Genomic DNA, 70,782 nt, shown 5'->3' with positions numbered 1-70,782 from the left:
CTGGCAGCGCTAATTAACGATAACGTCCTCGACTACCTCTTTATCGTCGAGACCTAGTTCGTCGAGTATAAGAAGCGCTAAGCGGATTACCGCGTAATTGTAACTACGGTAAAGCCCGATACGGTACCGAGAAAGGGTCGCTTAGGCTATAAGATTCTAGTAATAGGGACAGTACGCGCGCGAAGTTAGCTTACTAGCGAGGCGTAGATTATCGGGACGGACGCTATAACCCTACTAACGGACCGGGGAACAATTAGTAGAGTCTACTTTCCCCCTAAGTAGAAGCCGGATAAGGTCCGGTCTACGCTCGAAGCGGTTGCTAGCTTAGATGTCGTTCTCGGAGATATTAATGTCCGCTTTAGTAAGATGTCTTTCTAGAGTAGGAAGGCGTTACTGCTTCTAAGACGGAAGGTCGTCTTACAATAGATCGAGGACTCCGCGATAACCTATCTAATGCCGATCTAGGAGCCGATTACAATTGCGGACGCTATATGTAAGAAACAACTAACGACTGACTACTACTTTGTCCGCCGGACGCTGCCGCATACGACGCTAGCTCTACCGCGACTAACAGAGAAGATAAATACCGACTATGTCTACTAGCTCTACCTCTAGCTAGACCCGACTATAGGTACTCCGGGTAGATTAGCCGTACCGTATTAACTTCGACGCTATACAATAAGCCGGCTGAACAACGACGATATAGCGTAGGCGCTCTACTATAGCTAGGAGAGAAGGGCGCGGCATCGACGGCATCTGTACTATATAAGCGCCGATGTAGACAAGCAGAATGTAGAAATTGTATCGCTCTACTAGTAGGTAAGCAAAGCCGTGCTAGGACTCGCCTCTACGCGTCGTCGAAATCGTCCTCTAGGTAGACGAAAGGCGGAGGATATAAGTAACGGAGGCGGAGAGAAGAAGAATAGAGACGGAGAGAAGAAGGATCGAGACGGAGAGAAGAAGAATAGAGACGGAGAGAAGAAGGATAGAGGCGGAGAGAAGAAGGATCGAGAGGGAGAGAAGAAGAATAGAGGTAGAGAGAAGAACGATAGGCCTCGAAAGGTAATAATAGACCCGAAGCGAAAGCGAGCTAAGGATAATAACGACGCTACTCGTAAGCTAAAGTAGCTACGCCGCTGTAGTAAGAAGAAGAAGGACTGGCGTCTTAAGGCAATAGCGAAGCCGAATCCGGACGCCGATAGCGGGACGCTCGAGATAGTCCGTCTCTATAAGAGAGCGTAGCGCCGCGCGAACAAGAATATACCGCTAGTGCTAACCCCGGCGGGGAAGGCGAGAGGGATAACGGCAATCGACGAGGTAATAGAGGGATTTACTAGTCGATTCGTCTTAACAGCGACCCTCCTAGTATAGGAGATGTTTCCTATCGACGATCGATCCGCCTTACTCTCCTTCTTAATCGACGAGATAATATAGGAGCTTACCTACTAGGATGCTACGAAGGCCTGCGGAAACGATAGGGTACACATCCGTCTAATAAAAACCCTCGCGACGACGAGCTTCCTCCGGATCTTGGCTGCCTTCTACAATTCCTGTCTCCGGAATAGTAAGACGCTATAGAGCTAGAACGAAACTGTCGTCTGTCTGGTTGTTAAGGACAAGACCCGATAGGAGGATAGTACGATGCCGGCGAAGGACGCTAACAACGTTCGTCCGATCTCGCTAGTAACGATGTTTCGAAAGGTCTTCGAGCGCCTACTCCTCTAGCGCTTTAATAGTAGGACATAGGTAAGGATGCATCCTAACTAGGCGGGATTTCGAAGTTACTACTCTACTATAACGAACGCTGTAGTCGTCTACACCCTCCTCGAATCGAGCCGGATTATATACGCTATGTTCCTCGATTTTTAAGCCGCCTTTAACGTTGTAGATTATGTACTGCTCGTAGACGTTCTACGCCGGCGGAGATGTCCGGAGAATATATTAGCTCTAATTGCGAGCCTCTGCTTTTTCGACGTCTAGTCCTTTGTCGTTTCGGATTATACGGCTTCTTGGTAGTTTCCGCGGATAAGGGGAGTTCTACAGGGCTTACCCCTCTCGCCCTATCTATTTAATATCTTTATCGATAGCTTGCTCGAGGACTTAAATCGACCTAGGACACTCGCCCTAGCCGGCTCTTCCGACGTAATGCCCGCAGCGCTACTAATTCCTCGCGCGCTGTTCTTCGCCGATAATAGTGTTCTCCTCGCTAGCGACTTAGACGAGGTGCGTGTACTAATCCAGATCCTCGAGCGCTAGTCCTCCGCTAACCGCATCGCCCTAAATATTAAAAAATGCGCCTATCTAGCTCCGGCGTCTTCGTAGGAGGCGATCTACCTCTTTAGTACGGAGGTACTAAGGAGAGAGGTATATACCTACCTCGGATTTCCCGTAACGGCGCGAGGGATTGACTTAAGGAGGTACCTTAAGAGCTAGCTCGAATAGGCCGGGAAACGAAGCGACTTCCTAACCCTCGACGCGGACGGTTAGGGCTTCGCGCATCGCCTACGAGTCTATTAGTAGTATCTCGCACTAATGTTCGAGTATAGTACGCCTCTCCTCGCGGCGTTTGCTAAGGACTCTCCTAAGTTCTAGGACGAGACGACTAAGGACGTTGCGAAGCTGACGAAGTAGATCTCGGGTTATGCTTCTAACCCTTACTTTACTCGTAATCTCCTAGGAATCTCCGCCCTACCCTCGCGATTTAAGGTACTAAAAACTAGCTTTTAGGTCGTAAAGAAGTACGCTCCGGAAGAAAGTCCGCTACGGAAGTTAGGATTACTAATCTAGAAACCTAAAGCGTTCTTCCGGCGCTTAACGGAGGATAAGCTCTACGAGAAGTACTATAAGACACCCGAGTCCTAGCCTCGCGACCGAAGCCTTAGCGAAGACCGCTGTTCTGTCTAGCGGTTCCTACGCTAGGAGAGAGAGGAAGATATAGCCGAAGAGGCTAAGAAGTAGAGCCTAACCTAGATTATACTGGGAGAAAGCCGCCTAAAGCGGGACTTACGAGGAGCCGATCACTTTTTAAAGGCGCCGCGGTCCTTCTAGAAGCGCTTCCTCTAGTATCGGCGTAGAACCTTCTATACCTATAGTTATTGCGTCTGTACGAGTAAATTTATCTAAGGATACGAGACTTACTACTAGGAAAATAGGACGAGCTAGCTCTCGAGGAAGGAACGACGGGCGAAGCAGAAGATGCATAAGAAAATGGGCACTACGAACACGAAGTTTACCGAGGTAGACTTCCTTCTAAATACAGGATGCTAGAAGCGAGCTAACGAGATCCTCGAGCGAATCTCGACGAAGATTACGAAGGAGGAAGCTACAAAGGAGGAAGCGGAGGAAGCGGCGGCACAGACCTAGTGCACACTGTCCTAAGTAGGACGTTAAAAGGCTCCGTCCGATGGGTAGGACGTAAAGTAGCTCCGTCCGATAGGTAGGACGTAAAGTAGCTCAGTCCGATAAGTAGGATGTAAAAAGGCTCCATCCGATAGGTAGGACATAAAGTAGCTCCGTCGACCTAGGACGTAAAAGCGGAGATCATCCCTCGAGGATAAATTAGGCGTTTACCCTATCGAAAAGGAGTCTCTTCCCTCGAGATAAAAGTAGGCGTCCGATTGGTAGGACGTTAAAAGGCTGCGCTGCGACGTAGGAGACGTAGGCGACTAGCGAGGCCCGGACTGGCTCCGCACCGGACGATTAACTCTATCCGGAAGGCCTAGCGGTAGATATAAGGCGTATACCCTAGATCTACAGCTGCTTCCTCTTAAAGCCGGGGAGCGGGAGGAAGAAAACTAGTACCTCTACAGAGTAGTAGGAGGCTTAGAGGAATGCGAAGGCGACGGCGTAGTAGGGGAGAGGAGTAGACGACGACGATCGCTAGAGGAGGAATTCTAGCCGAAGGGAAGACGGCACTCCCTAAACCGTTTAGGAAGCACTTATAGACTAGTATATAAGCAGCTTAATTAGAATCGAATGTCTCCGATAGTGGATATGCCAGACGGAGGGAGGACAGAGCTCTACCGGACGGTCTTAAAGTAGGATGTTCCCCCTTAACGAGACGGGGTTATAGTTTCGGGCGGATAAGGAGACGCACACCTCGTCCGTCACCTAGGAGGTTTGGAAACCTAAGGTACGATAGACGGTAAGCGATTGCCGGAGCGATATTTTGCGTTAGGATGCGGATTAGCCTATTAGTAGTCTCTCTTTTTAGCGGTTTGGTCAACTCGGGAGATAGTAAAAAGGACACTATAAAACGTGGTTAGGCTAGGAGTAGCTATAGTGCCGTGCATCGCGAGGCGCTTTACGTAGGAGCGTAGGTCTGTTTCCTCCCCTCTAAAGACGGCCAAAAGAGCCGGTAGTAAGGGCTTGGATAGGGCTTCAGTTCAGATCAGGTGCAAAGGTAGACTAGCCTATATAAACAAGTACAATGAACCCCTAACCCTAACCCTAAACTACCCTAATTCTAGCCGAAGGGAAGACGGCTCTCCCTAAACCGTTCGGGAAGTACTTATAGACTAGTATATAAGCGGCTCGATCGGAATCGAATATCTCTAATAGTAGATACGCCGGACGGAGGGAGGATAGAGCTCTACCGGACGGTTTTAAAGCGGGATGTTCCTCCTTAACGAGACGGGGTTATAGTTTCGGGCGGATAAGGAGACGTATACCTCGTCCGTTACCTAGGAGGTTTAGAAACCTAAGGTACGATAGATAGTAAGCAATTACTAGAGCGATATTTTACGTTAGGATACGGATTAGCCTATCGGTAGTCTCTCTTTTTAGCGGTTTAGTTAACTCGGGAGATAGTTAAAAGGATACCGTAAAACGTAGTTAGGCTAGGAGTAGCTACGGTACTATATATCGCGAGGCGCTTTACGTAGGAGCGTAGGTCTATTTCCTCCCCTCTAAAGACGGCTAAAAGAGCCGGTAGTAAGGGCTTAGATAGGGCTTTAGTTTAGATTAGGTATAAAGGTAGACTAGCCTATATAAATAAGTATAATAAACCCCTAACCCTAACCCTTTCGTTAAAGCTAAGGAAGACTATAAGGAAACGAGGAAAACGGAGGAGGCGTTTAAGAAGGGGATAGAGGGGTTTAAGAAAGAGGAGGAGGGGTATAAGAAGAAGCCGAAGAGGAAGACGTAGGAGATAAAGAAGGCGATAGATAAGGGTACTACGTAGTCTAATCGTAAGATAGAGAAGTTATTTTAGATAGCGAGTAGGTAGTAGGGTTAAAAGGGAATAAGATATATATAAGAGAAAAAGAGCGCGACTTCGTACGTATCCGCTAGATAATAATAGCCTAAGGTTTAGCTAGCTTTTATAAATATTACCGGAGGCGGTTTAAGTATACGAATGCCCTATAGCTCTTTACTAGAAGGCTATAAAGGACTAATAGTATAGGGACGAGTTTACCGTCGCGAGTAAGAACTCGATACTCTATTATTAACTCCGCCGGTACTATAAGTTACTACGTTACTAAGATCTACCGCGACCGTTAACTAGAGGCTACTATAATAGTAACGTTAACCGAACTTCTCTATTACGGTCTTATCGTAGTCTTAACGCTAGCGAGACGGCTAAAACGGAGCGTCGCTAAGTAGTACGGCGATAAAAAGCGGGATATAGTAAATATTAGCGATAAGATCGAATAATAGTAATACGTTAAGGACGGGATATTCTAGCTACGCTTCTTTAGGAGTCCGTTTATAGAAAGAGGCTAACTACCGAAGGAGCTACGTAGAGGTACGAGTCGATTAGTCGGTCGTACTAGTAGAGCGATAACGCGCGTATAGTCGTCTTAGGCGACATCGAGTAAGTAACGTTAGTAGGGCTAATCCGGATAGGCCGCCGAGTATGATTCGAGAATGTCGAAGGAGGCGTCTATAAGCGAGAAAGGATTAGCGATTCGTTAGGGTCTTAGAGCTAGTAGGGATCGTAGCTACGATAGTTAGTAGGTAAGAATTCGAGAGAAAGTATAAGGTCGCTATACCTAGTATTACGTAATCGAGCGAGTCGTCTATTATGTTCCCGGCGGCATAGGTATCGCTTAGCTAGCTATATGTAAGGCGGATAGTCTTATAGGGCTACTAGCTCGGCGACGAGCTTACGTGTAGCCTTTACTCCGTCCTCGTAGTTCGCATCCATGTCCTGTTCTAGTCGAAATCTCTATGTTAATAACACTGTCGTAGAAGAATTAATTGCGTGCCCTTGTTGAGGTGTCTGCCGAGTTAGAACATCGTCGTACAGAACGCGGATAGGTATCTATGCCATCTAGGAGTCGTTAGAGCACGACCTCCGCGGAGTGAGTGTAGGGCCGAATGCAAACGGTGTGGCGAAACCGAATATATAAAACTTTGCTCCCGCGTTGAATTATCTGACATTGATCTGGTCGCAGTGGTCGGTCGGCATCGTAGACGAGAGACCAGTGGATGGGTGTTTGGGGTGCCGTAGTATAGTCTTCGCCGTCCAAAGTCCGTTCGCTATTGATGCTTACGTTGACACAGCGGGCCTTGGTCTTGTCGATCGAACCAATCCAATGGCGACGAATGTGTCTCATTCGTCTTGCTTACTTTGAAGAATTCGAGCGACGCCGAAGACGCTGTGCTTCTGGCCACTTGTCCTCCTTCGCCGGTATAGCTTCTAGTTACATTTCGCGAGCTCGCTCTCCTCGGTCTTAGAGGACTTGCACAGCACTCACTCCCCTTCATCCGCTAGGTCGTCCTCCTTAGGCATGAAAGGCCGCGCCGGCGACGCGCTTCGAACTCGCTAGCTCATCATTGGCACGGAGTTACCCGTGAAACAGCTATGAGTCTGGCTTGCTTGCTCTCAAGTGCAGCTCTGTCTCTTTCTTAAGTCCTGCTCCCATCGATGTGACGTCCGGGATGGTGTGTTCGGTGCAGGACGAATGTCGTGGTCGGATATATGCGCAGAGTCCACGGAGAGTGTTAAACGTTTGTCCAGTGTCCCAATAATGTCTCCCGCCGTTTGGCTCGGCGTCGAGGGCAAGCACTCGGTCCTGGCCTAGCTCGTACACGCCGTAGAAGTTCTGACGGTAGGAATGCTAGACTCCGTGGCATCGTGCGGCGAGATCATCACTCGCATGCGCAGACGACCCTGTATGCGAGGATCTTCTGGATCTATAAGTTTGCAAACCACATGTTTCTTATCTTTCTTAACAGGCGATCCTCGAGCATATCCGGACACCGCAGCCGCGCCGTCACTCCCTTGACAACATCAGATGTTTTCAAGCGCTCAACCCGTGTACACATTGACATAGACAGAGGCGACGTCGAGTGATGACTTGTTGTGATTGACCATGGTCTGTTCGTAGTGCCTCTTGTAATATATTTTCCTGCTGAGGCCCTCCCATTTTGCCAGCTGCCAGTGGCCCTTGCTCTTTTCTCCACGACTCGCCGCTCTCTCCGATGAACAGCCAGTTGCCCTCGTATAGATCGCTGCGATGTCTCGGTCCGCTCGGTCTGGGTTCGTGCAGTCTAGGTTGATTAAACGGAGGAGTGCGCGGGTACATTGGCTCGATGCCGTAGCGGTGGACTTTCTTGCAAGTGCTGATGGAACGGCATGGTGGATGTTGTTGGGCTCGCTCGAGAAAGGCTGCGCGGGTTCCTTCTCATGCCACCTTCTCATGCCATCTTCTCATGCCATCTTCTCATGCCATCAAGTCGCGACTTTCTCCAGCTGTCACGTGAAAGAAAGGCGGGGTAGTGACGTAGAGCTACCCCGCAAAACGCGTGCAGGCGCGTCTCCCCACTCAAACGACTTTCAACTTTCAATCCTTTATTCAGTCCTTCAATCCTTCAAACAAGCAACCAAAACCTCCCGCTGACCGACCCAACATGCAGCGATCCAACATGCAGCGATCCAACGAACACCAGCTACAAGACCGCGTGGAAGCACTGGAGGCAGAAGTCAAGGACCTCCGCACGATGATCACACACGTGCGTCCAATCGACGCGGCAAGCGATCCGTGGGACCTTACTGATCCAATCCGGCAGATGCTTTAAGTTGTTCCCGAGGCCATCTCACCCACCTCTACCCTACGTGCCGGCGCCATCTCACCCACATCCACGATCAAGCAAGAACCGGCCGTCGAGACTCCGCGCATCGCTACTGCATTTGCACATGCATAGAGCAGCGGCACGATCCTTGCCGACGGGTTGAGTAGCAGTCCTTCTCGACACTAAAAAGAGATGGCTCATAGGATGACAAGAGTGGGTGGACTCGGAGGAAGGAAGATGTACAGCATTGTTTTGATGCAGGTCGGTGACAACTGGAGGTTGCCTGTGGTATGAACACGGTGGAGCGACGCAGATCATATGGTCTTCGACGACGGTTTCGAAGCCTTTATTCGTTATCTATCTGAATGCCCATCAAGTGCTGTTCAGGTCGAAAGTCGTACTAAGTGCCGCATGCCGCCGTACCGCAAACTGTACCGTCGTGAAATACCTTTTGCTTTGAACGTTGTGCAGATCGCCTACATACTCCTACCGCTAACAACCGAATGCCATGTGCCGCAGAGTCTCGGGGATGTGTCAAGGCCTTATTGCTGCCGCGCCGTTTTGATCGACTGCCAAGGCAAGCAGCTCGTCGCCTCTATACCTTGCATTGCGTGGACGTCCAGCTTCCCGCTCCTAGGTATAGCTCACACGCATCGGCCGAAACTGACCAGGATCGTAGCAGACCACACGGCCCAAGATGTGTGCACCACGCCACTATGTTCTGGTCATTCCACGGTTTTTGGAAGTCCGGAGTAATCCACACCAACGAAGACCTAGAGCCGTTTCACTTATGCCAACGCATCGAGCAGTATCGGACATGAAAGGAATGGTCCAGATCCCCTCGCCGAATGTTCCTCGCACAGCCGCCTATTGCAAACATCAAACTTCATCTCCGGTGCTTTGGCGGTGGCGCCGACATCCCGCGGGCACTGGTCCAGGCGGCGTCAATATCAAAAATCTGGTTGCAGGCGCAAAGATGTCACTCGCTGAAGCGGCCTGGTATCGCGACGGAAATCCGGCCTTCACTTCCTGTTAAGGGATGGGCATAAGCTCATCGAGAACAGGGGAACAATGTGTGAACCGTCCGGAATTGAGCTTGCCGCACATGTCTCAAAAGGAGGAGAGTAAGACGCTGTTCCGCGCCGACGCAACATGATTTCAGCTCAATATTGAAAATTCGACCGCCGAGAGATGCGAGACGAGGTCACAAACGGGGCATGGGACTTGAATGAAGTGGTAACGTTGGAAAGGGAAACGCAGGATGGACGCTGACTGTCTTCCAGATTTCGGCCAAGTCTTGCGGGAGGTACGGTCGATGTCAGGGCGTATCGGTTCTCGCTAGCTAGCTGTCCTCGTCGAACACTGGCTCAGGAAAATTGACACCGAACAATCGTGCCGATGAAGCGTGGGCTCTACGATGGATTGTCAGCTCTGTACATTCACCGACTTGGCTTTCCCGCGGAGTAGAACCACAGTAGGACTATCTCCCGATCCCGAGGGCTGCCTCACTTCCAGCGTCACGACACAGCACCCTTTGACCTTTCCGTCATCACTACCGCCGCCGGCATCGAATCTGCTGTAACGGGCTGCGGTCTCCCCGACTGCACTTAACCTGCTCGATCGCCTTCTGCTCGCCACTACACCTTTTCGTCCTTTTCGAGACGTGCCACACAAGCGGTTTCCTTTAGCTTTCGTTCCGAGCAATCACCCGCGTGGAGCGAGGCTAGACACCCACTGTACGTACGCTCAAACACCTGATCATCTAACCCCTGGACAGATCCGCCCACCGACGAAGCTTTCCTCTCGCGCAACGTACCGCCGACCACGACGAGCCGACCAAAGTGAAGCCCTCTCTTGCAACAAGACCAGCACCTCGCATTCTATGCCAGCAGCAAACTTGCGAGTTTCGATCCCGATGCTGCGCAAGACGCCCACTCCTCTGGTCAACTGCCGTCTTCGCATCACCAAGCAATAGACACCACGATCGTTCGAATTGCAAATCTCCAATCACAGTGTACGGAAAGCCTGGAGATTTTGACGACACCATGGGAACGAAACCGACCAGCCGATCGGCGAGAGTGGATTGGACAATCATTTAAAATGATTTAAAAGGGCTGAACAGGGAACTCGAACATATCTCCAGGAGGAGATGACCAGTGATGAACATCGAAAGCTATTGATCAAGCAGCCAGCGGCTTGTTAGGACACAACAATGTATCATCAAAATGATGATTCTACCAGATCGGAGCATGACGGGGTTCACGACGTCGAGGAAGGTCAGGAAGGCATAACATAGCTGGTGAGGAGAGGAACTCATCCCTCGGATGACATCGAGCGGTAAAGCACGCACGATGGATGCGTTGCCGCACTGGAAGCAGCTTTTGTGGGTACGACATTATGGCCACGTCCTGCACCCTTTTGCAATCATTCAGCTACGACGCCATCACCTTCAGGTTCACACCTGTCGCCCAAGTTGTTTTCTCGTCTTCGATCAAAGAGGAAGAAGAGTACCGTCATCATTACTTGACACAGCAGTGTATTATCGGTCCCAGCGTCGACAATTGTAGGACTTTGAGCTCTGTCTCGTCTGTCGGACCCGACCGGTCCTAGTGCTAGGTTCGAGCATGAGCGATTGCCTAATGTCCAGGAACTACGAAACGCGCCACGCTCCACTGACGTTGAAGCCACGTTTTCAAATACGACAGGCGTCCATCCTTGCATTAACCGGCTCAAGGAGGTCGAGCGTATCGGCTTGATACCTTCGGCATAGAGCGCTCCTAGCAGAACGCTCCTGGCAGATACGATCCGACAAGCCGAGTGGAGGATGTACTCGGCGACCCCTGAACGATCCTTGATCCAATCCCGCCCCAGTTTCCTTGGTCCTCACCAGGGCGGCCGCTCTTCGGCCTTCTGCATCTAGTAACGAAGACGGCTACAGTCGTGTGCTCTTACGTCTCTGTCTGGGTGACCTTCGACTTCAGTCCTGCATGCGACGATGCTCCCATTGCATAGCGACCAAGACTACTAGCCTTAAGAAGACCGACCTCAACCTCATTTGCAATGCTGTACGAGTGCCTTTCCTGTAACCGCCGCTACAAGCGGGAACTTTCGCTACCGATTTCACTGACGACTACCTCAGCCCACATCCAAGAGAGCTACTCTTCCTCCCCCGCCTCCGCCACTCCGTCTTAGCAGCGCCGACGTCGAAATCTTGCAGTCGGCCGGACGAGCGTGTTTGAAACGGGCAGTGCCCCTGACGCCGTGGAACCTTGGACAGCCAAGTATGAGGTCGGAGAGCAATGAGGGGAGGGAGGGACGCTGGCAGCGAGATCGCTTGGCTAAGAAGCGTGGCCTCCTTTTTCTTACCATGGTCCTTTTCCGCTGAGGCGAGCGGCGTTCCTAACAGAGTCGCCGCCCTGACCTCTTGACACCAACGGCGATAGCATGGGCTGGTCGATGCTGGTTCGGCATCATCGGTGAGAGCGTCACTGGTCAGGACTAATATGGAGCGGAAGTTTTCGGAAGTTTTCGCGGCATGCAAGACTGGTTCGATGATAGACTTCTGAAATTCAATGCAACCCATCCCTCCCATCGTTAAAGCATCACAAGCTGCCATACTAGTCGATCATAATGCTAGAAGCGCCGGACATGACGCTCCGCCGCCATCGAATCCGGTTGAAGCATTTGCCCGCTAGATGGGCATCGTTGTTAGAACGCCCGGTCTGTCCAAACGCCGCAACTTCACAGTTATAGGGACATAACAAACCCTAAGACTATACGAACTGGACTATAGCAAGCGACGATTACAGTGACCCCGAAAGCTACGACGTGTGACAATCGCTCCGTGCAGACATAGTAGCGGTAGGATCCGGAGATTCTCCTAATGTGCTGTGCCTCAGGACGAAGAGGTACTTCTACGATACTTCAGCAGAGAGAGTTTACAATGTCAAAGAGGCGGTTACGCTGCTACCACCTAGGCAATTGTAAACTCATCACCCACACCGTCTTTGTGCCACGCTCTTACGACGAACTCCTAGAGCGGCGACGACGACGACGAATCGGCCATTATCCTACAACAACCCTAGACCTAGACCTCATGTACCATCCGCCGAGTCCAGTCGATAATCTTCTCGGGTCTGTTCTTATCCCATTCTCCAAACCACTCACAGAATGACGACAACAACGACGACAACAGACCGGCGATCCTCTTCTATCACAAGTCCCAGACACTCCGACACCTGTCCTAGAACCTATCCTAGTCCGTTCCCTCCGAGCCAGTTCAACATTATCCGCAGAATTAAGCTAATCTCTCCGAGCAAGTTCCATATCGTCTATAGAACGTCGCCAGTCACCCAGTCTACGGACGTCATGTAATTCCAGACCCGTGGTACGTAAGCCGGCATCCACTTCCCCACCACCTCCTTCACCCGACTCGTAGCAACCCCCTCCTGCCCCTCCCGCCACTCCTCCCTCCCCCCTATTCTTTGCTCCCATGATCGTCCCCCGGCGCGGGCACCTCATTACTTCTCGCGCTCCACCCGCCCCGCAACGCTTTCTTCGCCCCTTTCCTCTCGGGCCAGTGTCTAGCAGGGAGGCGACAGCTTCGGATGGGATAGTCGATTAGCCAGGTAGCGTAAGGAGGACGACGGTTCCGAGGTCTTATAGGGTAGCGTAGAGAAAAGCATCTGGTTCGGCGGGGTCGGAGGAAAAGAAATGTTTGTCCATGAGGGTATTGTAGCGGGCGGATTCTCAGAGGGCAAGGTTGTAGTCGCGTTGGTGTAGGTTGTTGGGGAGGAGGCGGAGGATGCGGAAGCGATGTGCGCTGAGGTGGTACCAGCGGCAAGGACAATATTCGAAGTTTAACAACTCGCGCGACTGGCGTAGGCATGTAGGAACTCCGTGGGGTTTTCCGGGTCCAGAGCATGTCCGCATGCTTGTCGGTTCCAGCGCACCTGAGTGCGTTTCGTCCAGAGTGCCTGAGCACTGTATCCAGCGCACCTGCGTGTGCGGTCGAGTCCAGAGCGCATCGGTGCGCTGTATTTGGTGATGTTCCAGTCAGGGAATGGGTCGTCCTGAAGGTGCTGAGATCAACTCGGAAGCACTGCTTGATTCCTGAGACGATCATGGCTGATGAGGCGTCTGGCAATATCGCGGTGATATTGCTTCCGCGGCTGCGCAGATCGCTTGTAGAGTGTGGTGACTCTGGAAGTCTTGGAGGGCAGTTGGGTGGACGAGGCAGCAGCGAAGGGAGATGGTAAGGGCGAGGATGGAGGCGGATTAGTAGGGCCAGGCGGAGGTGTAGGGAAAGTAAAGGCGTTAGGGAGGAAGGGATTTTAGTAGGTAGTGGATAAGTGGAAGGGGGAGAGGTGGTCGTATATAAGGGTTAGGGAGGAAATCCAGGAGTCGCGGATAGGTAGGACAAGGGTCACGTAGGAGTCGATAGATGTGGCGAGGGCGTCTCGAAAGTCTCGTAGTAGCTTATAGATTTTCTTAAAGAAGCTTATATTGTCGGACATAGAACGTAGTATAGCTAGTAGTAGTCTCGTAGAGAGGATATAAGACTAGTCGGCGGACTCGTTTAAGGGCAGATAAGACGGAAAGAGAGTAAGCCTAAGGACGGAAAAGATACGAGAGGTACTCGAGGCGTAGTAAAAGTCCGCTTCTCTAGCTACTAGTCGACTACTATTATACGGATGCGGGTAAGTTATAGAAGGGACTAAAGTACTAAGAAGGGCTAAAGTGCGGAGAAGTAACTAAAGCGCTAAGAAGGGTTAAAGTACTAAGAAGGGACTAAAGTACGGAGGAGGGACTAAGGTACGGAGGAAGAGACTAAGGTACGGAGGAGCGACTAAGGTACTAAGAAGGGACTAAGGTACTAAGAAGGGCTAAAGTACTAAGAAGGGCTAAAGTACTAAGAAGGGACTAAGGTACGGAGAAGGGACTAAGGTATCGAGAAGGGACTAAGGTATAGAAAAGAGACTAAAGTATATCGAGTAGGACTAAAGTATCGAGTAGGACTAAAGTATCGAGTAGGGACTAAGGTATTAAGAAGAGGGACTTTAACCTATAGGGCGAGGGCGAGGGCGAGGGATTTACGTATACGTATACGTATACGTACTTACTCGAGACGTCTTATCTATATACTCTAAAAACATCGCTTATATAGTATGTTTACTAAGGTCTCTCGACGGCCGAACAGACTGCACCTTCACGCGGTGGCCGTCGTAAGTACCTTCCTTAGAAGGGAAACTAAGACAGTCTGGAAGAAACCTCCTCGAAAACCTCTCGAATCCGCCCGAAATCCTTCTCGAAATCCGCCTCGAAACACGAGCTACAACAGAACAACAGCACGATTCGAACGAATAGCCCTCTACGCTACGAACGAGAAGAAGAAAGAAGCAGTCCACTCTGCCCTATACGCGCACCTCCTCGAAATCCGAACCGAAGCACTTTAAAGAGCTAGAACAGTCGGTAGAATCCACAACTCTGCGATTAACCTGCGTAGCTGTATGCGTTTAGAAGCGACATATAGTTCTACAAAGGCGTATTAAGGACAAGAGAAGGCAGCGAGTTAGACAGCTGCTTTTGTACGGCATTTTGTACTGCTTTTGCACGGTATTTTGCACTGCTTTTGTATTCGAATTTGCAGCATATGTGCGAAGCGGAAGGATCCGCTAAAAATTCTGCAAAAGCTTGGCGCGAAAATTCTATAGCCTTAGGCTGCAACACTCGTTTGATTTCCTTTGTCTCGCATTTGTTTAAAGTCCTTTGACATTGCCTTAGGCACGGGGTCTCCCCTAAGGTCAAAGAATACCGAAAAATCTAATTGTAACTAGATCTACTGCTTTGCCTCTATAGCAAAGCCGTCCTATATAGTCTTAGACTCCGAAAGGACGTAAATGGAACAAACAAACAAACAAACAAACAAACTAAGGTCTCTCGTCCTATAAATTCTCGATCTATTGCTACGCTCCTACTCGCTAACGAAGCGCTCTATTAAATCCGAATGTTTAGGCTAATACTCGTTTTAGACCTATTTTACGTACTCTTTTAAGAGGGCGAATAGCCGGAAAAGTAATATATAATTACTCGTTCCGAACGAGCCTAGCGTATTTAATTACCGGACCTATACTACTCCCTTTCTATCCCTCTATACGAGCATCGGTATCTAACTCGAGCCTAGTACGGTCTAGCCGAGCATCGGCGGAATCTACGTAGTAGTATAAGTCTCGGTTAGGAATTTTACTACTACGGTAAAGTAGACGGCGAGTTAGAGGTACGCCTCTTCTATATTCCCGTTCTTAGCTTTAATCTCGATTAGTAGGGCTAAGAATACGCGTTAGAGCTCTAGGTCCTTTATATAATTTAGTAGTAGTAAGTTATTAAACGCGCGTTCGCGTAGCCTAGTAGCGGGGGTATCTTCTAAGGGATCGTTAATACTAAGGGCGAGGTTAACGCGGCGGTCGTAGACGCTAGCCGCGTCGCTTATCCGGGGTAGGTAGTCTTAGGTAATAGACTACGTCTATCTATATAGTAGTTAGTATAAATAGAATAATATATTAGCTTATAAGAGACTAATAGGTTAATAATCTAGAGATTCCCGGAGCGGGCCTCCTCTTCCTTATCGTAGTAATATAGTACGGTCGCGAGGATAAGTTTTACTACGTCCGTCTACGAGTTCTTATCCCGGAAATTCTTACTCCGATAAGCTTTCTTTCGAATTAGCCCGATTCGTATCTATAGCCGCCTAGTATCGGCGGCGTCGCCCTAGCTTTACGCGCCTTCCGTAACGGTAGGCTAGCGGAAGTAGCTCGGCGGGATAATCTCGTCCTCTCCGATAAGTTCGATAAATTCGTATAGTATAACTAGCCCGTCGATAGTAGACTATAGCTAGGAGTAGAGTATCCGTATTTCTATATCTTCCGTCTTCCCTACCGCTCCTATTTTAATTACTATACGCGGGACTCCCGTCGTATATAGTACGATAGACTATATCTTAGTAGGACTAGTACTACGCCGCCGGGAGAGGAATAGACTTCGCGTAGGAAAGATAGGGGTATATATATAGGAAAGCCGACGCCTCTACGTTTCCCGATCTAGTATATCGCTACTAGGCTCTAGTAATTCCGCGCTTGCTGCGTCCATAGCTGTGTGTGTTCGCTTCTTGCTGCTGTTGTTGCGCTGGCCGCGATGGAGCGTGCGACCGCGAGTGGGCTCACCGTCTGAGGCGGAGCCGCAGCACGACCCTTCGCTGTAGTGGAAACTCGCGGGAGGTGTAGGTATCGAGGCCATTCAGGAGTGAAGTGGAGTGGAGCAGGGCGGAGCGGAGCGGGGGTAGGCGTAGGCGTGGGCGTGGGCGTGGTGAGGGTGTAGAATGATAGCGATAATATTTAGCACGCGCTAGTTCCTCGGTTGTAGCCTAGGTGACGCGGAGAAAATCCGGGGTACCGAAACTTTATCTCCAGATTCAATTCAGATCCAGAAATTCCAGCTCGTCCGGCGCCGCAGCCTCCGAGCCAGCATAATCCGTAAGGACTCGGCGCGCAGTGCTGCTGCCTTTGGCTCCGCCCTTCGCGCCGTTCCCATTATCTTGAGCAGAAGCAGACCACGAACAAACCTGAAAGACGAGGAAACAAGGGAAGAGGGTGGAGGGTCAAAAACACATCCGAGAAGGAGGGGTGGTGGCGGCGAGGATGGAGAAAGCCCAGCAACGGGCGAACAGCAGCGTCTTACACGCTTGCAATCCAGTGGCTCTGCTCAGAAGAATCACGGGCTGGAAGCGCTGGTCAGTCAAAGGGTAGGTAAGTAACGATTTCGTGACTCTATGCCACAATGTATGGATTATGGGTTTCCTCTACTCTTCACTCGCCTCAATCCAACGCAACCACTCCATCGCCGACATCACAAATACACTAATCGCCCCGGCTAGCGCAGAGGGACGACTTGGGAAAGCTCGCACCGGTCACTGCTACGGCAGCTTCGCTCACGCAAATAACGCCAAATCATCAGCCAAATTCGAATCTCGTGGGAGTGAGCCGGCGTCTGGAAATCATGGCTTCACTGTATGCGGCGCACAAATTATCGCAACTCTCGCATCGTACGGTCGAAATTAACGTCCGTCCATCCTCCGATCTTGAACCTCAGTCCCGCCCACCTTCTCACTAGATACTGCGTCCGCCCCAACTCCCGACGCATCGAGCTTAACAGCGATGTCGAAGTCCAAGTCCTTCTCCAAGCAATGAAGGAAGACCCTCGACCAGACGCCCGATGCTGCGACGAATTCCTCGTCCAGTCCGTAGCAATCCCGTCGCATCGAGCTAGACAGCAATGTCGAAGTCCAAGTCCTTCTCCAAGCAATAAAGGAAGACCCTCCACCAGACGTCCGATGCTGCGACGAGTTCCTCGTCCAATCCGTAGCAATCCCGCCGCCAGCTCCGCCAAGGTCGCGCAAATCTGGCCCATCATCGAACAGACGGCAAAGTCCTCCATTGAAGGGGAAGTGTGTCCTTGAGCGGTGCTTTTTGAAGACTCTGGATCTCTCGAAGAAGCACATTCAGAACTCTGTTCTAGTCGGTGCGGAGGTCTAGGAACTTGAATGCGACGACATACGAGAGCAAGGAGGCCGCAGGTTCATCACTGGTTCCAGGGGAGCGAAGGGAAAGACTACACCAACGAGGAGATGTAGGCGGGTCGAAAGGAGACGGATACCGGCATGCGACTTCCAGGCGGATTGTACAGCTACGGAGATGGAGCTTGCGAGGTGCAAGAAGAAGATGGAAAACCTGGAGCTATTTCTGTGCGCCAACAGATAAATGTGAGACATGGAACTGCTCGTTGAGTACGGAGTGGTGCGAGAAGGTCATCGATTTTCCATTCGCAGACCTCGAGTAAGGCGCGAACTTCGAAGGATGTTGACATTTGAGCTACTACGCTCGCCAGCAGATCGAGTAGCGCGGGGAAGATGCTTAAATTCCTGCTCGCGCATCTCAAGCAAGAGGCGAAAGTCCTTCTCATTTGAGCTGCTACGCTCTCTAGACGGCCTTGTGCGCTTATACGACATCCCCATTCGCAACCATCTGAGATACCGCACTCCTTACCACAACTCTTCCATGCTTATCGCCAGATTGCACAAAACTCCAGATATGTCCGACATTGTCCACGAATAGATATGAACGTCGATCAGATTGCTGGATTCCAAGGCAAGGATTTTTGCCATCAGGAGTCCTTGATCTTGATAATGTTCCTTATCGATCGGGACGAGCTTGCAGATTGCAACGTCAATGCCCATCGGGTTTGGACTTGTTTGTCTCAATTCGCGGGACTGGCGGTTGCTCATCCTCGAGAATGTTGCTCTTCTTTAAGGCCACTTTGCGGAGGCCGTTGAATTGGCCGTTTGTGGTATGAGCTTGAACGGTACTAGGTCCTGGCTGCGCTTGGACGGTCTGGCCCAATGTTGACTTTGTTGCAAGAGGTCGGATGGCTGGACGGCCGGACTACTGGACGACTAAATGTGGGAATCTGTTGCGGCGCAGCGTGCTCTTTTGCGTGTTGAATCTTGTTAGGCGTGCTCTTGCCAATCCAATGGGCACTGATATTGCAGCCTCATTCCGACTGATGACATTGCACGACTCAAAGGACTTCCCAAAAAGTCCTCTTCTGGCTTCAAGCCGAAGACACCGGGCCCGAGCAGCAAACGCCTCGGCAGTGGCTCTGGTGGCGATCTCGATAACGACGACGATGGAGTGGGAGATGGTCAGCCAGCCGGTGCGGTGTGCATCTATGCAAACTCGACTCTACAAACTCCACCAAAGCCCAAGGACAAGCAGCCTACCCCAGCTAGGCTCATCGAACGCCGCGCGCTGAGGTCGGGTGAAGGACACGACGCGTTGCCTGGCGCTTGGGCGCTCACAAACCTGACTGGCATCGCCGACTACCAAAAGTCTATCTCTGGTGATGAAGACTCCGATGCCAAAGAAGGGCAAGGCAGGGACTTTGAGGGAATGCCATTTTGGAATGTCCTTTTGGAAGAAGCGTCTCATGTACTCCCTCGATATGCCAGGCTTCTGCAAAGCTTTCTTCTCGACTGACGACCCTGCGGAAAAAGATTTTCAAGCTGGTCAATAAGCCGGAGCAGATCTGGCACGGCAGAGTGTGGCACTCAAATATTTGCGTTACATTGTCTCCGAGTACGCCATCCACGTCGCCGGACCACCGAAGTGTCCACTTGCAGCGCCCACTTGCAACGCCTACAGCATCTACAAAAACGTCAATATACGCACCTCTTGCAGTGACTTCCTTAGCATCTACCTCTCCGGCGTTCATCTCCTCGTCATCGACTCTATCCGTATCAAGCGCAGCGCCGCACCGTCCTACTCGTGCCAGCGCAACAGAACAGAAGAAGCAGACCAGGGCACAAGAGATGGCCGAGAAACGGGCTGAAGCCGCCGCTATGATACAGAGGGCACATAACAAGGCTGCTGCTGAGGTCACAGGCCAGAAGCTGGGTGACAGCCAAAACAGCGATCATCGAGGTTATATCGGCGGTTCGATCTCCCTATCCGACATCATCCACTTCCGATGCCGCGACTACCACTGCAAGTGCCGTACCGGTGTAATGCATCTCGGTCGATTCTTGGCTCCTGTACACGATCAGCGTACGGTTCGTAAGCACGCCGGCGAGCGTTGTCTTGTGTTTGTTAAGATTCAGCGACTGGTCGATAAAGCGGATGTCCCAGGAGGTCTGCAAGCCGGGAACGAAGTCCTTGTCCGCGTGGAGGATGAAAATGTCGGACCCAGTCGATATATACTCGCCTATGGCAGTGCGAATGGTCCCAACCCTCGCTCACCCGAATAAACCGACTTCTTTGTCCGTTGGATCATTGGACGCAATGAAGAGATGGGACCGATCTCCAAGACCAATTCTATCTACGGAGAGCTTGAGATTGTGCACTTCGGCCGCGAACAGCTCGAAGACAAGTTATGGCCTCGCCAGCAAACGGCGGGCTGAGTCCTCAGGGCTCGAGGGTTTGCTCGATGCCGCTCATGATCTTCATCGATGGTATTGTCATCTACCGCGAGACAGGTCGGGAATGTCACGGGCCGGTCTCTGCTTTTCTCGTCTCTTTTGGCAACAAGCAAAGTAATCGCGGCGCAGACATTGCACCTCTCACACTCACTCCGAGCAATCCCGCCGGAGTCATCGATGCGATCGGTCTCTCGTTGTCTAGCCTGGTGCCGGCATGGAAGTCAATAGCGAGATGGTGTGTACTATAACACTTTTCTTCATCGGTGGCGTGCCTCAGCAGCAGGGGACCTCCGGACAGCTGAGGTAGAATGCCATGTGTGCAAGCGAGGTGGTCCAGTTTCCGCCAGATTGCCCGACGGTCCTTCTTGATTGCTTTGGAGGATCATACATTTCGACAGCCTGCGATCCCATGGATGATTGAGCTGGGTGTGCTGAACAACCTGCTTCTGGATGAACTTGCCAGTAGTGCTCCACACTAATAATAATGTTGGTGCTGCTGGATCCATGTCGTGTCGAGATTGCACCGCTCGAATCTTCTACCTTCGGTCGGAGTTCCACCGCGGACTGGAGTGCTGTCGCGGCTTAGACTTCGATTTGTATCTTCTTTCGAGTTGCTACGGATGAAGAATGCAAGACTACCTCGATCTGCGCTTTTTATTCAACCTATCACACACTCATTTATTCAGCCCAGTCCCATCCCAAGCTATTTCACTCAGCCCAGCACACTCTCCTTTGCTCAGCCCTGCACATTCTCCTCCAGCACCTTCAGCACCTTCAACACTCCCGAAACCAAAAAGCCGACATCTCTTTCACTGCTATTTGGGACCTGCTCCAGCGTATGAACCTTGCGATCATTACTCGCTTCTCCCCCGAAAGCGTCCAAAGACATGGGCAGTCAGAAAACACCAAAAAGCTCATCTCGAGTTCTCGCCCTCCACTGGATCTGGTATTCCACTATCGTCGTCATCGTCCGCCTTCTACTTCTCCTTCTCGCCCTCGGCACCTTTCTAGGCCAGCTTGCGCAGAGTGGCTGATCGGTCTAAGCAGATGCGAGCTGGCTGAGCATGCTGGGCACCAGCTCACCTATTAGGTAGATGGCGGTGTGGTGTTCCTACGTCGCGCAGTCCAGATCCGACGCATTGTATCCATCACTTGGCTCCCTCGTTTAATCTGCGCGGCTGATTCTTTGTTCTCGTTGGCTCCGATGTGATGACAATGGACATGCTTGAAGATGAACGTGGGTCGCCCAGAATCGACGCCGTATACAGGCTAGCACGACTGGACCTCTCACTATCGTCTTTGCTCGGCGCAACTCGCTTGTACTCCGAGTGCGGCCTCCGGTGATTCAGCGCCTGGCCTAAGCCGGGCACGGGAATATTCCTGTGTAATGCGGACCCTGCTCGATTTCCCTCTTCCCATATTCGTCTCCCTTGTCATTGCTTTCGGCTTTGTCGTCAAGGGACCGCGGTCGTCCCGGAGGGTGCCTTTGCAGGTGGACGGAGCGTTAAGTCTCTCACCGATAGAAGCCAAGCCGACGGAACGATCGAGAAGGTCTCGAAGGCGGAGATTGCTGAGCAGCTCGCGCAGTCCGAGAATCTGTACACCGATCTTAACCAGACTTGGGAGGAGAAACTCAGCACAACGGAGAAGATCCACAAAGAACGAGAGGCTGCTTTAGAGGAGTTCGGGATCAGCATCGAGGAGGGATTCGTGAGCCTGACGACGCCGATGCCTCATTTGGTCAATCTCAGCGACGATCCTGTACTGGCGGGGTGTCTTGTCTACAACCTGAAGCCTGGTACTACGACGGTCGGCGTATGTCGCAAGGTCGATGGACCTGCCGCGACTGTGCGGAGGAAAAAAAGGCCTATACCGTCAATCACTACCCTCGGCAGAACCAAGACCTGCTGCAGCCTGTTGGTGCGAGGCCTCTGTACGATCCACACCCGATCTCAAGTAGCAAGTACGCCACGCTGAGCTCGACGAAGAGGACCTCTAATTCAGGTCAGCACTGGGCGCTCTACGCATGGACGCAGCGACTGTGGAACACCTGTGCACGCTGAGCTTACGTTGCAAGGTCAGCCTCATTCCCGCGCGAAGCAACAACGAGTCAAATGCACGGGAACGATGAGCTGAATCAGGAGCCAGAGTCAAAGGCGACCGCCCTGCTGCACGGAGCCGAGTGCTCGGCAATGAATTGTGTGATCAAATAGGCACCATTCAGCCCATTCCCAGCCACGCTGCCCATAGCAGCACTGGTAGCAAGCGAGTCTTTCAAGCACCACACCTTCCGCGACACTTGCGCTGCTACAAAAGCGATCATGACTTCCGCCAGGACTCGAATTCTCTGGGACCTCTGCGCCATGATCGCAATCTTCACTCGTTCCACCGGCGACTTGCCCATCTTTTGCGCATTTGGCGACATCTCTTCAAACCGCCTGCGAGCTACGATGAGCGATATTCCACCCCCGAGCACACTCCTAGAAAGCAGCCAGAGCAGCGACTGATAAAATCATCACGATTGTGATGACAACCGCTTCGGACTCCGCGATGGACATGACAGGAGGAACAGAAGTCGGCCACTCGAGGAATGCAATGCCAAGCGCCCGACCACAGACACGTCCACGCGAGCAGTCGGCTGAGACACGTGTTTGCAGGATGTGGAAGACAAGAGAGAGGGGGAGAGCGAGAGCGAGAGAGCGAGAGAACGGGAGAGAGGGCGTAAGAGAGAGAGGCCAAGAGGAAGCAGGAGTTCGAGAAGTAACAAGCTGAAAGTTGCGCACGGCAGCTCAGTACGGCGGATCCGGAGTATGCGGAGGCTGCGGAGAAACGGGCGGCGGTGACGAGGTGGCTATCGGTGTTGAGACCACAGCTATCTCAAAGCGTACGCGGCGTGCACAGAATCATTGATCACGGATCTGTGGTGAGCCGCTGGAAGATGCGAGAGGGAGAGTGCTGAGCGAGGTGGAAGTGGTTGGCGTGGTACATCCGGTCAATGTGGCCCAATGCATCGAGCATTACCTCTGGGGTGCTACCGCGGCAAGCAGTGGGAATGAGCTGTTTCGGGCCGGGTCTGTGGTCAATTGCAGCTGGGGAATGCTACTTTGTTGGCGATTCCTATATCTACGGCCTGGGCGATACAGGAGGTGGTGAACGAGCACGACCGGTTGACGGGTCACTGGGAACACGCTGCAGCACAAACGACTAGACGGCTGACCTCCACGGCATTTTCACGATCCACACCACTCCGGAAAGACATGCGCCCCGTCCCTTGATCATTGTCTCCCGAAGACTCTCCGAGGCGTATGCTTGACACTGGCTGATAGTACGTACTGACTTGGCAGTATCGCCGAGGATGCTGAGGTCGACATTGGTCCTGCGGGAATCGGTGCTGGTACTGTTGCGTTATGCTTGAGGATGCTGAGGTTCTTGATTGATTCCATTCGCATTGCGGCGGCGGAGATCGAGATACCAACCAACGGCAAGGGCAAAGGTATCCAGCGGCAGAGCGATTTCCACCTCCAGGTCGTGGTGCTTCTCCAATGCGGTGCTTTGACGCAGCCAAACTTGTTGAAGACGGAGAAGAACATCTTGTAGGCGGAGTCGTTGGAGGTAGACAAGAATTCATCCGCTGTATAAGAGATGCCAGCGCTTCTGTCCGACAAGTTGTCAACGACGACCAAGAAGGTGAGATCATTCCAGTGCAGCTCACTGTCAGGTGCTTAGACAAAAGGCACAGCTGTGATGTAGTAACGAGACACATTTGTCACCGGGCAGGAAGCTTAAAGTCGCAGATATTGGTTATAAACGTCCACTGCCCAGGTGACGTACAACCCATATTCCGACGTTGACTGCAAACTGCCAACTAATTCTGTTTCGTTCCGTTCAGAAAGCCATGTTCGTGTAGCAGGCTAGATGCTCCCGCCCAACTGCCCATTTCTGCACTCTTCCGGTTCGGCTGCATTATGTTAAGCTTCAGTTCTCACGAAGCGGACTGCTGCTCCTCCCATCCGCTAGCAGCATGTGTTAACTCTGGACCACCCGCGCATAGAGCCATGGACCTAAGGAGGTGTGGACGAAGAGAGAGCGCTCATGCAAAGTGGAGTCGCCTTGTGTTGTGTCGGAGGATTGGTCATGCAAGGTGCAGTGGCCTTGGACTGTGTCGGAAGATTGGTCATGCGAGGTGGAGTCGTCTTGTACCGTGTAGGAGGATTGGTCGTGCGACGTCATGCCGCCTTGTACGGTGTCGGAGGATTGGTTATGTTGCTGTCCAGTGGAGGAAGATGGCAGATTGCCGTTGCGAGAGAAGCCGAAAGGCTGCCGCAAAGAACGTGTTAGCAGATTGTTCGAGGTTCTGGGTGAGACCTCCAAATGCCGGGATGTTTCGACGATACTCATGTTGTGGCCTCGTTTCTGTAGATCAACAATGCGAGCCTTCATTTGCTCGATTACTTCCTCCAGGACACCGACTCGTGCCTTCAAACAACTGATCTTGTCCTGCTGTGACGACTGCATGTGGATTGCTGTGCTGAGCGTACCCGCTGAGGTGTTGGTGAGGGACTGAGAGTCGGTGAAATGAGGAAGTGAAGTGAGATCCAGGAAGGCAAGAAGATGCAGGTGGTTTAAACTGGATGTCCGTTGCGTGGGCGTGTGGAAGTCAGGCTCACTTTCCTGAAGACCGGCCTTACCGCCGTGCCTTTCTCAAAAGATCAGGCATGTCCGCCGAAAGATTTCGCAGTCGGCTCTAATGGAATCCATACCAGGAGGTCAACTTGGCGAGTTTGTCTTTGACCTTGCTCGGCTTACCCACATTCGGCTGATGGGTATCCAGCGAGATCGTTTTCTCGTTAAAGGTTTGTCCGTTGAAGAGGCCCAAAGACCGATTGCCATCATTGGCGGTGGAAGGAAGGTCTCGTAGTGGGGAGGTGTCGTGCGATCAGCCAGGCAAGACTGAAGGTCGAATCAGTCGAAAGGGTGAAGCAAAGTGATGTTAGAGGAAAGTGCTCTAAAGAAGGCGAATGACGGAGAAGGCAAGGAATGAGATGAGAAGATACACCACCGAAGGCTCGAACGCCACCCTGTCGAGTCCCGTGCGATGGCATTGCCGTTTCCAGCAATGTACCTGGAGCTTCATTGGAAGCGCAAAGTCACTCCCTTCTCAAAGTTGAGTAAACAGAGTCGGGCGGCCAAGAGCAGGAATTGCAACACATATCGCCTGGCAGAACGCTACTGCCATCCATTACCCATCTTGGTCTCCAGTGCATTGCTTCACCTCCATCTGTTGGCGGTGCGGCCATGACGAACCTTGGATCGACCACCGCTGATGGCCTCGACACTGCGTAACCGCCGTAGGCAGACCATTGTTCGGCCATCCAGCAGACCTTTCGGGGAGTTTAGCAGGTCCTGGTCCATTAAGTCCATGGCGCTTCCCAACCCACTCCGTCGTCTTTTTGTTCGTCGCCATTTTGATTCAGCTCATGTGCTAAGACAGACCATTGTTCCTCCATCCAGCAGACCTTTCGAGTACTTCCGCGGAGATGGGTTGACGTGGATGTGATGTTTGTGCCGGACGGTGAAGATGGGAGAATCGAGCCGAAAGCGGCGAATGACAATTACATGCCCGTAGCATCTGGCTCACGCCAACTGATGAGGGTAGTGCAGTGCCATAACTGCACGAAGCAGGAGAAGCGCCCGTTAAAGACTGTGATGAGCAAAGTCACTTCCGGCAAAGACACTATGTTCTCCGCAGGGTTAAGCGGCTCCTCTGGTACCAGACCGATTCCAAGACCACATATGCTTCTCCATGACCACAGCCGCGGCTCTTCTTCTTCCGCTGTCCAGAACGCCGTCGGGGAGAGTTCCCCCTCCGCATTGTCGCAGTCGTTCAGGCAAGAAACCCATCGCGGCTTAATAGACATGGCGATGTGATATCTGCGGGCGATCGTACGTGATGTTAATCGGTGAGGCGGTGGCGGAGACGGCAGTGGGAGAGGGAGGGAGGAGATTGATGAATCGTAGTTTGGCGGTGCTGGTATACGAGGGTGCTGCAGCTTCTTGTGCTTGGAGCTCGATACTCTTGAACAGAAAGTCGGTCGGGCTCCAATGTTCACCGAGATGAATGCTATATCCGGTGTGAAGCAGTTGACCAACGCAGAGTCAGAATTTCTTGAACTGTTGGTGTCGGTATTCGAGGGCGACTCGAGCGCACCTCATCCGACGACTCAGCCATATCTATAATCAGACATACCAGAATCCACCTCCAGAACAATGACCACGTACGGAAGCAGCCCAGCGTTGCTCCAATAGTTAACCGGCGTAGGTGCAGCGATAATTACACACGGCCCAAGCGACTTGTGAGAGCAGGGTGTGCAAGCGCATACCACAGACCTCCGACACAGTGAAGTGCAGCCTTTCAGGTTGCAGACAACGAGAATTTGTCCTGCGTGACGAGTCTCGTCTAGCACCCAGCATGGTGGCGGTCGGAAGGCGACTGATCGCGGGTATCCTTCCCAGTGCACGAGGTATTGGGTGCTCGGCGACGAGTTTCTTGCTCTTGCTCTTGCTCTTCCTCTTCCTCTTCCTCTTCCTCTTCCTCTTCCTCTTCCTCTTGCCCTTGCGACCCAGTGTCGTCGAGTGCGAGTGTCGTTGAGTCCGAGTGTCGTCGACTAGGAGTGTCGTCGAGGCGGCGAAAGTCTCGGCTGGTGGTGGAGGCATTAAGGAAGTCGGCGCCGACCGCTTCTTGGATTCTGCGTCGACCCGTGGAGATGCGAGGAGAGCGCAATGGACGGACAGGAAAGGTGGATGGAGGCAGTGGTTTGCTATTGACGGCTTCCCACGGCAGCTGTAGGAAGCGGTTGTCCAAACCAGAGGAAGACAGAATGAAGAAGAATACCGAGATGCCTAAAGGGAACGGGACAGTGGAGACAAGTCGAGACAAGTCGAAGACTAGGTCGGACGACCGGGCGAGAGTGTGAGAAAGAAGGGGAAGGAGAAAGGCCGCGCCGAAAATCTTCATCGGACATCACCACTACCAGCGAGTGTCATTAAGTCCACAGGTCAACGGCGCCGGCGGCGGTCGTCACCACCACCTCCTCGTACAAATCACAACGTCCCTTTTAATCAACCGAGACTACCGCAATACCATTTTCAGCTGGACCCTAATGGCAGAGGCTGGGACATGTACACATAATCGAGGAAGACAGGTTGAGCAGATCATTCAGTGTCGTACTCTGTCGCTCCTAGAGATCCATCTCATTAAGGTTCGTATAGGTGTCGCGGATGGGAAGGAAGCAGGCGAGCCTTCCGGATCCTTCGAGGTTGTTGCGGTAATAAGTGGCCGATAGTTTCATCGTGCCAGAATGTCATTGAAGTCGGGCATTGCGATTTCTCGAGACCCGGTCCTTCAGCCAGCACCGACCGGCGACTGCACAGATGAATCTGAAAGGCAAGGCGCCCTTACACGGGGCTCCTCCGCCAGCCGTGCGTTTGCCGATGTGTGCGCTTTGTTCTCCTTGCCCAAGCTTAACACTAAGATGAAGCTGCCGAGAGTGGTTCATATATGTAATGTGCTTCTACGTTAAGGCCTCCTTCCTTTTCATCCAAGAAGCCTCCTATGCGATCTTGATTCTGCTGCCCGCTTCTCGGAGTACCACATTCTGGTGGAAGAGATTTTCCAGAGTCTGTGGTGTGATGTGAGATCTCACATGCGTCCGCATACAGAGCAACACGATTTCTCCATGTCCTTGGCCCGAATCTTTCTGCCCTGAGTCTACGACAGTCTGGCTCCGTTCTCCACCAACGTCGCGGATCCAAGCCACGATCATCGACGACTTTCGTCCTCTGACCAAATGCAGCGCCCAAGCCGTCGACTCACTCTGGTGTCGTTGGTCTTGCTCCTGGGACTCGGTTTCGGATAGTGGGTGTTTTTCCTCTAGATGATGCTTGTGGTGGTTATAGTCATCGGGTCTCGCGTCGTCGACAAGAGATCTTCCGCATCCCATTGCACTCTCAACACTCTCATACACCCGATGACGACTCAATACTTGACAAGACTTGACAACATCAAGACGAGGAGTGTGCAAGAAGTCCCGACCATACTAAGGCGCACACACCAGTTTCAATGTCTCAGTCCAATGCGTCCGAGCTGCTGCGTCCGCCCTTATGAGGAGGAGAAAGATCATGTCTTCTCTCTCTCCTCCTCCTTCTTCATCCACTCTCTCTAGACGTCGCTCCGATCGGACCACTTGTCGCATCGACACCCTCCACCTCCATCGGCCAGCGACCACAGCGCCTACACCGTCCATCCCAATCGTGAATCGCCGCATCATGCACTGGTCGCCTGGCCGCACATCTGGCCGTGTTTCTGAAGCATGTCAGATTTGGTTCCCAGATCATCACCCCTACCTCATCGAAAATTCCCGGAGGAAAATGTGTGAGCCTGACCAGACGGTCCAGACCAGAGAAGAGGTGCATAAGACAATTGCTGAGTTGGAGACTAGGCCGGCCATACCACATCTGCTGAGCAACCTCGTGCTAGACACTCAGCAACCGAAGATCGATCCAGATACTGTCAGCTACGCATACTTGATGGTGTTTGGGGTGGCCAGCTACACGGATCGTCCGTTGGCACATGCCGATCAATTATGGTTCGCCGTCCATATGCCCCCAGATGTATGGACTATTCACAAGGTACAAGTCTCTTCTCCCATAAGGCGGGAGGCTGGAGGGCCGGTGATCCTTCCACGAAACTTGATCCGGCCGAGACTACGACCTCTAGAGCAGCCACACGCCGAGCGTCTCAACCACAAACGGATTCCAAACGCAATGCTGGACTGGGGTCAACCAGCTCAAATCATGTCCCACACCACCTCCAGCCGCATTCCCTCGGCTCCTCGCCTTGCGATTGGTACACAATACAACATTAGAGCTTTCTACAGCTCTCTATATGCCTCCCCTATGTTAGCGCTGCTACTCTCGGCAATGCCTTATAGGAGTAGGAGGTTTGCAAAACTTCGCCTAGATAACGCTATATACAGCCTATACGCTAGGTGCAAAAGTTACGTAAGGAGGAGTCCCTCGCCGGCGTTAATAGTAACTCTAGACTTAATAGCATAAACGAGACGATCTAATCGGATGCGATATCTAGGTATCTCCTTAGTTAAGATTTTAGTAGCAATAATGTCGAGATATAGAATCCGATAGATAGGTTAAAGATTTAAATAGAGTAGAAGAAGACTTAGGGAGAGTAAGCGCCCGAATTAAGTACGTATCTAGATATTCCTACTACTCTAATACCGCAGCTCTCCTTATTAGTAGACTTCTTCGAGCTACCTTTACGAATAGTCTTAAGGAGTTACTCTCCCTAAATGCATAGCTATAGATTAGCTAAGTTCTCGCTAGGAGAGCTCCGGTAGCTACTATAGTCGTGCCTGTAGTTAACTAAGATGCAGCTTATGCTAGGAAGCTAAGAGTTAAGAGGCATTACAATTACTAAGCGCCGAAGCCGAGCCCGATTGTCGTTTAGATGTCTGGAATACTTCGCAGATTAATCTATCGACTGCATCACGCCGTGGCCTCGTATGCGAGCAATTCTTCCTCTTGGCAGCCGATGTATTTCGTAAGAAAGACCGACCTCATTGACGATGACCGTCGTGTGCAAGGCTATGACAGGTATCTTGGGCCATGGAGGAGTCTTCTGTTCCCTCGGTACGCATTTCCTAAGTACGAAGATGTGCACCTTCTGCCACTGCCATCGCCAACTTCTTATGTCAAAGATATGCGTGCTGTGCTTCACTCCAGTCCTACAATTGTGCTAGGCTAGGCTGTAGCGTTGCTGCGGCGGGCCAAAACGGTTCTGCGGGAATCGAAGGAGGGCCATATTGCGGCAGGTGGAAGGATGGCCGCGATAGTGGTGAGCGCCGCTGGCGAGGAGATATCCGTCAGTTTGTTACAGCGCGGCCGAACGTCCTCAGGGCAGGTACCAGGCGCTGAAGGCAGCCTGTGAGTATGCTGTTAAGATCCATCAGAATCGAACTGTTACCATGCCGGCGGTTGTGAGAAGGCAAAAGTCTTTTTGCACTTCGAACTTCAAGACGCTTTGGAGGCGACTCGGGCACGTAGAATAAGAGACATCGAAGTGCTCAAGTCGTAAGTGCACGAATGTGTTGCAGTACTACCCGCGTGCAAAGACCTTCTAGGTCGTTCTACATCGACATTCGGCTTTAATCTTGTCCCAATGATCGCAGAAGCTCTTTTACAGTCACTTCAACAGTAGGTCCAAGTAACGGCAGTGGCTGCGACAGGACAACAAGGTAACGTCCGTTCAGGATCTCGAGATTCGACAATGCTTCCACTTCCAACACCGCTTCGACAGTTAATATTGTCAAGACCAGCGGGCAGAATGAGGTGTTTTAATAGCTCCAATTCATCGTATTAGTTGGATCCATCGGCTGTGAGCAGCTTGTACCTTTTGCCTCAGTGTCTTGCGTGTTGGAGGCTGGGAGGAAATTGTATTAACAATCAGAGGCCAGGAAACTCTTTATACATTCACTATCGAGAGCACGATATCGTTGTGGCGAATGGTGCCTTATTTCTTCCCATAACTCCGTCTCATAACCTCTACCATCGCTGCTAGCAATGTAGTAGCTTCCTTCGCGCCCAGTCTGCCTCCATATCCATGTCTGAAGTCTGGACGTCGCGGCGACGAATCTCACTACCATTGACATGCTCTTGCTCTAGCTTCTGCTCTAGCTCTTGCACTAATGCTGCGTACTCTTGCTGCGTACGTTGCGCCGTCGCCACTTCTATATGTTCGACTCTTTGAGGCTGCGGTCGCGCGCGTGTGATCGTTCGAGAGCTGCGGGTCGTTGCCTGATGACTACTTTAACGGGCAGATAGCCGACGATAAGTACGTTCTTCCTCCGTCCCACTTGGAAGCTATGCTAATTCTCTGTAGGAATGCGGGACTCGCAGAGGTTGTAAAGGGCAAGTTGCAGCGAGAGATGTGTGCGGGTGCGCATTAACGATTCGACGGTTTCGTAGGGATGACGCATACGGGTTCATGCAACGAGGATTCTCTTTTGTTCGCACTGCTCGTCGTGGTAGTATAGTTATAGCGGAGCGGGTCCAGAGTGTTGCTGGCTTAAGGGTGGGATGATGACAGTGTAATGCCGACGATTGCGATATCGTTGCTTTCCCGAGCAACGGCTGGGAAGACTTCGCTGGAGGAATGTTGCCTAAGTTTTCGTGGTGAAGATTCTTCAACAAACTGAGATCAACAAGCTGAGAAACTAAGCGTCCGTTAGATCCGAGATTGAGTAGTACACGTGCATCTTCAACATCATCTTCAGCATTGTCCCTTACATCCTCCAAGTGTAGACTGAACACGATACTGTAACCCCTACTAGTGAACAGTAACGTAGTACCGTCGATTAAGACTGTGCCTAACGAGTAGAAGTTTACGAGTGGCAGTCGTCCGGAGAACAGACACGGGTCTTCAACTGCGGTCCCGCTACGATTTCCTTTCGGCCATGCACCGCTAAATTTACTAACGAGTTCTGCGATAGAGCGATCGCAGAGCTTTAATGCGGCTGCGACTCTGGTTGTCCTTTCTCCCTCGCCTACTTTCCACCGCAAGTCCCGATAGAGGATACCAAGGTCAATAGCATCGATCACCTGGCCATCTTCTTTTCGGACGCGAACGAGGCGGCAATGTGACATATCTTGGACAGCTGATACGGAGGTATTACCATAACTCAGTCCGCTGCTTGACATCTTACTGTATGGTTTTGAATCCAAGACGACGTACAGTGAAAGGCTCGAACATCGTCCTCGCTGAAATGTTCCTGTATCCGTCGTACATTCCCGCCCGGCGTTGAGGATTCGTAAAGTAGACTTTATCCTCCATCTCCCAGCGCAATCCTTTGCCTTTGACTCCGGAGACTGTGAAACCCGTAGCATTTTTCGGCTCGCTCGGTGGAGCTTGACGGAGTTGCAACTCTCCCTGACTATGCGGAAACTCAATCTGCAGTAGATCACCGCGAACGACATGGTCATCTGCTCGAGGATTGGCCGGCATGGCAATCTCCCGTAGGACAGAGAAATCGTCGATGTGTTTGGTCTAGGAGGTCGACAGTAAACTTTGCTTGGAGCAACGGATGGAGATCGCAATATTGTATAGGAGAGATGAAATAGGAGATACGAGATACGGGGTCAGATAGAAAAGAGTGGGATACCAAGAGTACGGCAGTCATGACTTCCGAGCTCATCGGAAGTGACTCGTCGAGAGGGTGGATATCCCGCTGGATTGCTGTCCTAGATATACTGGCCGGCCTCACCAGAACGCATCCTTGGAATCACAGCCATAGACACCTCTCTCGAATCACACACTTTCTACCACACCGCTGCTGAATTGTTCTATATTCTCCGCACCCGCGATCCCAATCTCCCTTTTACCCACCACGATCAGGCAGCCGATCCACTTAGCGGAACACCATGAATCTCCTTCCCCTCCCAAACCAACTCCTCCACCACCGCATCATCTAGCAGCATCGGCGCCGAACTTTAGTGACAATGCCACATCCAGTCTACTTCGACAAGTATGCTCCCGGGACCAACGTCTCGCCACGGGCATCATGTCGGAACACAAAAAGTAAGCTGGCGCTTAGCGATCGAGTTCAGACCCTTCGCGAGGTGTAGACGAGCTGCGAGTCGGGTTGGCGGAGGGTGAGAAGCATAGCTGAGCCTTGGAGTTCGGTTAGGGGGAGTGGAGCGAATGATGCGGTTGGAGGACTTCAAAGTGTGTAAGAAAGAGAAAGAGTTGTGACAAGGGATGTGAAGAGGATTGAGAAGACGAGCAACGAATAGCCGAACCATCGAGGACCGGCCAGGATTGGTAGCAGACTTGGATAAGAAACTTACACGAGGAACCCGCATCAAATCTGCCCATCCCGCCAGCACGTCTCTGATTGCATGGGTTGTCTGGCTTCTCTTTCGCTCTCCAGCGCCCTGTTTGTAACCATCTCGAATACACCATATGCGGGCGCGATGCCACGATGATGGCCCAGAAACTCTTAGTTCACCGCACGCAGGAACTTCGAATATGTTCTGCTGGAGTAGGGTCTCATAGAATGGTCCGGGTGTGTAAAGACAAGTCAATATTTCAACAGCATGTGGAAGCTGGAACGTTACTCGCGAGGGGGAGTTTTTTTTTTCTATCGGCGAGTACCTATCGGCGGCCGATGAGACAATTGCAAATGCCGACGTGGAAAGGTGAACCCAAAAGTGCCATTGAGGGCATTCCTTGCCTTCGATCTGTCGATGAGAAAAGATGCTTGATTTGCGATGTACGGATCGAGATGCAGAAAGGTGCAGGAATGCAAAGTCCAGAAGAAGCCGAAGAACGAGGCAGCTCTGGCTTTGACAATGTCTGAGCCTTTGTTATCCTCTCATCGTTGGGGACCATCATGATCATCGAACAAGGCCCTACGAACCACTTCGCCGACCTGACCGAGTGCCGTTGGATGCAAGGTTATAAGCCCGGAAGCGGCGCACATCTAAGAACACCCCGAGAACTCTCTGAATATGGACAGCGTACCCCGCATTCCAAGCTCCGACCATGCCTAGTTGGGCAATTCTCCGAACTCAAATTCGAACAACACCTCCTTTAGTACTCGACCCTCGAATTCGACAGCACAACTTCGGCGTTTAATAACGCATCGCCCTAACGACATCTATTCACGATATCTTTGTCATCGATAGAAAGGAACCTCGCAGACTCTGCAAATCAAGAGTTGTAACGATACGATCGATATTCGTAAAGTTATTCGACGACAAACATAGATACCTTTAATAAGGATATTAGGGCTGTCCGCGTTCCCGAGCTAACTAGGGACAATTGGCTCAAATAGAGCGATCTTCTGAAGAATATACTCGAATCGAGAGACCTGCTCGCCGTTACGGCCGGCGATGTACTAGCTAGACCTTCGGAAAGCGAAAAAGCGGAGGTTTAAAAAGAACGACGCTAAAGCTAGAGCCCTTATTCTCCTGATTTTGCCTTTCGTCTTCCGGCTACGTCGTCTCATACCGGATAGAACGTGGATAATGGACGGCTGCAGTGCTCTCTTGGGTGCGGGACCGACTTGTTTGCGTTCCTTCTCCGAAGCAAGCTCGGCGTCTTTCTACTGCCTCTTCGATGTGAGCTCCGCTTTTTTCTGTGCTTTCTTCGATTCTCCTTCGATGTTTTGGATGCGGACCATATCCTTCAAGCCCGCATTGAAATCTTCAGTGACTGGCAGGACGGCCCTCAACGGAGTCGTCTGTGGATTGGACTGTTCAGAGAAGTCGACCAGAAATAGCGAAAGATGCGACCATGTGGCGTGTCTCGCTATGCAAGGCGCCACGATGGAGATGTCATCGTTATTCAAAGATCGGAAGCATTGGCTGCCACACACGTATCTGAACGTAGGAGCGAGAGGACGGTCGGCGTGTCCAGTGCTTTCCTCAAGTCCTTGGACCGTTAACAAGACGCACGATTAATAATGCGATCGATGCCGCTGCTAAGGTTGAAGATTCGCTTGTCGTTCGAGATTGTCGGTGCGAGGGCGATAGATGAAGGCGGAGAAACACTGAAAAGGCAGTCGTAATAACTGTACAGGTTAGAGACTTGGGGTAAGCGTTTGTCGACGATCTGCATTATAACGAGATCGATGTCGACAAGACGGTGGTGGACTTGAAATGGATTTGGATTTCGTAGCTGAGAGGCACTGCGCATCATGAGCGTGAGAGTTTGCTTTGGGAGGGTCAACATATGTAGGCGGATCATTGTCCAATACATCTGGAGCCTTAAGATTTCCGTCGTCGCGCACTCGATTTGCTATGCTAGCTCGCTCAAGCGCAAGGACGCTGAACAATCTAGAGGCTTTCTTGGGAGAAGGACTCTTCTGTCTGGTGCTCGAGTAAAGATACGGCCAAACTGAAGCAAAGGTAAAAGGTTTCGTCGCTGATAGTCGGTATTGGAGCGGTAGTATCGTCCTACAGTCGTCCGACCGATGGTCTTCTTCATGTCTGCAATCTTCGCCTCAAGCCAATTACCCTGGATACTATAACCCTGTCATTGATAAAGAAGCTCTCGAGCCACTGCTAGGAGGAGACTCGCCAGAAGACATCATAGCAACGGAGTCCATGTTTGTGATCTTTGCAATACGGAAGATGAGCGGCTGCCAGTTCTACAAGGTCCGATCATCGAGAAGACCGGGAATGGAAATGGAGAGGATCTCGGCCATGATCACACGGCGGTCGCTCTTACTGGCACCGAAGATCGTGCTGTAGACATGCTGGCTGATAGTATGAAAGAGCGTGACAACGACCGTCAGGCCACAGCATCTCTCTACAACCCATCTCATGCTTAAAGCCGCAGTTCTATCACCGAGCCGGAAGTCACACCCGATGATCCTAGAGCTAGCAGTGCACGAGATTGTCACATTGAGCTCTCACAATCACACCCTGTCCTCACGTTCCAGGACCCAGAGGAAGTGCTATTGTCAGAGTTTGATCAACGCCGGCCATTGTTGTCCTTGGCCTTTCCAACCCTCTTGAAGACGATCCGCGCCAGCTACGACTTCGCAACATCTCAGGCTGTAGACCGGCATTGGCGCCTATGACCTGAAGGTGTGCTTGCCGACAAAACTTGAATGGTTTCGATCTCCTTCAGTCCATCCATTGTCAACTCCCCCTCCTTGTCGAAGCACCAGTCTGTAAGGCGTCCGTTCGGTAAGCAAATTGCAATACTGAGGCGTTCGATACCTGGCCTTGCATTGTGACCAAGTTCAGTACGTACGCCGCGACGAGTGCAGAAGAGAACGATGCCCCTTTCAAGCCGCTGTCCGTGTGGCCCAGTACAAAGATATCCACACACGGAACTGAAGAGGGCCGGCTTGTTGTCCGTGTCGATTAAACCGACAGTAAGTACAGAGTCGTGACAAGCAGCTAGAGTGTTATTTGCATTGTTCCCGTAAGTGCTATTGTTCCCTGCCGCCACAACAACAAGTACACGTCTGTTCTCCAAAGCCATCAAGCATTCAGTGACAAGGTTGTCGTTGGCTCCGAGGTCGTTTGGTATGCTCGGACTGAGGTTCATTACGATACTGCTTGGCGATCGATAGCCCGGCCAGGAAGCTGGTCGACTTGTTGCACTGTCTGTCGCAAGGCCTGTACGATTTCGTTGCTGTTGATAGCATTTAGAGCACTCCAATCGAAGTTAACACTATGTATCTCCGCTCCTAGCGAGATAGATGTGATCAGAGCCTCGTTTTCAGGCCAGGCTATAGCGGTCGGTTGACGGGAAGCTGTCAACAATGATCGCATAACCTCCGTAGCCTAAATGCGTTGCTTTTAGAAGTGCGGATCTGCTCCACTGCGAGTGAAAACCAGAGAGAAGCACAGCACCTATCTCTGAGTCAAAGCAAGCGATATCCGGAACCTCGATAACAAGCTGCCGAACATCTTTCACTGCCTCACCCTAGGTTTTGAAATTCCAGTATGAGGTACCCATTGGGTTGAGGTCGAAATGTTTCTTCTCCGGGGCCGAATTCGTTTGCTGTTCGATGAGGTCTGGAACCATGTTCGCAGCTTGAGCTGGTTTGTCTGCCCGTAGAACGGTCAGCTGCTCGGTGGTGTCGAGGGCATCTCATGGACGAAGGATACGACGGATTCAAGAACAAGTGGGTAGCAGAGATCTTGGATAAGCCGGCGAAGACGGAGGAGCGGAGGGCCAATATCCTTCATCGCTATTCTTGTTCGCAGTCGCCAGTGCTTATAACCCACATCAATGCATGACACGAGTACACGAGGACGAGCAAGAGAATGACCACAGCTTCGATTATCAGCCAGCTATAACACGCCATTTCCAGGATGTCAAATCGAGTTTCTTGCCGGAGACGACTGTGGTGTCCGCAGTCGATTGTGCAGGAGCAGATGACACATGTTCGGAGCTTGCATAGTCGATAAGCGCGGGAAGCGATGTGGCGGACGATCAACAGGTCGCAGTAAAGCATCGAGACGGACATCCTCAGATCTGTAGTCAGTTCTGCTTGACATGCCATAGCTTTTTTGCTTTTGTAACAGGTCCTCCGCGTCCACTTCGAGTTGTCCGGGAGGCCAACGAAGCCTTTGGCATTGACTTGCAGTGTCCAGGCCATGGCAATGGCGGGGAGTGGTGGTGCAGGATGCCAGTTCCAATTTTGGACGTGGTAGGCGAGCAGGGGCGAGGTAGTCAACATTGCCTCTCCTCCCTATACTCACGGCCTTCCGTTAGTCTCCTCCACCAGATAGCATGTCCCTCCTCCGTGCGATCGGAGAACGGATACGCGGAGCGTCGTACATCCGCGACGATCTTCATGTCGAATGGGACGGTGTAGAAGCTTTGAGTGGCATACGAGCGAGCGAGAGGTCTGGTTGCGGTACTGTTGCTGTCGAAAATGCCACGGAGTGGTGCGAGAACAACTATTCTTCGGAGGATGATGCGAATCATGCGAACATCACGTTGACAGCACTCTTATGCTTCTGTGGGCCAACTTGAACGTAACGCGGACAGTTGTATCGGGAAGGTGGAGTCGCTCGGACCCGTCCAAGGTTAGTTTCGATACTCTGGTACCTTCTTCTATCACGGCTTGTTCGAAAGCGGAGCAACAGGCAAATGCTTATTTTGCTGATTTTGTAGCATCGACAATCTAATCAGATGACATCGCCAGAGCGAAGCAACGTATTCGTCGCGCTGCGTAAGCAACAGCACCGATCTTCTCGCTGGAACTGCGGGTGTTGAGGGTTACGGGACGTGCGGAAAGGTCATGCTGATAAAACTATAGGACCGCCGCATTTCAAATCCGATCCTAATGTCATTGCGGCCTTCTCCAGTCCATAAAAGAATTGTGCGAAGCGGCAAGTTGGACGCCGCACAATGTAACGATTACATCCTTATTCATCTCCTCCTTTCTTCCCTCATATCATGTGACTCCCGTATTCCTGCTTTTCCTTCTCGTAGTCGGTATGTTGTTTCCCAATCGTTCGTGTTCTTTTGGCCAATTGAACACCAGACATGGGATCGAACAGGAATGGGTTTAAATCAGACATTGCCCGCCGGCAGATCTGTGGCTATGCCTTGTGAAAAGGTCTCATCTCATCCAGCGTTGAGAAAGTATAGTTGCTCCCGTCTGTCGATGTAGTTGCAGGAGAAGAGGAATCGATCATGAGAAGGCATCGCCCGAGCTGAAACCTTCGAACATGCGCGACATGTATGCGGGTGTGAAGTTGAAGTGTGTGAGCTGCGCTTGGGTGGCTGGCGGCGCCAGACGCGGTCAGAATGTTGGCGGTGGTGAATGGTGATGAGAAGACTGCGGGAGCGAGAGTGAGATGAAGTCGGGATTAAGCAGTGGAAGAACAGCAGAACAATTTTGTAGAGAAGATGGATGGAGTTGAAGCTGAACTTGACGCCCATTCGCTTGCTTGACGTGACGTCGGCAAGCCTGCCCAATCATGCCGCCATTCTTATACCTCGATCCGGCATATGCGCATCCTCCGACGAAGGCCGCGGCGGCATCACAGAGCTGCCAGCGCCGATGCTGTCACGGTCCTCGACAGCATCACGGTCCTCTCCAGTCGACCGCACAAGCTCGGCGGCGGCATCACGCCTTCGATTCCACTTTTCCACCCAATCGTTCCGCGCCCTCCCGGCCAACGCTACCAGATCCTGCCAGATTGGCGCCAGTGCAGAAGGTGGATTGATAGATTCATATTCAACGGGCACTGTCGACTGCATCGTGAGCACAAGGATGAGCGCCCAAGAACCAGTTTGCGCGGTCGCGGAATTCCAAGGAGGAGATCGGAAGAGTTGCAAAAAGAAGGGCAAACAACGTGCTAATAGAGTTTGACATGTCGGAGGTGTAAAGTCGTGGATCAGGGCGTCGATTCAAATATCGATGAGGGCATCCGCGTAGCGGGTTGCTCTTCTGGTCTTGATTGATTTGGTCGGGTGGCATGTTGGTAAGTAAGGCTTAAGCGGACCGAGAATTAGTCCACTGTTGAGGTGTCCGACGAGTCCATCGGGATTCTGTATCGAGTCAGTGAAGTGTACTTGAAATATAGTGCTGGAATGGAGTTGTGGTCTTTTGATCTTTTGGACTCTGCTTGCAAAATGCCGAGAGAACCATAAAATTGCACCTATTTCTCGAACGACAGGTAGAGCCAGACAACAGGGACTTGTTTTTCCATTTGCAATTGGAATGAGTCAGGCGCAGCCTGCAAGCTCCAGTGTCGACCGTGTTATATAGGCGGAGCGTCTTGATTTTCTCGTCGTCGAGCTTCGCGACAGGCTTAACATTCTGGCGGCGCAGTGGACTGTGTTCTATACGAAACAAAACAGTGTCTTGTTCGTTATCCCTCTGCAGATCAGCCATTTCTACACTGGCCCGCTTCCATAATCCCTCCTTCTCGTTCAGAGTAACCGTCGCGCTCAGATACTTATTTTGGACGCGGGACCGCTGCACCGGATGATGGTGCTGTATGCGAGCGGTGGTGAGTTGATGGTGGAAAAGCTGGGTGCGTTGGTCACGGGATTGTTCCATTTTGGCGCGGAGGTCGTAGAGTCTGCCGGAGGAGGTACTGGGCAATTGGGCTTGCTTGCAGTAGGCCTGTTGGGCTTGGATGCAGGTTGGATCCAGCTCGTCCCTCTCCCGGGTCAGGCGGGCTGCGGCTCGGCAGTGATACTATCCATTTCCTTCCCTCCGGCAGAACGTTCTCTCTCATCTTGCAAGCGGAGCGTTCCTTGAAGATTTGTGATATCATCGCATCCTCCTCGTCATCTTCATCATCCTCCTCCTTGTCATCTCTGCTGCCTTTCTCCTCGGCTCCTTCTCCCTTCTGGTCCTCATCCTCTTCTTCTCCCACATGCTACTCAATCTTATACTCTCTGAATGCTTCGCCTCCCACCCTATCCTTTCTCCCTTTGTCGACATCGAACTCGGATGAGTCCACGCTACCATATTCTTCTTATTCCTGCGCTCGCGCTCGGGAACGTCGCCGCCGCGGTCCCAGCCGAGGTCATCGTAGAGCTCGTTCAGCTGTCGAGGGAAGATGGCGCCGATATTGCCGCAGGCGTGGGAGGTCAGGGAGAGGGTGATCTGAGGTCAGGCATTGGTGTAGTCGAGCTTTGTAGCGATGGAGAATGGGATGGACTGGAAGGGTGAATGGAGCAGATATGGTAGTTGTCGTCATACTGTGCTGGGTCTGAATTTTCCATCCGAGGTATGTCGTCCGAAATAGGAGATGTGATGGTGCGATCAATGCTGCTGGCATCTGTGCCATGAAGTGGCTGTTGATGATCTTTGTTGTCTTGTGCGTGATGTGATGGTGCGATCAATGCTGCTGGCATCCTCAACCCGTGCGTGCTTCTCGGCTGTTGCTCCTCTCTGGATTTTTGGATTGCCAAAGGGGTTATTCACATCAATGTGGAACTGCTTGAAATTCGGAGGTTGTTGTGCTGGGAGTTCAGCAGGTCCTGGTCCATGTCCTGGTCCATCAAGCCCATAGCGCTTCCCAACCCACTCCGTCATCTTTTTGTTCGTCGTCGTCTTTTTGTTCGTCGTCATCTTTTGTTCGTCGTCATGTTGATTCAGCTTATGTGGTGAGAAAGCGACGCGCAGTCGTCGATTGTTAGGTTGCGATGAAGTGTTGCGCCGACAAGCTTCAAAGCCGATCCGGACAGCCCGCAGCCCGCAGCCCGCGAGCAGCGAGATCGGGGACCCTTGATGACTAACGCCTACGCGCTAAACCCAAAAAGGAACTTTTCCGACCAAAAAGCAACACCAAAAAGATGAAGTCTCACTGACGCTGGTAGCCTTAGTAAATGGGCTCTCTAGATCGGCTCGAACTGAGGACGCCAAAGAAGGTAGTTAATAGAAGGAGAAACGAACACTCGAGCCCCTTTACCAATCCACCCTTTCCACCACTGATAAATGAAGCAAAAGATGAAGTGTTGATATAGCTCCACTTCCGGGCTTTGCGCTAAGCCCGATCGGGAAGTTTTCCGCTTCAAAAAGTTGCACCTGCCTAATTAGGCAGGTGCAAAAAGTCATACTCCCCTACTTGCTACTCCCCCTTCTATTACATAAGAGGTAGTCGCGCCGGGCTCGAACTGAACGTTACTACAAGGGCTAGTAAACAGAGGAGTGACTATTGTATACCACCTCACTAACACGCCGGAAGAGGGGTGGCTCCTTGCTAAAAGGAAGGAAATGGTAATATTACATATAGCTAAGAGCGTCAAAACTGAAGGAGTTCTCGGCGCTCTAATTGGCCGAGCGTTTGACACCGGATTCGGTGTTTCCAGCTTCCGTGCGAGTCGTTTGCGCGAGTAACAGATCTACGGCATCGTGCTAGGGGCTGCGCGCTTTCCACCCCTTCTTCCACCGCTCCTTCTACCACCCCTTGCACTGCTATATACGACGTTGTTCTCGGGGTACAATAAGTCATAGTTCCGCTTCTTCTTGCGTATACGTCGTCCTGTGTTGTCGTCCAGTGGTAGTGGAGCTAGCGTTGTTGCGTCCACTGCAGAGGCAGCCGGTAGTAACAGCTCTTCAAACATTGCTATAGCCTCCTCGAATCCCCCTTTATCCTCGCTCTACAGCTCTCGCTAGGTCGGCGCTTCTTCGGATAGCCCTTCCTGCGGCTAAATCACCTTAATTAGCGAAGGCCTAACCCTAGTAACGGCTGCGGAGGAGGAGGGTCCAGGGCGGGGCGGAGAAGTTGATAGATCTACTACTTTAAGCTCCCTCGCCGACGCCAAGGCTCGTTCCACCTTACCGTCGCTTACCAAGTTATTAACAGGTAGTATATCGTTATCGTCGTCGTTATTCTATACTAGTAGCCCTTGCTGCTGTCGTCTGGCCTTCCTTGCAGCCGCTCTGGCGATCTTGGCTTGTATAGTAGTCTCTTGTTGCCTTAGTGTATCGCTGCTGTCGCTGTCGGCGGCGGCGTCTTTAATGCCCTCGAGCAATATAGTGTTATCTAGTATGCGTCCCTTAGCTATAGTAGCATCCTTTACCTTGCGAAGGGCGTAGCGTAAACGGCTGCGTGCCTTAGTCAGCTCCTTCTTCGCAGCCTTCTTCTCGTTACCTGCGAGTGTTGCTATCTTAGCAATAAGGGCGTCGACTAACGACTGCTTATCAGCCGCGGTAGCCTTAAGGGCTGGTAGAGCGGCGGCGGCTAAACTCGCCGCTTAAGAGGCTTGTAAAGCGTAGTAACGAGCAATGTTGTTACGCTCTCGGACGGTCTGACACTCCGTACGGATACGAGCTCCTTCTGTACGTTTAGCTGTATTTAGGGCGGTGTTCTGACTTGCCGGTCGACTAGCGCGAGGGTCGAATCGAGCGGCAGCTCGTTCGGGGATAACTACCGGTAGCGTGTTAGTAGCCTTAAACTGTCGGTGTATTGCGGCGAATTGCTTGTTGCGAAGGCGTGCATACTGCTGGCGTTGTGCGTAGTCCAGTGTGGCTATATATGCGTCCTCGCGATTAATCAGAGCGTCTATGTCGTTCCTTGGCCTATCGTTATAATCTATACCGCCCTCGACTGCGACAACACTGCTGTATCCGAGCTCTTGCTAAAGGTAATATGTCTCCGGCTCTAGATCTAGCTGCTACCTGTATGCGAAGAGCGACAATAGCAATAGCTCGCTACGGATATAGGCTCGTGCCATAATGCATACGTAGGATATCTTGTATTGTAGGACGATAGTGTAGCCTCTGACGCAACGCGGTGGATCCAGTGTTGCGAGCTCTTAGATAACCGCTATTATAAGCGGCGGTAGAGCGTCCTTATCGTCTTGTCGCTGCTGCTGCTGCTGCTGCTTATTAGCGTAATTAACGAGCTTGCTAAACTCGTTTATTGCGAGCCGCAGAGCGACGTGAGACACCTTAAATGCCACCTGTGAGAAGGCTATCATATTAAGTCTACGAGGCTTGTAAGTGCGCTCGAATCGCTCTACTTTATATATCGCTTCGAAGTAACGAGTAACGCCGGTAAAGATCCGGCTTATTGTCTCTTGCAGCGAGAGCTTCACCGAGAGCGGCAGCGTAACACAATAATAGTATTTCTCGCCGCGTTGTGTAGCCCTTACACTAAGGTTTGGCAGCTCCGCCGTTATGTAGTCGACAAATATGTGCTCCTTGCCGCTCTACTAGTTAGTGTAATACTTACGCTCTGTAGGACGTAGAGCGCGGAGCAATGCTGCCTTGCGCTTCTTAAAGTTAGCTTCTGAGGGTGCCTAAGCCTACTGCTATATAAGGTAATAAATAGACTCCTTACGCTCTACCTTCGTGTATCTAGCGGCGTCGACGAGCTGTCGCTTGAACGCGCTAACAACATGCTATTAGCAGAGCTGCACACGCTCTGTCGCCGGTCGGCCGACTATAGACGATAGGAACGCTGCGGCATAATCGCCAATCTTCACACTAACGCCAGGGATTCTATATAACACCTGCTCGTTAATAAACTTCTATATGCGCTGGAACGAGGGGTCGTCTTCCTCGAGGTGCTAGCATATGCACACAGGGAACGTTTTGCTAGTGTTTGTAATGCCGGTGACAATAGTAAGCAGCAGACGGTTGCGGTTAGTGTCGAACGTAGCGTCTATCTCGATGATGAAGCTAGAGGCGTATTTGCGCGCAAAACGGATCTATTCTAGATAGGCAAATATCAGCTGATCTAGTACTAAATTAATTACTTAGCCCGAGACTGGATGCTTCGTCTTTATATAGCGTGGCAACACGACTGCGTCGTGTTTACTGCAGATAACCAGCAACGCCTTAAAGTCGCTCTTAGTCGTCGACGAGACTCGGTTTGTTAACTGAACAGTCGCAGCTCTGAGGTTACGACGCATGTTACGGAACTCTTAAGGAGCCATAGGTCGAAGTCTGTCTTCCTTAATAATAGCAGCTATTTAACGACTCGAGATACCAGCCTTCGCAAGAGTGTAGGAACGGTTAATAACCTTGTCGTGATCCGGACGACGCTTGTTGTATTCGGCCTTGTAAGTCTATAGATTTATCGGTGCGTGGTTGTGCTCGTTAATCATCCCTAGTAGTCTAATAATCTACCGGTTAGTTCTCGAGTTGTATTGCACACTAAATACACCTCCCCTGCAGCCTATGCGAGCATCAGATGTTAATAGCCGTGTAAGCAGTCGTCCTTGCTCGTTACGGCGATTCCTATCTTCATCCGAGAGCCTACGCTTGTTAGCGGTTTTATTACCTGCGTGCTTACACTGCAATCGAGTCCTTAGGGGGCTCTTCGCATTGCCCTTGTCGGCGGAGCGAGTAACGATGTTCCAGCTATAAGCGAATGCCTAGTTTTGTATGCGTTTCACACTAAGTTCTCGGGTCTTAAACTCCTTATTATCACGCGGCTCTGCTAGATAAGTGTAAGGGAACTAAGCGATAGCCCACCTTATTAAGCGAATGTCAACATCTTCTATGTGTAGTAGCGGCTGCTAGCTAGTTCTGTCCAGGATATCGTCGTTATTAGGTGGCCTGGGGGTATTTAACATGGCGAATCGATTAGGAACGGTCTTACGGCGCGTAGAGGTAAGCTGGTGGATTAGTAGATAATCTTGTAGGTGTTGTTAATAGGAAGGGATTTTGCGTAGGAGGGCGGTGAAGGACGTGACGTTGCCGGGGTGATTTCAGCCAATAAGAGCGTCAGGATTGAAGCGGGAAGAGCGGGATCGCCTTAGTCATCAGGGTCCACTCCCGGCGACCGTCCGGTCTTGCTGCTCGCGGGCTGCGGGCTGCGGGCTGCGGGCTGTCCGGATCGGCTTTGACAAGCTTAGTAATCAAAGCTTGTCGGCTGGGCTTTTGCGCCGACAAGCTTTGTTGTGGATCATCAGACTGACCATTAGTGAAGTGCACGTAACTAGTGCCAAGGCATTCCCACACACAGATAGCTGAAGTGAGAATCTTACACTTAAGATTCTCTCTGCATAACAATACATACCTGCTAATTAGAGGTTTTCTTCTACTTAGCTTAAGTCCAATTACAACAGGTTATAAGCCCGGCGTAACTACTGCACACTTAAGGAAGAATTGTCTGTTCTAAGCGCAGCTACTAGAACCTTACTGTATACTATTTAGACAGTTGACTGGCGAGCCGAGAAAGAGCTAGTTACAACAACAGCCGCAATGCAGGCTAATAAGTTTAAGACTGCGAAGGAGAATAAAGTCCTAAGAAAGGGAAGCAACTTCTTAGACTAGTTAAGGATGCTTAAAGCAGCCCTTATAGACAAGGAGGTGTTAGGCTATGTCTTTTATAACATTCCCTAGTGCCCTGCCTAACTAAAGCTAGGAATTAAAGTTAGATATCCCTCTCTACTAACTAAGGAGAGTACTGCTTTATCCTCCTAGGCTCTAACTCCTTCCTAAAAAGAAGGAGGGGACACTCTAGTAACAGAACCTATTCTAACTAGTAGACTAAGACTAACTCCTCTCTAAGTCTGGCACAAGCATAACCTAATTACATACGGGATTGTTAGCAAAAGGATTAACTAATCTCTAAGGCCTAACTTTAGGGATATAGAGAAGATAGCTAAGGAACTGTATAATACTATTGCAGCTACCTACAGGCCTGTTGTAACTATAAACATTTATAATAGCCTAAGGATTCTTAGAATTAGCAATATTAAGATCTAAGGAACAAACACTTAGAAGTACTGTAAGGACTTCTAGAAGTAGTATTACAAGTACATCTCTGCAACAGAACAATACTCTAGGTCTAAGAGCATTCCTCTCTTAAAGCTTACCTTTAGTAATAAGCAGATTAGGCTGTTCTTCATCTAGGGCCTCTATTATCTAGAATACCTAAGAAGCTAGAGACAATCCTATTACATTAAGAACATAACTCTTAAAGAGCTAATTACCTTATTAATTAAGGAACCTCCTCTACAGATATAGAGGACAGCAGGAGGATTTAGGGGTGCTGCAGTAGATAATAATTAGTATACTAAGTGTACCTATTATATCTACACAAATGCAGATTGCTTTAAGAAGCACCCTAACAAGGCCCTAAAGTCCTAGGTACACAGAGGAAAAGGAGGATCTAATAAGGACAAGAAGAAGTCCTAAGACAAGAGCAAGAGACACAACAAGAAGGGAGGAAAGGGTGCTGCAGCAATTAAGCCTATCTCCTCTTTTAATGCAGGCTTAGGCTCTAATTTAGACAGCTTATTTGCAGGAGCAGCAATTGCTGCCGCTAGAATACAAAGGAGTAACACTATTGTCTAGGATTCTAGTACATTATACCACTTCTTTAACAACAAGTCCTAGTTCTTAGACCTTAAACCCCTAGAAACCCTAATAAGGTTCTCTTAAGCTATTAGACAAAGCACAGTTACACACTTAGGAAGTGTAAGGATTATAATAAAGTATAAGGGGAATAAGTCAAACATTACCTTACAAGATGTGTTGTACTCTCCTAACTCTAATTACAACCTTATCTTAGCAGAGACTCTCTAGCTAAAGTGCAAGGTCCACCTAGACAGGCTATCTTTATATATTCTAAGGAATAATAAGAAGATAGGCAAGGTTTAGTCTACTTATAATATTCTAATCCTCTAGAATGCAACTGTCTCTCTCCCTAAGGGGAGTACTAAAGTTGCTTCTACAACTAACAGGAACATGTCCTATCTAGCCTTTGCTATACCTAAGGCTAATATAACAAGATAGCACTAGAGACTAGGCTATGTAGGGAACAAGATTCTTAGTACAACAAAGGCTTAAGTCTAAGGACTTAAGCATATTAACACATCTACACTTAAGCACTATAAGCTATACAAGCTTGTAAGGTTACAGAGAGTAGTGTTAAGAACTCTAAGACTAATACCTTAATCCTTATTAGATAAGGTCTACATTAACATTATAGGACTAATCTTTCTACTAGACATCTTTAGATGCAAGTACATCCTTATAATTACTAATGCAAAGTTAAGAAGGAGATAGGCTATCTTCTGCAAGCTTAAATCACAAGCTGCACAAATTATTAAGAAATAAACTACTAAGACATTTAACTAGTACAAAAAGATAGTTAAGATCTAGTTCTTAGATAGAGGAGGAGAGTTTAACAACAATAATCTGATTATATTTGCAGAGAATAAGGGACTAAGATAGGATTTCTTAGCTCCCTATACTCCTAAGCAGAATAGAATTGCAGAATTATCTAACAAGGTTATCCTTAACAAGGCAAGAGCAATAATAATTAACTCTAGCCTACCTCTCCCTCTCTAGAGTTTTGCAGTTGCATATGCAATCTTCCTTACTAACAGGCTAGTATGCCTATTAACTAACAAGATTCCTCTTTAGGAATTTAATTAAGATCTTAATGCTAGAACTCTATATATTAATCTAACAAAGGTTAGGAGATTTAGATGCAGAGCATATCTGCATAATTAGGGGAGACCTAATTTATAGAAGTTCTATCCTAGAGCAGAGAAATACTAGAATCTAGGATTCCAGGAGAACACTTTAACTAACTATATAGTTTAGAAGTTTGAACTAGCTACCCTTGCTAGGTTTTAGTATAAGATTGTAACCTCTCCTTATATAATACACAATAAGGATAAGGTATATAGCATAATACCTACTGCCCTAGACTTCTAGGGGGAGAGTTTCCTGCAACTAATATAACTTATTGCTACAGAACAGGAAGTCTATGCTATCTACACTAAGGATTAAGATTAGGGCCAGGATGCCTAAGGGCAAGATGCCTAACCTCTTACTACTTCTCATCTTTAAGAAGTAGAGAACATATTTAATACTATGCAGAGAGAGAGAAACCAAGCCTCCCTTTTAATATCTTAGGGGGAGCAAACATTAGGTTAGGACATACAGTCCTAGGATAACTAACACAAGTAGTCTAAGCCTAATTAGCCAGAGGCTACTAAGCATAAAGAAGCCTCCTAGCTAGCTTAGGGGGAGCATATTTCTAAGGAAACAGGAAGTCCTAAGGGATTCTAAGGAAGTCCTAAGGGATTCTAGGAGCAGGCTAATGCCTTATTAACATAGCTACAACATTAAGCATTAGCAGAGAATTGCCCTAAAAGGGAAGACCTCTAAGATTATGCTATAACTCCCTTCCTAGACATTTATGTTACAAGAAAGAGGAAAGCAGAGAGAAGCCCTAAGAGACCTAAGAAATTAGGCAATAAAGCAAGTCCTAAAAGCTTAGGCACATTTAGACTCTTAAGAAGTAGAAGATTAGTTATAAGAAAAGACTATAGCAAGATCTAGAAGATAGGACTTAAAGCAACAAATCCTAATCTGTCTAATCCTAAGACAGTTAAGGAAGCTCTCTCTAGATCTAACTACAAGGAATAGGAGAAAGCTATTATTAAGGAAGCTAAGTTACTTAAGTCCACAGGATGCCTTAAATAGAAACTTATTAGCACCCTCCCTAAGGGGAGAGTCCCTCTTACAGGGAAATAGGTCTTTAAGATTAAGGTACTCCTAGATAGAACTATAGAGAAGTACAAGGCCAGATAGACAGCTAGGGGATTTATATAAAGGAAGGGACTTAACTATGTTAATACCTTTGCTCCTACCCTAAGAGCTGCAACAGGGAGAATACTTCTGTCCCTCTTAGTTAACTTTAGCTAGAAGAGGAGACAAGTTAATGTTAAGACTGCATTCCTAAATCCAAACCTAGATAAGCAGATCTTTATTAAGCTACTAGAGGGAGCTTATCTCTTTAAGAAAGATGCCCATAAGTACATTATATATATTAAGAAAGGACTATATAGGCTTAAGCAGGCAGCTGCTCTCTAGCACTACGATACTATAGACACTCTCTAAAAGCTTGGTCTAACAAGAACTGTTAGTAATGCTTGCCTCTTTTAAGGGAAAGGCATCCTTGTTCTCCTTTATGTAGATAACTTCCAGATCTTTAGACAGTTAGACTATAAGATTAACAAGCTAATTAAGGGATTAGAGCAGAAGTACATAATTAAGGTTGTTAATACTAATGTCTTTCTTGGACTTTACCTAAAGGAAGGGAAAGATAGCTCTATGTCTGTCTCTTAGGAACACTATTCTAGAGACAAACTCTAAGGACATAGTCTTAGTAATGCAAAGAGTGTTAAGTACCCCCTTAACACCCTCCTTAAACCCCTCTAGGATAAGGGAACAAAGAAGGACTATAATCTCTTTAACAAGATTATTAGGGAACTGCAACATCTGTTAAACTATACTAGACTAGACATTAGTTTTGCTGTTAACTACTATGCAAGGTTCCTTTAGAACCTAGGACCTTTGCATATTTAGGCAGCTAAACACATCTAGAGATATGTTGCAGGCACAATTAACAAGTGCCTTGTGTATAGGAAAACTAAGGAGCAAATTTAGATTAAAGCATTCTTAGACTCTGACTTTGCTAATAATCCTAGCACATCTAGGTCTACCTTAGGAATGCTCTTTAAAATTGTAGGAGGCCTAGTTGTCTAGAGATCTTAACTGCAGAAAGAAGTAGTGCTATTTAGCACTAAGGCAGAGTACCTCTCTCTTACTAAGGCAACAAGAGAAGTAAATTAGGTAAGGAATCTTATTAATAAGCTCTAGCCCTTTACCTAGGCTAAAAGCATTTCTACTATCCTTATTAAAGTAGACAATTAATTAGCTATTAGCCTTGTGGAAAACTATGCTAACTCCAAAAGATCAAGACATGTCTCTCTTAGGAACTATTACTGCAGAGAGCAATATAACAAGGGGAGTATTAAGGTAGAGTTTGTAAGGACAGATATGCAGCTTGCAGACTGTCTAACAAAACCAAGATCCCTAAACACTATCCTCTAATGTATAGATCTATAAATCCAGCAAAAAGATGCTTATGCGTCTATGTTAGGCAGCTAACATAGACACATAAGAGAGGCTAATACAGGAATTAAACCTGTGACCTTCTGATTTATAGTCAGAAATCATACTACTAGACTAACTAGCCCTTAATAAGAAGAGGGAAATTGCTCTTAAATTTATGCCTTAATACCTGCATTCCTACCTAAGAAGGATTCCCTCCCTAGAATTACACTATTTCATTTGTTACAAAACTAAGAAGTATAACACTTAGAACACTTATTTTATTCTTATCTGTATAAAGGAAAGGAGGCAACTACATACCTCTACAAAAGTATCTAAGAAACTATAAGAAAAACACCTAGCCGAAGGAAAACTTTTCTATAAAAACCTAAAAGCATTAGAGCATGTCCTAGAACCTGCAGCCTGCCCCCCTAGACTACTACTAAAAGACTAAGCCAATTCCCCTAGAATCTTAACTTAAAGCCTAGGAGAATGTTAGTTTCTAGTAGGGAAGAAGGGATTTTAAGGAGAACATATACAGGATGCTGTGCTACTAACTACTGCTTTATCTCTGCCTTGTTAGAGCTTAACATTTAGCTAAGAGGAGTCTAGTTATAGCACAACACAAATCCCTAAGGATTAGGAGTTGTTAGACCTAGGTAGTTTTCTACTAGGAAGGCCTACTCCCTTAGGTTGTACAGCTCCTCTATTACTATATTAATAAGGTCTATAGTAAGGAGATCCTTATTAAGCTTAGCTATAAAGTTATTAAAGCAAGCTACAAAAGAGAAGGGACCCTAAGCCCTAACATTTACTCTGTTATAGTATCGATTTATCTCTCCTCTAATAAGTTAATGCATAGTCTAATATGCTACAGAACTATCTTTGTAGATCTATAGGAGATCTCTACTACTAACAGCTCTTGCTTTATCGATAACTTGCTAGAAGGTTTTCCTAGGGACAGAGAAAGCTACTCTTCTTCCAGAAGCTATAGCTAGTAATGTAGATTATATTATTAATAGCTGTAAGGGATAGATAATAGATTAGCTAATAAATTGGCTAAATAGATAAGAGGTGTAGATTGTAAAGTGGAGGAATGAAAAAGCTAGAAGAAGATGCTCTTTAACAAGCTAAAGCCGAGCATTAGCTACGTAGTAGGTAAATACCTGCTATATCTAGGTAACAGACAGCTCGTAATAATGCAGCTGCTAATAGGGGAGTGTTGTAGATTATTAGACTAACTATTAGTGAAGTGCACGTAACTAGTGCTAAGGCATTCCTACACACAGATAGCTGAAGTAAGAATCTTATACTTAAGATTCTCTCTGCATAACAATACATACCTGCTAATTAGAGGTTTTCTTCTACTCAGCTTGAGTCCAATCACAACAAGCTTCAGGTTCCATTAGGTAATCAAAGCTTGTCAGCGCTTCGGGCTTCCATACACGACCTCGCACGCTTCAAGGTCGGAGGGCCATTTCAAAGCTTTACGGAGCAAGCGACGAGAACAACAACGACGACATGCATTCACCCCTCTCGGAACAGGAACCTACTCACACCTCCGCACCCTCCACTCCTACCTACCACCGCGCAAAGCGATTCCAAGCTCCGCCGCTCGACTTGTAGCAAGAAAGTGGGCACCGGGAGTGATCACGGAGCGGTTCGGAACACTAAAGAAAACGCGGGACCCGGAGGATTGTGACGATTATGATGGCGATGTGTAGGAGCTTTTCTTTTTGGCCGACTTGCGGGCAAGGAGGGAGAAGCTGGATGCGTTTGAGATTTTGGTCGTTACCAGTATCGGTAGAGATGTGGTAGCAGCGCAGACCGCGCAAGAGGGCGAGGGTGAGGCGATCAGGCAGCTAGCATTGTATTATTGCGACGGCATGCATTCACTGAGAGCTGGCTAGCAAACCGCTCTGGCTGATCTGATTTGTAGAGTCTTTCTGCTGGAGTTGAACCCACCGTTTTCCGTTAGGATATCGACATTCAGCTGGCACAGTGGAATTGTCTGTCCAGAGCATCGCAGCACGAGCAAGTACGAAGACGGCGAACAGCTGGCATATGGATGGTGGACTCCATGCGCGAACGCAAAAGGACTGGGTCTTGCATGCCGAATTGCTCTGTAGATCGGGAGTGAGATGTACCATGCGCGGCGGCTCGACCTTGTTGTCCATAGCAGGCGTGGAGGCAAGACCTTTCGCTGACTACACGAGTTCCACGTCCGCTGTGGTGTGGTCCAGTGTGGTTGCGGGAGAGGAAGAGGGATTCTCTCCTCGAGGATCTTGCGCGCAAAGGGTCATCTTCGCATGCAGATGCCGGAACGCTTGCAAGAGTTGCACCTACGGAGGATGCCTGCCCAGACCAACAGAAATGAAACGACCTAACCGCAGTCGATTGGCTAAGTACCGCGTTTCCCGATGGGGCTCTGCTCCAGTAACATGGACTGTGGCTTTGTGACAGAAGCGATCCCTCCTCAACAGCGTCTGAGGCGCCGAGTGAGGAGGCGGCTGGTTTGCCGGTTTCCATCAGCGGATTGTCCTGGTAGGAAATATGGCTCACGTTTTGGCGGCAATGAATCGGATGTTGCGCAGTCTACAACGAGGCTGCAAAGACTCAGACCTGGAGGGAGAGGATTGCTGTGGAGAGTGTCTAAGACGACCATGCATTCCACCAAACGTGTTTATACAGCGAAGGGCTTCTCACCGTCCACCACCCTCATTCCCCAATTCCTCCAATTCCTTTGCAGACTCGACGGCATGATTTATTAGGCTGATCAGGCTGGCGCGAAGCATGCATTCCCGAAGCCCGGAGTGGTTGAAGCAAGCTAATGGTTGGCTTAGCTAAGAATTGTTCCCATACAAGGATGTATCGACTATCAGGATCGAAAAAAGACCATTTGCAGCTAGGCCATGGCATGGTCGGTTCACCTGCTCGATTGTGGCTCGCCTCCAGACTGACGGAATAAAAGGATTATAGCTCAATTCTCCCACAACACTCCCAACGAATTTTCTCTCCATCACGCTTTTTTTTTTTGACGAAACTTAATACACGAGCAGATGCGACTCACAGCTATCTATCGGTGTGATTTTCAAGAAAATCGGTGGAGTGGCTGCTTGGATGTCGTGTTCTGTATGCTGGTGGTGGTCGATCGGCTTTTTTTGACAGATCACGAGATCAGAGCTCGCCTCGCATATTGGTCCAGGTCACACGCACACCACTCGCCAGCTCTACTGTACAACTGAACGAGCACAGACAATGGCACTTTGCATGCTGCCGCGAAGAGCCAGATAAGCCTGTATATAATTAGCAAAACTTCCTGTCCAAGTTCAATGCGCCGTTACATCGCTCTTCTGGCCTTAACTCTTGGTCGTGCTCATCTATCTCTCTCCCTTTAAGTCCCTTGTACATCGTTTCGGCACCGCTTTGAATTGTTGCGATCAGACATGTCCACAATGACCTCCTCGGCGCGAGGAGGCGGAGTCGACCTGTCGCCACATCAAGACGAACTCAGTCATACGTTGAAGTAACGCCGGCCTTGTATACACGGAGATTCTTACCTGACTCGTCCCACTTCATAGTTTTCTGTCGCGACCGATTCATTGGCACTTGAACACCAGAATACCAGTTTCTCTCCGATCGTCGAGGTGAGTCGAGCTTTCGAAAAGCCTGACGGCATTGGACATACGCTGACGTTGCAATCTTAGGTGGACGTACGGCGTGGACATGTATCTTTACCGTCCATGTCCGCGATTATTTTCGTTGTAGGAGTGTGGATCCTCTCGTGTTCCAAGCGCGCTTCTAAGATGATGGACCGAACACCAATAACGCCCGCGAAGACGCCGCGGAGATCGCTGTACGGTCCCTCATAGGACGCCCGCCGCCACCATCGCCGCGGCCGGCACATCTCCTGCAAGAGACACAGCGGCAGTCGCAGCCGCGACTGCACCTCTAGCGCAATAGTTATTACGTCAACAATCCTCGCCTCCATTGCCGCGGCTGACACATTTCCAGTAGCAGTGACTCCAAAAGGATGGAAGTTGACGGCAGACGGCAGAATAGTTGGGCGAGGCGGTTATGGCCGGAGAGTCGATTCAGTTCGGTGAGACCGAGGAGTCTGGTGTAGAGGAGCCTAACGTGGAGGAGTCTGGCGTAGGTTTGTACCGAGCTGACCTAAAGGTCAATGTCGCAGGTATCAGAAATGCCAGAAATGCGAATGACCAGTCCGTCTTGACGATGATTGCATGTAGTGAGCAAGCAACGAGGTATGCATATAAGAGCGGATGTAGTCGACTGTTCATGTCAATCTTTCTTTGCAAGGTTTTCGAACACTCCGGCCAGGAATGAGATCCTGTTGACGACGCAGAGCCCGCTGGTCGTCAGGGAGAAGGCGAAATAAGCTCCCAGGGCGCATACTTCCTACCGAATCAGAATGAGGCCACTCGTCACATGAATTCTTCTGGAAACATGCGGGTTCCGGGAGACCCCATGTCCGAAGGCCTTCCAACGTCCACCTTGCACTCTTAGGGCGCATAACTCCCAAGCAGCAATGGAGCATGTCACGGTACCTCAAATATGGCCATCATACCCGATACGTCTGACAGGTTCGAGGAACACTCCCGGCCCGGATGGATCTCGCCTGGTGTAGGAGAATCCCACATGTCGATCCGAGTCCGGACAGCTGCCTCGTGGACTTTGCTGGCAGCATGCAGAGTTAAGGGCCGACAGATCCAAGTCCCATTGCCTGCCTGAACTTTCCTGAGAATATGCCGAAGCAAATGCCGACGGATCTAAGTCCGAACAGTGCTAGAAACATTGAGTTCCTGCGACAATACCTGAGTTCGATCAGCCAGTTCCGCGATCTGACAGTTATGAATGGTTGGAGATGCTTGATATGCGCCAAGCATGTGGCTCTAGCGGAGATGTACGAACATCTCGCCCGAGAGCACGCTCAGGAGGAAAAACGAATCTCACGGCTGACGTTGATGCCGCCGGACGAGTTCCGCGAGATCGTCTCCCGACAGCCCAACCCACCGCCGACTTTTGAGCCTTGGACGGACTTGCTAACTTCAGTGGCGTTACTCAGGCCGGACAAGAAACTCACATGCTGTAAGTGCTATTAAGAGACGGACTCCAGGATAGAGCTTGCATTCCACAGGACCGTTACGGGACATCTTGGTAATCGCGCAGAGTTGGTTTCTTGGCCCCCGGAGCTGCCTTACGGCTGGAGTAAGCCTCGAATAGGAAGGTTTCCGGGCCTGATTTCTCCAGACGGTAGTCTCGCCGTGGTTGGCGGCACTTCAGAACCGCTATACACTCGGGAGCGACAGCGCCAAACAGCACCCAAGCCTTCTCCGATCCCCAAGCGCCAGACAAGGGTGAAGGAGACTGTGCGAACTTGTGGGACACCGCAGACGAGAAGAAAGTTGGCGCGGGCGGTAGAGCGGCGGGGGGAGTCGTCGTCGAGTGCAGAGCGGCGGGCAGTGATCTCGACCTCGGGCGCCGGTCAGGAGTGAGATTATGCGAGCGCAATGCATATTCGATGGGAGCCGGCGGTGCATTTGCGCGGTTCAATTTGTCCGAGGTAGCTCAGATGCCACCAGTAGGTCGGAGTATGTCAAGGAGTGTCCAGATTGTCTGCGTGGATGTCGCTGGTTGTGATCAGCTCCGTCGAGACGTCGTCGATCTTGCTCTTGAGGGTTGGCGGTGCGTGCCGGAGTGATTGATTGTGTAGGATCAACTGCGGTACTCCGCTTCACCACCAGTGCACTTACTTCAGCAAGTCCACCTCACTCCCGTCGTCACCAAGTTCGTCAGGTGATCCGCTTCTCGTAATATAGAGAACACGTGCTAGCGCTCTTTCCTTCTCTTCGACTTCAACTTCAACTTCACCTTCACCTTCAACCTCCATCTCCATCTCCTCTCCCGAAACAACCTCTATCCCTTAGCTGAGCCACCATCCATCGCTTCACTCACTGACCACCACCCATCGTGACACAATGTCTCTGGGAAAACGCTTCAGCCGCCATGCCGCCGCCCGGTCACGCTAGAGGCACCTGGAAACAATGCGCCTACTCAACATGAAGCCTTCAAGGCGCTGCTCGTCCCTATCGCGCTAGTGATGGTCCCGATCAGCATCGGCATCGGCATCGGACTCAGCGACCCGGCCGTGCGCAAAGGTATGGATGGAATCAACCGTCCTTTTTCTGCCAATTTTCTTTTCGGCCGGCTGACTTTTTTCAAGCGTACATGACACGCTGCGGCATCGTTGTCGCCGGCCTCGAGTATTCGTCGATCCGCTATATAAAACTTATTACTCGTCTCGCGGCCGCTTCGATCCGTATCGTCGAAGTAACGTTACGCTCTACGCTTATCCTCCTCTACGCGGCGGCTATAGTACTTACTACTTTAGCTTATAGAGGCTACGAAGCTCTTTCTACTCGCATCCGCGAGAATGTTAATAAGAAGGAGAAGAATAATAAATAGAAGTAGGAGAATAACAAAAAGAAGGAGAAGGAGGCGCCTAAGTACGGTTATTATAGTACGTACGCGAATACGAGCGAGGGAAAATAGAGCTAGAAGGGCTAGGTTATAGTAAAGTAATCGGCGGCGCGATCGTCCTATAAGTCTTTCGCCGTAAACTAGACTAGGCGTCGATATCTTTAACTAATATAATCTAATTCTAGAAACGATCTAGGAGGCTAACGTCGAGCTAGAGTATACTTTTAAAATAGGAAGGGCTATAGTAGACAAATCGAAGGCGATAGAATATATAGATAGGGAACGTGATAAAATAGTACTAGCGGGCTAGTATAGCTCGGTATAGAGTAAGACTAGCTATCCTTAGATCGAACTAGTAAATCCGCCGAACTAGCTAGCCTATACTCGATATACTATCCCGTTTCTATAGCACTTACGGTAGAGCATACTAGTATAGCTATATTATTTATAGTAATAGTAATCCCCTCCTTAGTACTATACTTACTAGCTATATATTACTATATCGCTTTTCCTATCGGTTTCCTATACTCTTCCGTCTTCTCGTACGTTCGAACGCCTCTTCTCCTAATGTACCTCTCCTATAGTAATATAGCTATACATTTCCGCCCTTAAGTCTAGACTATAACTATAAATCCGTTAAATCCTCGAGCCCTAGAGTAGGTAACGAGATTTATATATTAAAATACTTAACTATATAATTCTACGGACGATAGCAATAATATCTTCTCTATTTATCTATACCGCTATTATGCACCTATATATTCTACTTCCTTTCCCGCAGACTACAATTCCCGGTGAAAGCTGTGAAAGAAAGCTGTGTCCAGTTGGTCTATTAAACGGTGGTTCTCTGCGCCCAGCGCCTGCATCCTTGCGTTGAACTCCAGAACGTCCGCCTTAAGCTCTTGTATTATAACAACATGCATGGCCGGGCATGGCAGCCTTAGTGTAGGTCCATGATCCTCGGCATGGTTTTTGGCTTGCGAATGGCGCTATGCTATTGGAGTTCCACCAATCTGCTTTCTCTGCTGCCGGAGTCGTCGCACTGTCTCCGCACTGCGTGGCACTCTCTGCTTGCTCTTGTCCACCCGTGACGTTCTCCGACGGTTGTTCCGGCTCTTTTAGGGGGAGTAGGTAGTCTTGTTGAAATCGAATTGCCATCAGATGAAGCCGCCGCTGTCTCGGAGGAGATGTCGGTGCGCGGGATCGGTCGGCAGGCGACCTGGGAGAGGCAGGACGGTGCGCGCACGTGTTGGAGATGCGATGGAGTAAGGCAGAGTCTTAATGTGTTAAGGTCGGAGTTGGTGGAGAGATTCGGGTCGATGCCGGGAAGAGGTGCACTGGATAGGCTTGGAGCACAAGCAATAGATACATCGCAGGCGTCTCGTATAACGTGCCGAGCGGTGCAGTCAAGTAATAGAGGAGGCGATGGAGGGAGAATTGTTGATGATGTTGATACTTGGACCGATGGACTTGGACTTGGGCATGAATCCAGAAGGGAGATTGCCTAACGATGGTTAGCAACTTTTTGACAATAATAGTCGTTCTTTGACACACGAGATGACTTTTTCACTTTGCAGACATTTCCAGGTTATTACGTCGAATATCCCTTACATCGAATATCCCAACACGGATATTCGACGTACTGTATCACACTGTTGCATAGCTCAGTCTTACATCTCGTGTAGTTGCATCATAAGTCCCGTCCCGTCGCATCACGGAGAGAGCTCCCTGTTGGGACGAGCCATGTCGAGGGCTCTCCAGGACCCATGGTCTATCGCTTGCGCGAAGTCGTTCAATACCTACAAATCTCGTGGGCTGTCAGAAATTATACTCGCCATGAGGAACCATGTCTAGTATTCTCGAAAACGCAGCCAGAAATGGCGCCGGCGAGGGAACGTTGAAAAGATGCGGCGGGTTCGCAGTCGGTGCCGGCAGTGCCATGGCGGTTGAGGAGACGATATAAGGAGCGTTAAGAGGGACATACGAAGGTAGCAGAGTGATAGAGGGTGAGCGGAAAGAAGAACACCATGCTCGTCATCTTAAAAGCGCGGTGTGTTGGACGTCTTAGCTTGAGGCCTGCCGCCGACAATGATGCAGAAGACCGGTCGGGATTCGTCTTCCTGCGCATGTTGTTTGGGCAGGCGGTCCGCGAGAGGAATGAAAGGAGAGTGAGGTGTTGAGTTTGTTGTTTTCAGTGGACGATCCGGACGAGAGGATGTCGATTGCCGTTTTGTGAAAAGGTTCAGGTTCCGACGTACCAAGATTATCCTCTCTCTCCCTCCACTAAATCTACCCTCCCTCTCCCTCAACCCCATCTACCTACCTTTACCCGCAATTTCCATTGCCCCTCTTAGCTAGAGAGCCGGTAAAGTTTGTGGCAAGGAAGAGACGCGCCGGTTTGCAGGAACGTACATCTCATGGTCAACGCCCTCCAGTCTGCTGAACAATCAATCAATCAATCGCCGAAGGCGGTGGATTGGTTAATTGACACTATTGCCAGGGTTGATTAATTGTATCCACCAATCTATGCTATATCGATTGATTAATTAGTGTGAGGATTGGTCAATTAATCTAAAGGATTAATTAAAGCGATTAATCAACTTAGTAAGAGCCTACTGCAGGCACCGCCGGAGGCCAGCGCGCCGTAGGCGGAGCGATTTTGGAGGATTAGTTAATCCGTAAGGCCTTAGATTAGTCAATTCTAATGGTTTAGAGGTGTTATAAGTGCGGTAGAGCGTAGTGTTGTTGTAAAGGTAATAGTTAGGGTTAATTCGAAGAATTTAAAGAAGTTGTAAACCTAAGGGCGAACCCTAATTATAGAGCTATACGGCGAGCGGAGGTTTTAATTAGATAAGGGAGTAGCCGAAACGCGGGGACCCTACGTCGATTATGCGTAGAGCCTTAAGTTAGCGCTATATCCTACCGAGCTTTACCTCCTTTATTTCTTAATTATAGATTCGACTATCGAAGATACTACACTAATACTATAACTAGGTACTATATATATAGAGTAAGCTCGTCCGTATCCTATAAATCAAAAATCGTAACGATCCGATGTTCTAATATAAAGTTATATAGGATCGTAGAATACGGTAATATTTAGCATCGGAATTTAAGTTTCAGATCCTTACATCTCTATTAATAAATTGTTTAAACAGCTAAATAACTAACAACTTCTTTTAAACTTAATATACTAATACCTACTAAACTTTGTAATTTTCTTACGACCTAGCGCTTTCTAACGAGCCTATACTTATCATTTTACGACTGTTGTATTATATATAATGTTGTCTAGAAGAAGCTAACAATGTTAAGCGTTAGAGATGCTAAGCTATACGCTAATTTGCAATTTAATATTATCCCTTATTTACGCTCTAATTATAACAACGCGCTATACTATAATGCTACTACCTTCCTTATTACTACTTACCCCTTTATTATTAGCCTTTATAGACCTTCTTCTTATAGCTACTAATAATACGGACAGCGTCCTTACCCCCTCGATAGCCGCCTCGTAGGTACTAATCCCTACCGAGTTTTAGTAGACGAACGACTATACGAGCAACGTCGCTAACGTACCGCCGCCTCCGGTTATCCCTAGATACGAAGGGCTCGACCTTACGAGGCACTTACTACGTAGTATAAGCATCGCCGTATTATTACTTAATAAGGACTCGTAGGTATAGTTATATAGATATCGCTTAAATAAGCTAATAGCTAGGTCTATAAGAGAGGTTAAATACTAGGTCTATAGGACTTATTACTAGCGGCGGTCTAGTATACTATACTAATATTAGACTAGCCTATAGACGAGTAGTACTAGTAAGTACATAAAGGATGTTTATAAGATTAATCGTAATAGAGTAATTATAGCCTCTATACGGCGGTTACTAAAGAAGCGTAGAGTTATAGAGCTATTTAACCTTCCTAAAGATACTAACACTATTACTATAAGCCGCTTTGCTACTACGTTTAATGCTACTCGATTTAAGGCATTACTACTATAATAGATCGTCTTCTGCTACATCCCCTTCCGTAAGGTTAACAACGAGCATTAGCGTGCACTACTTATCTACCTAAACCCCCTCGTTAAGAACTTATTGCTAGATAATACGACCGTAAGCCGCTAGATTTATAAGGTATATAACAGCTATCTCGGAGTCGTTGTTAAGACGCTCGTAACTGCCCTCGGCCTTATTTAATTCTTAATAGATATATAGACCTTAAGGAATAGCATTACTCTTATAGGACTAATCGTCTACTTTATCGACAACGCCGGTAAGGTCTAGAACTTCGTCCTTAGGCTACCTGCTTACTATAGCTCTTATAGCGGTGTTAACATTACTAAGATAGTTAGTACGATTATATACTAGTTTAGCATCCCTTACTATAAGGTTAGCTTCTTCTATAGTAATAACGCGGCTAACAATAACACCTATATAGCGGCTCTCGCGGCGGAGTTCTACTTCGATACTATTAAACGACGACTACGCTACATTAGCTATATTATTAACCTAGTAGCTAAGGCGTTGCTCGTTAGATATAGCGGCGACGACGATGTACTAGAAGTCGAGCTTAATAAGGACGGCATTATAGAGCGACAACAACTACTTATATAGCGTAAGAGAGGGCCTATTAGACGGCCGAACAGACTGCACCTTCACGCGGTGGCCGTCGTAAGTACCTTCCTCGGAAGGGAAACCAAGACAGTCTGGAAGAAACCTCCTCGAAAACCTCTCGAAATCCGCCCGAAATCCTTCTCGAAATCCTTCTCGAAATCCGCCTCGAAACACAAGCTACAGAACAACAGCACGATTCGAACGAATAGCTCTCTACGCTACGAACAAGAAGAAGAAGAAGAAGAAGAGGCAGTCCACTCTGTCCTATACGCGCACCTCCTCGAAATCCGAATCGAAATCGCATGTCCCTTCTCTAGTAGAGACGTCGTTGCCCTCGAAAGGAAGCATACATGCACTTCAAAGAGCTGGAACTCGGTGGAATCCACAACTCTACGATCAACCTGCGTAGCTGTATACGTTTGGAAGCGGCATACAGTTCCACAAAGGCATATTGAGGACAAGAGAAGACAGCGAGTTGGACAGCTGCTTCTTACGCTGCATCTCTTTCGAATTCGCAGCGTGTGTGCGAAGCGGAAGGATCCGCTGAAAATTCTGCAAAAAGCTTGGCGCGAAAATTCTGCAGCCCAGGCTGCAGACAACGACAATTCTGCAAAAAGCTTGGCGCGAAAATTCTGCAGCCCCGGCTGCAGACAACGACACTCGTTCGATTTCCTTTGTCTTGCGCTGTTTTAAAGTCCTTCGGCAGATTCTGCTTGCAGGTCCTGCCTTAGGCACGGGGTTTCCCCTAAGGTCAAAGAATACTGAAAAATCTGATTGTAACTAGATCTACTGCTTTGCCTTTATGGCAAAGCCGTCCTACATAGTCTTGGACTCCGAAAGGACGTAAATGGAACAAACAAACAAACAAACAAACAAACAAACAAACAGAGGGCCTATTAGTAAGCTCTATAACATTATTATATACATTCTTCGTTTAACCTTACGCGTAGAGTTATTCGAGAGCCTCTAGAGGGCGAGCGACGATAGTAAGGACGTTGTATATAAGCTTATTCGCGACAACGACACTAGGTAGAACAGCCTCTATACTATAATTGCCCGTAGCCTTATACTCCGCGATACTATTAATTAGTTTATATAGTTAGAGTTTAACGAATGGACTGTTTATAAGGCACGTAAGAGCGTACAATAAATATCGACCTTATTAGCTAACACCCTCGTAGAACGACTAGCTCTATAAGTATAGCTACAAGCCCCTTAATAAGCGACCGGCAATAAAGGCTCGACTAGTATAGCTAGACGACCGCCTCTTATATAAGGACTAGTATATGTTGTAGTAGTATTATAAGATCCTTAGGCTATTAACTAAGGTAACGATTAAGCTATAAGGTTAGGTTAGCCGGCATAGTTAGATATAGTAGGTGTTGCTAGTCCTTAAATACCTCCTTACTTACTTCGAAGGCGTAAAACGACTCTATATAGTCGACAACGTAGAGGCTATTATTACTAACTATCTAGAGTTATAAGAGCTCTAATAAGAGCACTACTTCCGAGCTAATATTAACCTCGCGTAGTAGAAGCTAGATGCCTACTATACCCTTACCGACAATACGCTAATATACGTTATAGCCGTCGTCCTATACCCTCGATATAACATCCGGTAGCTTAAGAAGAAGTAGAGTAAGAAGCCGGCATAGCTTACCGCTACGAAGGCTAAGTTAAAGGCGTTGTAGTATAAATATACGCTTACGAGCTTATTTAATAGTAATAATAGCGACCTTACGAACAGCGAGATAACACCTTCTTAATTAGCTTCTTAGGTTACCGTACAACTACTACTACCGTACACGACCGGCCTACGCTACTAACGAGTCCTTAATAACGACGTAGACGACTTCGCCGGCATAGCTAATAGTAGCGATAAAGAGCGAGCTAAGTAGTAGCGGACGGCGTTAATACCGGCCGAGTAATAGTCGGTTTATACGTCCCTTAAAGTAGACTATAACGTCGACAACGTCTACTAATAGTAGTAGAATTACCGTATTAAATAGCCTTAATTAACACGTATAGCACTAGACGTCCTTATAACACCGCCGATAAGCGACGAGCCTAAACGTACGTTTAGCTCTACCGGCTTAATAGTTACCGACCGGCGTAGCCGCCTTAAGGAAGACACTATTGTAGCAGTAATATTACTATAGAGCTAGACGAGAGAGGGTGTTATTACATAGACTAATTTCAAGCCGGCGGTAATATTAGTAGATAATAAGGCTAATAAGGAAGCTAGATAACCGACTACAATGCCTTACAACTACCCTTACTAAGAGCCTTACGAACAACACCTCTACTACCCTTACTACTATAAACATAGCCGGCTAAGTTATAAAAACTAAAGGAGTTTCCAGCCTTCTTATTAGCCGAGCGTTTGACAGCAGATTCGTCGTTTCTAGCTTCTGTGCGAGTCGTTTGCGCAGGTAACAGAACTGCTGCGGCCGTGCTTAAATGTGCGGCCGAATAGGTGTATATAGAGCAAAATCTACCCTCAAATCCACCCTCAAATCCACCTTCTACCACCCCTTTAACACTACTATCAATCCTTTAATCTACCCTTAATTAACGCAGACGCCATGGATTAATTGATTAAGGCAACAATCCAGCAACCAGAGCTATGGATTAATTGATTAATTGACCAATCCACCAATCCACCAATCCAGCGGATTGATTGTTCAGCAGACTGACGCCCTCCTTGCGAGATACGAGGCGGGTCGACTTCCTTCCGTGAAAAGGCACCGAGAGAAAGGTCGCGGTGGAGCTGGGATGGGAGTTAACGGAGCCGTATCCTGGTCGGTGGCTTCCGTTTCCAGCCCATGACTTTCTCGTGGTCCTCTACGGTGGAGGTGTGTGCTGAAGGGGTTGAGGGTGATTGGATCCACAGGACAAACACCTCTGCATCCGGGCGGTGCGCCATGTTTTGACAGACCCACTCCTTCCAATGTTCTTGATGCCGACTGACGGTGGAACCTGCAGGGAGCGGTGGAGGTGATTGTAGGGCGAGGGTGTCCGAGAATTTTGACTCTGGTCTGAACGGAGGCGCCTATGGATGAGTGGATTGGCCATGAGCCACATAATGTGTACCGGTAAACGGGGAGCATTGGATTGTGCAGAGTGGTCAGGTGTAGGCCAATCTTCTTCTCACCAAACGAAAAGGAGACGATGGACTAGAGGACAGCACCCCCGAAATCCTATCATCTCCTCTCCCGTGCTCACTCCTCCTCCTTCGCAGCCACCACCCCCGCGGACGTCGAAGTCTTCTTCCGGCCGAGAGCCTACGGAACGACCCGATCGAGCAATCGCCACCACTCGGACCACCACTCCGACCACCAATCCGATCACCAATCCGACCGAGCCACCACCTCCCTCCGTGTCGACCTCGCCGACGCGATCCAATCAAAGCCATCATCGCCGTCCATCAGTCACCAACTACTACCATACCCTACCTCCCTCACATGTCGTCCCACCACCTCCACCTCCACCACTGCACGCAACAACCCTACCGCCCGCTCAGACGTCTCCTGCGCTCGGACAAGCGCCGGCAGAAACCTAAGCCAAATCCTGTCCCTCTCCTACCTCGACTTCGACTTCCACCTCCCAGACAGCGGCCGCTCCTGCGCGGTGCGCTTGGCCATGAGCGCTTGCATCTACTGCTTGATCCGTAGCAGGATGACTCATCCCTTCGTGAGGCTCGTTCCCCACCTCCTCCTCCCGGACCCATCTCTCGACACATCGCCTTGACCTCGTCCATCAACACCACGCCGCGAGCCTCTGACAGTCGCCCCGTCGGCCCAGCGTGTGTCGTCAAGCCTGCCGACGGAGCAAACATCGAAGACCAACTTCGGCCAATTGAGCGAAGGTGTCGACATGGGAGGTGACGAGGGAGGAAAGCGTGCTGTTGAAGTGGGTGAGTTTGTCGGACAAAGCGGCGGAGCATCCGCGGGTCGGGGAGGAAGAGAAGGCGGGTGGTGGTGGAAAGGGAGTCGTAGGTCTGGGCACGGCACATTTCAGGTTGACAAGCGGCGAATCGAAGTCGAGCGGCGGTGCGATCAGCCTCGGCGGCGAACCGCTGGGAGGCGGTGATGCAGCGGTGGTGGAGTGAAGTCATGTTCCTCTTGGAAGAAATCAGCATGCCGATGGTATAGCAAAGGAACAGAAGGGGAAATGAAACGACAAACCTCCGAGACGTGCCGGAATTCCCGGGCCAAGGCCACACCAAATTGCAATACCTTCTCGTCCACACCCGTAGGAGGACGTGCCTTCTTCTACTTCGTGGTAGTGTCGGGCATGATTCCTGCCATGCCGCTCTTCATGGCCACAGTCGCGCCGCTCTCAGCTATGGTCACCTATCTCGGTCTCGGACATACCTATCCCCTAACAGCAGCATAACCACCGTCTAATCCGTCCTCAGCCGCCCAGGCTTGACGAAACGCGGCGTGCTCAAGGGGTTTCGTGACGGTCTCCGCAGCGGCCTCGATCATCCTGCAGACCATCGCGAGAGAGTCGGCTTTGCGATTGGCGGTTTCTGTGAAGAGTGCGACGGCGACGGAAGTGTGGGTGGTGGCGGTGAGGAGGGTGTCGATGGGGAAATTGGGGATGTGAGGGCCGGGAGGAGGGTGGTTCGGAAGAGCTCTCGGCTGAGGTCGCTGTTGCTGAGGTTGCTGAGGTTCAGATTGCTGCCGCTGTCGTTGCTGAGGTTGATATTGTCGAGGTTGTTGCTGAGCTGGATTTGGAAGCCGGCACTGATGACTGTCGTAAAGAGGAGTTGCATGGAGAAAGTTGCTGGGAATGGGAAAAGGTGTAGTAGAAGATGGTCAAGAATCGACGATATGTTGGCCTGAGACAGGAAGATCGTCAAAAAGTTGACGATATTGTGGCCTGAGGCAGGAAGATCGTCACAAAGTTGACGATATGTCGGCCTGAGGCATGCTCACAGCTCGACTCTTAGAGTACGGAGGAAGGTCGGCTGTCTTGGGAATCTGGATCTTCCTCGTTGGAATATCTATACTGAGGTGGTACTTGGAAGACATCTGTCTTCGCTTATGTTTTTCCACTGCGGATTGCCTCCTACGAGCCTCCGCGCCGACATCCCACCAACCGCCGCCCGCCAATCCCACCCCGAGCCCCAAACGGCCATACCGAATACGCACAACACTCAATCCCACGACCACTCATGCTTACGTTGGATACTATCGCCATCTCTCGAAATGGCGACCAGCACGACACATATGGACACGAGTCTCGCTCGACCACACACTTCAACCGACTCAGAAGAGCTATGAACACCTTCATCTCCCATCGCAGGAGCAACACATGCGGGTAGACCTCGTTTTCCGACCCACCAGGACCTCCACCTCGTTTGACCGCCAACCCGTGGTTCTCAGAGCTTATCATTTTCACGGTCGCATCCTCATCACAACCGGAAGCCTTGCGGGAAGAAGAGATGGGAGGACTACGAGCTCGGGAGGCACAGCGCTTTGCTTGGACCGGGTAGTAAGAGGACGACGAGTAAGGACATCTGGTGCGCGCGAGGGGATTTGCTTCAAGAGGAGAATAGAATGGTAGGGTTATTGCATGAGAATTGAAACCTTGGGCCGGCCTTGCTGACGAGGATCAGGCGATATGGACTCGCGGTATGGAGCCGCGCATGGACTGGTCTCGATCAGTGCTATATCCGAGCAGCAGGTCTCAGAAACCATTCTCGCAGGTTTTCCCACAGGATGGAGCGGCCCGGCGTTGAGAGAAGGCAAGGCGCGGGAGTGCGAGGGTGGCTGACATCTCGTAGTGTTCGGTGCGAGGACTCGTGGACAACGCAGCTGCTGCAAAGTCGACTGCGATTTTACTCATCTCACGAAGCAACAGCTGGGCAAGACTGAGCGGCAAGTGCACAAGCCGCCGCACCGGCGAACGGGCACCGACACGCGGAATGAGTCTAGTGAAGTCGCACTAACGACGGCCGAACCCTCCCCACATGGCGAGGTCGCGACATAAAGAGCCTTGTGACTATAGCCCGACACCGCACATGATCCAATAAAGCACAGCAGTGCGCCTAGCCAATGCTACGCACAATCTCGAGCAAGCACGCACGTCATTACCAAATTACTCGCGCGGAGAGTCGCAGTACCGGCCAGAAATGGGCATGTAGAAGATCTATATTCTCAGACCACTTCCGGAAGATCGACGGATCTCCACTAGCACTGCAGTCAAACGCTCGCGCGAGCTCAGAAGCAGGACGTACTATGCGCACCATCCACGGCTCCTGTTTTCTCCATTCGCTGCTACGAGCAAGGCATTCATTCAGGTAAGCGCACTCGCGAGATATGACATATCTTAGCTGACACACTAGGCAGCCTAATGACTACCTCACCGAGGAGTGCAAGCCCGCCGAGGACTTTAAGAGCTTCTCCGCTCTCTTTTCCGTCGCCGGTAGGAACTCCCATCGATCGATGCTGCATCTGCCAGTAACAATCCGAACAGACAATGCCGCGCACCGCTCTCGAGTCCAACATCGTTAACGAAGTCTGCGCCGAGATCTACCGTAGCGTCATCCACCCCAAGTTAATGATCCTCGGCAAGGAGAACGTCTCGAGCAACTGCCCCGTTAACAAGGAGCTTCTCTAGCAATTCTGTAGTGGTCTTGAGCAGCAACCTCCGCGCCGATACTCGAGTCGAAGCGCTCTGTTATCGTCTAGGCAAGAGAGCTCTGCCGCCAACCGTTGGTGGACTTGCAGGTCCCTCTTTCTCACAGGATGCGGAACAGCAGGAGCTGGTGTAGGTCCACTAACCAAACGATACTCGTTCGACGAAGCAGCGAGGCCATGCGGCGTCAGACGTCTCTATTCCGCTGAGCAGAGTGAACAGTCGTCCGAGTAAGCCCTGCGTCTCTATAAGATTGGCTCCACACAGCACGGCGACATGCAATCCTATGGCAAGGCTTTCATACTAGTCGTTACTACCGGATGCAAACACTACCGAGGCAATCCCTAAATCCTACGATCCAGGTGCTGAGATCTGGTTAGACATCATGTTCAGCAGATATCCAGCAACACTTGCCTGCAGAACCGCGATTAACGCTTAAGCCGACTTCGATGCTCCTCTGCGGCGAGACGCTACACAAGAGCCTGCACCTCTTTTGCTATTCGCACCAGCTCCGTCACCTCTGGTAGCCGCTACAGTCGCATTCTGTCAGCCTGGTTTCCAGCAACTTCACCGGCTTCATATACTCCTCCAGCCAAAGTTCACCATTCTTCCTGCGATCATGTCCCACTTCGCCAGCGGCCTTCTACACAACTTCTTCAACAGCACTGGCGATGCCGATCATCTCGCTGCCATTACCTAGGACAAGAATATGGAGCCCTGCGCAATACTCTAGCAACGCAACTGCACTTGTCGCGGGCATGGCCAGGGCGGGTCTCGTGCTTTCTGGCTCTCGTGCGGTAGAGGTCTTCTTTCCCGGCTCTTGCGGCGCAGATTCGGACTTTAACTTCTACGTTGAACAGTCGGCTCGTTGCGTCGGCCAATGCCGCTCTGGATGTTGCCCATTCCATGCATCCGGCATTGCTCCCTCACGGAAGCTTTGCATCGAGATCCATGCCACATTCATGTCTAAGCCGGTCGACCAAAGGTCCAAAGGAGCATTTATCGGGTTTCTCCGTGGCTGCGAAGTAGATGCAAGGGACTCGAAGTGTGCTATTAGCCTGAGCAGGCGATTCTGCGAAGCGACCGTCAGCACTGGCGAGCTTCTGCAGGTGGTCTCTCGCGTGCTCCATCTGCGACTTGTTTGAAGCGTGGTTCCTGGCACTGAGGTGTTTTAGGGCGGGCACATGTTTTGACGGTGCCGGATTGCGAGGCTTTTTTTCGTGATGAGGCGGGTTTTGGGCGCATTTCGGTGGGCGACGTGTGTGCGAGAGAGGTGTGCGTCTCGAGAGGTGGAACCGATGCCTTGAACTGCTAGAAAGATGGTGTCCCACCAATGGCTTGGTGGGTTTCTGCCGGTGCTGTCAACGCCTCACCCGCCTGGAATGGCCATGTCAGGACTGTCTGCGTGTAGGGCTTCCTCGTGACTAAATACTCGAGACTTCAGCATGTCGTTGGACTCATCGTCGTCCTGTCACAGTGGTGTCTGTGGCTCCGAGTTCTCCGTCTCTGCGCTTACGAGATCGAATCGGTCTTAATCCGCACTGGCTTGCGTCGCCATCGTCAGTACTTGAGCAAGGGTTTCGACTGCCTTTAGCTGGACTTGATTGAGGGTTGGCCAAGATCCGGGATGTCGTTGCGGACCGTTATTCAGTTAAGGCCATAACCCAGGACCTCTGATGGGCCGGTAATAATGTGCTGCAATTGCACAGCTCAAACATGATCTCTCTGCTAGCCAAGTGCTTGTGGTAACGGATAGGTTAGTGCTTGAAGGAGGGTTCTAGAGAGGCAAGATGTGTCCTGCGCTAACATCTCTCTTCTAGTGCTGCATGGTCGTTCTAGAAGTGGCCGGAGAACGAAAGTGCTCGAGCATGGACTGGAACACCCCGAAATTCACATGTCCAAGGTCATGCCGACTCTTAAAGGAGTCTACTATCGAGCTTCAGAATTCGAGCATCACAACACGCAGTCTAATCCTTCGTTTGACCCCGCTCCTGAAAAACACCGTCTCGGCTAACGAACCTATCCTTGAAACTGCGTCGCCTTCACAAACCGAGTAGGCGAGATTATCGCGGATACTGCCGCGGGCATTAAAAGATCGGTACCTCTACTGCTTGAGCGCGGCGGTGTGCGGAGCAAAGGTCTTTGACAAGATCAAGGTAGCACTCGGTCAGCCCGAGAATGGGAAACCACCTGGCGCAATGCGTTGCGCTCTGAGAGCCGGTCGAAGTAGGTTCCATGGCATCGTTTCGTAGGTTTCGGCAACGCTAACGTTCTTGGAAGGCAGCGAAAAAGCAGGCGCCGACGGCTTCATGCTCCTGTCTGGAAATCCAATTCTCGACATCCCACGAGACGACATGTCGGACCCTCTCCTACAGGCTTGGATCAAGACACACAGCGGAAAAGGTGTGCATATGATACCGATCGATGCCAAGATGTACAGTGTGACGCCTTGTAGGAAGCTCGATCACCGCCGCAGCTGTTACTATGCATGGACGAACAATTGGGTCGCGCAAGAATTCTGCGATGTGTGTTTCGTGCTCGTCGAAGGCTTGATCGTACGTGGCTTAATTTCGGATTACTGGGCACGGAGACAACCGATCTGTTCGCACATTTTCGTGCGGTATCACTGGATTACTGGACTCAGGACGAAAAGGGTGCCATTTTCCGAACTCCGGTGAGCGGGCTTTCTTCCTCTGGTCCAAGGTAGCTTAAAGCAAGCGAGCTATTGCTCTCCGGTGGAAGACTACACCCTGCCGAGCAACATTACGACGATGCGAAACCTGCTGGCGAAGAGCCGGAGTGGCCACAAGCAGCCTGTCGACATAGACATGCAATATCTGACCCTCGACAGTCTACTGCGCAGCAAGTTGCAGGCTCAGAACACTCGTCGTGCTGGATGCTACTTCGTTTTCCTATCTACATTCGGAACGACCTTTCAGTCCTCGGATCCTCGAGATCGGCTGCACTCACAAGATTAAGGATTCACCCAGGGCGAACACTTCTTCCGCAAGACCAGCATCTTAGAGACGGATCCACGTTAGCCAGGCTTATGCTCCACCTTTTCTTTCAGCCCGAGATGTATGTTCGA

General features: G+C 49.9%; 8 protein-coding genes across 8 annotated transcripts in view; 6 read left to right on the top strand and 2 right to left on the bottom strand.

Moving 5' to 3' along the window:
- Positions 1 to 19,438: 19,438 nt before the first annotated feature.
- Positions 19,439 to 19,873, top strand: MYCGRDRAFT_97994 (uncharacterized protein; the record flags this gene model as incomplete). The annotated part of the gene is made up of 1 exon (XM_003846987.1): positions 19,439 to 19,873. One exon carries the CDS (start codon positions 19,439 to 19,441, stop codon positions 19,871 to 19,873), a length of 435 nt encoding a protein of 144 aa, XP_003847035.1.
- Positions 19,874 to 21,628: 1,755 nt separating this feature from the next.
- MYCGRDRAFT_31191 (uncharacterized protein) lies at positions 21,629 to 21,850 on the top strand (the record flags this gene model as incomplete). Its single annotated transcript, XM_003846988.1, has 1 exon — positions 21,629 to 21,850. A coding segment is annotated over one exon (222 nt), but the record flags the coding sequence as incomplete, so codon positions are not given.
- A 3,806-nt stretch (positions 21,851 to 25,656) lies between these two features.
- Positions 25,657 to 26,758, bottom strand: MYCGRDRAFT_97992 (uncharacterized protein; the record flags this gene model as incomplete). Its single annotated transcript, XM_003846986.1, has 3 exons — positions 25,657 to 25,975; positions 26,253 to 26,275; positions 26,432 to 26,758. 3 exons carry the CDS (start codon positions 26,756 to 26,758, stop codon positions 25,657 to 25,659), a joined length of 669 nt encoding a protein of 222 aa, XP_003847034.1.
- Positions 26,759 to 28,369: 1,611 nt separating this feature from the next.
- Positions 28,370 to 29,172, top strand: MYCGRDRAFT_97991 (uncharacterized protein; the record flags this gene model as incomplete). The annotated part of the gene is made up of 2 exons (XM_003846989.1): positions 28,370 to 29,001; positions 29,154 to 29,172. 2 exons carry the CDS (start codon positions 28,370 to 28,372, stop codon positions 29,170 to 29,172), a joined length of 651 nt encoding a protein of 216 aa, XP_003847037.1.
- Positions 29,173 to 31,713: 2,541 nt separating this feature from the next.
- Positions 31,714 to 32,120, bottom strand: MYCGRDRAFT_97990 (uncharacterized protein; the record flags this gene model as incomplete). The annotated part of the gene is made up of 2 exons (XM_003846985.1): positions 31,714 to 31,773; positions 31,851 to 32,120. The coding sequence occupies 2 exons, from the start codon at positions 32,118 to 32,120 to the stop codon at positions 31,714 to 31,716; spliced, it is 330 nt and encodes a 109-aa protein (XP_003847033.1).
- Positions 32,121 to 54,692: 22,572 nt separating this feature from the next.
- On the top strand, positions 54,693 to 56,387 carry MYCGRDRAFT_97989 (uncharacterized protein; the record flags this gene model as incomplete). The annotated part of the gene is made up of 4 exons (XM_003846990.1): positions 54,693 to 55,035; positions 55,257 to 55,538; positions 56,013 to 56,095; positions 56,346 to 56,387. The coding sequence occupies 4 exons, from the start codon at positions 54,693 to 54,695 to the stop codon at positions 56,385 to 56,387; spliced, it is 750 nt and encodes a 249-aa protein (XP_003847038.1).
- Positions 56,388 to 63,871: 7,484 nt separating this feature from the next.
- On the top strand, positions 63,872 to 65,157 carry MYCGRDRAFT_97988 (uncharacterized protein; the record flags this gene model as incomplete). The annotated part of the gene is made up of 3 exons (XM_003846991.1): positions 63,872 to 63,901; positions 64,227 to 64,739; positions 64,915 to 65,157. 3 exons carry the CDS (start codon positions 63,872 to 63,874, stop codon positions 65,155 to 65,157), a joined length of 786 nt encoding a protein of 261 aa, XP_003847039.1.
- A 4,735-nt stretch (positions 65,158 to 69,892) lies between these two features.
- MYCGRDRAFT_97987 (uncharacterized protein) overlaps positions 69,893 to 70,782 on the top strand; it is a gene marked incomplete at both ends in the record, with an annotated part of 1,809 nt that continues 919 nt past the window's right edge. The window contains 2 exons of the mRNA XM_003846992.1: positions 69,893 to 69,920; positions 69,975 to 70,249. Of these exons, the coding sequence (XP_003847040.1) occupies positions 69,893 to 69,920; positions 69,975 to 70,249 (303 nt within the window). The remainder of the gene's footprint in view (positions 69,921 to 69,974; positions 70,250 to 70,782) is intronic.

Source organism: Zymoseptoria tritici, chromosome 19 (genome assembly GCF_000219625.1).
Source record: "Zymoseptoria tritici IPO323 chromosome 19, whole genome shotgun sequence".
Classification (NCBI taxonomy): domain Eukaryota; kingdom Fungi; phylum Ascomycota; class Dothideomycetes; order Mycosphaerellales; family Mycosphaerellaceae; genus Zymoseptoria; species Zymoseptoria tritici.
Note: the sequence above shows the minus strand (reverse complement) of the source record. Positions and strands in the feature narration are given on the sequence as shown.